The sequence below is a fragment of the Perognathus longimembris genome, chromosome 17 (assembly GCF_023159225.1).
Source record: "Perognathus longimembris pacificus isolate PPM17 chromosome 17, ASM2315922v1, whole genome shotgun sequence".
In the NCBI taxonomy this organism is placed as follows: Eukaryota; Metazoa; Chordata; class Mammalia; order Rodentia; family Heteromyidae; genus Perognathus; species Perognathus longimembris.
This window is the reverse complement of record NC_063177.1, coordinates 38378970-38451058: the sequence shown is the minus strand read 5'-3', so window position 1 is coordinate 38451058 and position 72089 is coordinate 38378970. Positions and strand designations below refer to the sequence as shown.

The following is a 72089-nucleotide window of genomic DNA, read 5'->3' as shown; positions in this document are numbered from 1 at the left end:
GGAGTTACACAGAGGGCTAGAAGGTTGTGTGCAGAAAAGAAGAAATCATAAAACTATGAAATGTGCTTTTCCTTTGCAAGTAAGTGTTGCAAAAATGACAGGATTCCAGATGACCTGTTAAACAAACATGGGGAAAAGGTAAAGCGTGGGTCTCAGGTGGGAGACATTTGCTTGGCAAGCATGAGATTCTCAGTTCAAAATATTTGTAGAATAAAACAAACAAAAACCACAAATCAGAAACGACAAAAAGACAGGAAGACAAAGTCAGCAAAAAAAATAAAAAAAACACACCAAAAAAACCAAGCCCACAGTACAGTAGTAAGGAGATACTTCAGGGTATAAGAGAGTTCTGTAGACATATGCTCACAGGATGCTAAAAATGGCATGCAGATATTTGTTTCTCACAAAGAAATAAAAAGGTATATCAATATTTTTCCTTTTGGAGAGTGTCCTAATCTTCCCATAAAACATCAAGGACATGGATCCTGACTCACAGTGGAGGAAGGAACATGTCCTGATAGCTTTCTTGTCTCCATGCCACTGGCTCTCACCTGCTACCTTCCTTCCCACCTGACCTGATGATGGCTCATTAGGTTCTAGTGAGGCTGTAGACTCCTGGATCACCCCACACAAATATGGGTCTATAAAATGTTGAATACCTGACAGTAGACATGATGTGCCATGTAAAAAGAGATTGAAGCATAGCATAAGGAGACGCTAGCAGCCACGTGACAGCTCTTTGAGGAACCAGACCAACAGGCACACACTGAGGAGATGGTTCTCTGTGAATGGACAAGGCAATTCCAATTCACCAGAAAAATGGCATCGTGTTTTCCTTCCCACTTGAAAATTCAATCAGGGGGGCTGGGAATATGGCCTAGTGGCAAGAGTGCTTGACTCGTATACATGAAGCCCTGGGTTTGATTCCTCAGCACCACATATATCAAGGATATGGAAATTACAATAGTGCCAATGGTGGTGATCAAAACTATAGTGTCTATGGTGGATATGATTATATTTGGCATGTCTATGGGAACTATTTATATAGACATGGATATACAGACTACTGTGTTCAACAGAGCATTATAGCAAGGCATCCCGAGGAAGTGGCAACCAACAAAATAATTACCAGCCATACTAAAGGAGAGCATTAGAGAAAGCAGGAGATGCTAAAGAAACCCATCTTACAGGACTACATTGAAGATTTGGTCTTCTGTTGATCTGACTATTTTGTAAAGACTTTCTAGTGTATAAGACACAATTGTATCCAACTGTATATAGCTGCCAGTTAGTTTTCTTTGTTTTCACTTTGTCCTTTGTTATGTGTTATGACTCAATGTGGATTTGTGTATACAAACTTTTCTTTCTACAATTTCATGTTAAACCTCAAATAAATGCTTCCTTATGTGATTGGTTCAGCGTCAGGGAAAAAAAATAGAAAATTCAATCAGGAAGCCATGGTGGCCTAATTTGATAATGACCTGTTTGTAAACATAAACAACCACAAGGAACAAACACTCCATGTGATCACACTTGCTGTTTAGCAGGGCATAAAAGAGCATGTGGGACACAGAGCCTTCCAAACCATTCAGCCACATCTCCTTGCACACCCACCCACAACCACCCACAACCTCCATCCTCTGACACCATGGTCAACTCCTGCTGTGGCTGCTCCTGCTGCCAGCCCTGCTGCTGCCAGCCCTGCTGCTGCCAGACCACCTGCTGCAGGACCACCTGCTGCCGCCCCTGCTGTTGCTGCCAGCCCTGTTGCTGCCAGCCCTGCTGCTGCCCCAGCTGCTGCACCAATTCCTGCTGCTGAGCCCTCTCGCTTGCACCCTCCTGCTCTTCAGTTGCCAACACTTATGAAGTAGAAATCTGCAAGCTGATCATGGAGGCCAACTGCAAACCTCAGTTCCCACTGGGGTTTGTGTGGGCCTCCACATACACTGCCCCCACCCAGTGCTTGTCAGCTCACCATCACTCTTCAAAATGAACCCAAGCTGGAATATTCCATGAAATCTGTCAACTATGTCATTCCCTTCTCTAATGCTATTATTCCTACATCTTCAATAAATGTGAATAAATGAAAATATAAAAGCATCATGTGGTTTTTATTCTTCCTTCTTCAATTGTTGTTCAATTATGTAGCTCATTTCCAAACAATAAAAATCCCATGGCAGGGCATTCTGGGTGTGACAGCTCTGGTCTTTCCTATTGCTACCTCAAATATACACCATGGTTGCCAGAGGCTTGAGCTCTCTGCTGAAGTCTTCCTATATTGGATAGAAAACCATAGGAATCACCTAGGCTCCAAAGGTATAGACCTCCAATAATGAATGACCAGAGCTGGTGAACCTCTAGTCCTGCTCACCTCCTCTTCAGTGCCCATGTGTCCATTGTGTCTAGGGTTTCACAGGTTGTCCCTGGGAACATATTCCAGATGCCAAAGGAGAATTTTCCATGTGGCATTCCTTGGTAGTAGGTCCCCTCTTACTCTCAATCATTTCAAGTTGCCTACATCTTGCCTTTTCACCATCCCCAAATCAACTACTTACTCAAACTCCTGGGTCTGGTTCTGTCCCAGAGTGCAGGCAATCTAACCTCACATTTTTCTCATCCAAGTGTTGCTGATTTTCCATACATTTTTAAACAATGGGGATGGTTCTCCTTATCTATGTACACACACGTTTATACACAAATAGGTACAATATCTATATATACATATATATACATTTAAAGGCTTTATCTGGATCAGGTGTGAATTCTATATTTACATATTTCAGGAAATTCTATACTTACTAGTGTAATGGATGAACAAAATCACATTCCCACACTCCACAGTGTGTGGGGTCTCTTTTCTTTCCCAGGATCCTCACTAACTCTTAATTTTCTTGACAGCAGCCATTTGGACTGTGGTGAAATGGAATCTTGATGTTTTGAATGGAAAATCACTGCTAGCGAAATGTTTTGAACTGTTTCCTTATAATGTTGGCTGTATATGTTTATTTAAGGTCTATTCACTTCATTTTTCATTTTTATGGATATACATACTGGTGAGTGGACACTATGTCTCACGCTTCTTAGCATTGTGTTCTTGTGGTCAACTTTTCTATGTTTGGATGTTCATTTGTTCTGGCCATACTTGAGAAAGCTATTATCTTTCTCCAAGATAGTAGTACTTTTGAGATGTATGTGTTTCTGGTACTTTTTGCCAAGAAACAGAATACTGCAGCTAGCTAGCTGATTGGGTAAATTTCTTGGATCCTCTATTCTATTCCATTGGCACTTGTTTCTGTTTTAGGGGTGTGTGTGTGTGTGTGTGTGTGTGTGTGTGTGTGTGTATGTGTGTGTGTTTTGTTTGTTTCAACTTGCTATGAAAGAGCTATACAACTTGAGCCATCTCTTCAGGTCTGCCAGAACCATGCTCTGTCTCTTCCTCTGTATGCATGGGACTGCTCTGTGGCTATACCGAAAATTACCTCTTTGCTCCAGGATAGTATGTGATGAGTAGAGGAGACCTTGGTAGGAAAAAAATCCCTTATAACTTAGTATCATTCATCTTGATTATCTAAACTGCAAAAGAAAAGGGAACTCTCTTATTTGTACTCAGGAACTTCACTTGAGCCTTGAAGAACTATAGTTTGGGTCTGTGAAAGTGGAGGAGAGAACACTCTGGAAAAAGTCATTGCTAAGACCTAAGGAAAATAGTAATGTCACCTCATGTCTGTTAGAAGCTCAGTAATGCAGAGGGACAGCACAGAGTTGTGAAAAGGACAGGAAATGCCAGGAGTTGGGGAAGGGGGAGGCTAGCTTCTGATACAAGTGAGGCAAATAATTAGCAACACCCACACAAGTGGAAATGTAGAGATTGAAGTTTAGAGTCCTTTCACTAGCAATAGGAGAGCCACTGTAAATCTTTGAGGAAATAACATAGTTATGGCTTTAAGAAAGTCCACCAGGTTGGTTATGCAGAAGGAAGAAAATACCAGATACAAAACTAAAGGAAGTGTGAAAGATTGCTGCTGGATGAGTCCAGAAAGCTTGGTTCTGATGGCCTGAGCCTGGCCAATGGGACTGAAGGAGAGGAGGCATGAGTGAGTGGTGAGGAAAATGGAGGATGATGCATTATAAGAACACACAGGTGTTGCTTTGAACCCATTTCACCTTCTGTGTGTGTGTGTGTGAAAATGTGTGCATGGGCACCAATACTTGCACTTTGAATTCAGCCCTTAGGCCTTTGCCTAACTTTTTCTTTTTAAAATTTTATTGTAAATATGACCTACAGAGGGGTTCACAGTTACATTTCTGTTTGAGCAATGAGAGCCTCTCCCTCATTTTCTCCTTCTTTTCCCCCTCCCAATCTACCTCCTTCCCCAACTTGTAAGGTTTACTTCCAACATAGTGTCTAGTGAGTATTAGGTGATGTAATTTTAAGTATTATATTGTGGTACATTCAAAAATAAATTCATCAAGAATAAAAAAACAAAAGAAAAGGAAAAAAAAGAATAAAAAACAAAAAAATCGTATTCCTAAGCATATCTGTTCACAAATAAATAAATAAAATGAAATTAATCAAAGACTTGGGAAATCATTATGATAAAACTTATATATCACGGAAGAAACTGAAAAAGACATGTACAAGTTAGAAATATATACTATATTTTTGGATCAGTAAAATTAACATGTTTGAAAAGGCCAGATCAATAAAACATGTCTAATTATGCCATACAATTTCTATCAAAATTCCAGTGGCATTCTTCACCGAATTACATAAAGAAGCCCTTAAATGCACAAGGAATTGCTGAAGACTGAATAGTCAAAACATCTCAGGCACCAAATGCAATGTTTTGAATATGAATAAGTCTAACTCTTGAGGGAAATGGCTTTGGCAAAGCGCTGCTATGAAAATTGGTACTTTGCTTAAGGATGGGTGCACAGAAGAGTCAGTGGTGGAAATTCTTTCTGGCAGGCAAAGAACTATATGATAAGCACTCTGAAAAAAAGCCTTAGGAACTGTGTTGTCTGTGCATTGCTGAGAATGTGTTCCACCTTATTACCTGTGGGGAAAAGCTTCCTTTACTCTCTAAGAAAACCTGTAGCCTTTCTTCAGTCATTCAGATTTCCTCTGTCTAGCCTTACCTAGTAAATCCTAGTGGAAAAGTCTCTTCCCACAGGACATATCATTTCATCCACAGGACATATGATTTATTCAGTAAACAAATAAAACATTTGATAGGTAATTTTGAAACTTTCAGCATTTACTCTATGTACTCTATAAGTAGAGCACTAGACCATTTCATGGTGTATACTTTCTATCATACTACCTTCTCTTTTTTGATTGTTTTTCTTTTTGTGTGCGTATGTATCCCTTTACTTTTAACAACTGAAAACGTGAACAGGATAAAGTTTTCTCAAAGAATAAAGCAGGAGAGTCTTGTTTATAGATTGAAATATGAAGCTCATTAGAAATCTGTAAAGTTGTGCACAAATAAAAATCATACTTTCTCCTTAGCAGGGTATAAAAGAGCATGGGGGAAAGAGAGCCTTCCAAACCATCCAACCACACCTCCTTGCACACCCACCCAGAACCTCCATCCTCTGACATCATGGTCAACTCCTGCTGTGGTGGGAGCTGTTGCCAGCCGGCTGCTGCCCTAGCTGCTGCACTGACTCCTGCTGCTGAATCCTCTCACCTGCACCCTCCTGCTCTTTAGTAGGCAACATTATTCATATAGTCCCACCCACTTCTCTGCACTCTTTGATCATTTCTTTGGCTTTCCAGTTTTGTGTGCAGAACCAGAGAAATCTAAATGAGTCATCTCTTGTTATATTACCTCAAAATTTAACATCTTAAAACACCACACAATTATCATGTCACAGTTCCTGTGCATTGGAAATCAGGGGCAGTTCTGTTGTCTCCTTCTTGTTGTCTCACCAGGCTCCAGAGTCAGTGTTAGCAGTAGCTTGCTTCTCAAGTTAAGGGCTCAGCTTTGAAGGATCCACTGTGCAGGTAGCTTCAGTGGTTTCTAAGACACTTGGTTCCTCATGCCCAACTTCAGTGAGAGCCTCCGTGCCCTATGGGCTGCTGAATGGAGGCTTTTTTTTCCCCAGTGGTAAATGCTCTCAGTAACTGCTGAAGGGAACTTCAAATAGGGAATCAATTCAGTGAGATTCTATGTACATTAAAGTAAAAGAACATGATCACATGGATGAATTTATATGATCCTTTCTACCTCTCTATGTAATGAAAGAGGTACCTGCTGAAGTACACATCCTAATTTGTGTTCCCAGGACATGTTCATTATCCATCTATTTTTCCAGGCCAGGAGTGATTTAGCAAGGAGTAGAGTCTACGATGACTCTCCAGGGTATTGAGTTTTATAAAACTCCAGACTGTTTTTGATAGTAATCACCCATTATGCTTCAAGCTTTGTCGGTTCCTTCTCAGCCTGTGTGGGTTTGTTGGTCTGGAGTTCAAGTGAAATGAAATAACACAGAGAGTTATCAGGGCTTCAGTCTACAGGGTTCAATGTTTCTGCTTCAGGATCATTTCTTCTATGGTTTAGATAACTTGAATTGTAATTAGATTGTTTGTATGGCTTCTCTTTTCTGGATATTGAAACAGAAGGATAGAATAAGAACAATTTTAAGGGCCTCAGCCTCAAAAGGGAAAAAAAAAACTCACCAAAATTTTACCATTCAGTTTTCCAACAGGATGTAGTCTTGTGTGTCCCTAAAAAAGAATCGTGATTCTCAGCAAGAAAAGTGTCATGTCCCAATGTCCCGTTCTCTCATCAAGGGTTTTCATGCAGACTATTCTTATACACCTGGATCAGGACCACGGAGCCTCCAGACTCACATGAAATTTTAATCCTCCTGGGTCAACAAAACCGTTGTGGGTCCATAAGAATCACGATTCCTGAGGAGTAGGCAGCACAGGCTGCAAAAATTAAGATGGAAGTGTACATTGTGAGACACAGACTATCACGTGACTGCTCTCTTTGAGAAACTAAAATCAAACAAGCAAACAAACAGGAAAACAATCAGGAAGTGATTCCACAAGATCTGCCCAGTGAATCCTACACCAGGAAAAGGAAATCATGTTTTCCTTCCCTGACATTTAACCATGGAAATACAATTGCCTAGGTTGATAATTACCTATTAATGAACACAAACAATAACAAGGAAAGAATGCTGGAGGTAGACCCTTAGCAGGGTATAAAAGGGCATCAAGGCAAGGAGACTTCCACACTTTCCAGATCTCCCCCGAGAAAACTCACCGAGAACCTCCATCCTCTGACACCATGGTCAACTCCTGTTGTGGCTCCACCTGCTCTGAGGAGGGCTGCTGCCAGCCCAGCTGCTGCCGCCCCAGCTGCTGTGTGTCCAGCTGCTGCCAGCCTAGCTGCTGCAGGCCCACCTGCTGTGTGTCCAGCTGCTGCCGCCCCAGCTGCTGTGTGTCCAGCTGCTGCCAGCCCTGCAGCCGCCCCAGCTGCTGTGTGTCCAGCTGCTGCCGCCCCAGCTGCTGCAGGCCCTGCTGCCAGCCCAGTTGCTGCATCTCCAGCTGCTGCAGGCCCTGCTGCCAGTCCAGCTGCTGCCGCCCCAGCTGCTGTGTGTCCAGCTGCTGCCGCCCCAGCTGCTGCAGGCCCTGCTGCCAGCCCAGTTGCTGCATCTCCAGCTGCTGCAGGCCCTGTTGCCAGTCCAGCTGCTGCCGCCCCAGCTGCTGCATCTCCAGCTGCTGCAGGCCCTGCTGCCAGCCCAGCTGCTGCATCTCCAGCTGCTGCAGGCCCTGCTGCCAGCCCAGCTGCTGCCGCCCCAGCTGCTGCAGTAGTTCCTGCTGCTGAGCAAGTTGACTTGCATGCTCCTGATCTTCTGCAGGCAGCATTCTTGATGCTGAATCACAGGAAGCCAATCACAAAACCTCAGTTCCCACTGGAGTTGGCATGGGCCTCTAAATACATGGCCCCTCTCCTGCCAGCTGACTATCTGTCTCCAATAGGAACAAAAAATTGAACTTTGAAATCGGTCACCTTGTCACGTTTCCCCCCTGGAAGTGTTTGCTCCTTAATCTTTTTAATTTCAAATGTTGGAATTACTCATGAATAAACCTAAATTCTGCAAGCGTCCAAATATAAAGACATCGTGTCTCTTCATTTTTTCTTCCTGAATATTCCTCAGCTATGAGTACATGTGTATAGAAGGCACACTGACTTATCCCATGACTCTCCACACTGATCCCTTCACTAATCTCCAGCTAATCCACTTCCAACTCCCTAGTAACTCCATCCCCATTTGCATTTTTAAATAACTGAAGGACAGAAATAAAGGACTCAAGGGGTGCCTTCTCCTCATCTGTCAGAACTCCTCCCTGAATGCAGAGGGGATGTTCCCTAGGGATCCATTCCTGGAATTCTTTGCAGAGGACTTCTCTATTGAAGAGAAAGTTGTGGGCTGGAGTGAAGAGCTCCAGGCACACAGCTCAATTGGGGGAATGGAGTTGGTGCACCCTTCTCTGTACAAGGGTGTCCAGTGTCCCAGAGGTCATCAGTGGAAATGCAGTCCAGCTGTTCCTGAGCACTCCGTCCTGGTTCCCTTGCCGTCCTCAATTATTTCCTACAACCTTTCCTGTGATCATTTCCCGAGTAAATTGTTCTGTCTGGACACCCACCCCTCTCGTCCTTTTTGGGCTGCCTCAGAGTGTACAAGGTCTAAGGCGCCATGTTCCTCATCTCAATGTTGCTGTCATCATACACGTTTGTTTGTCCACCCCTCGCCCTCAAATACAGGTGGTTGTCACTGTGTCAAAACTCACTCTGATGTGTGTGTGTGTGTGTGTTTCCCACTGACATGTTCAATCTTCTTGATATTTTGCTGAGTCTTCCTTGCATCTTTTGCACAATTGTTGCCAGACCAGTTGTAGTTAGTCTTTTTATCCTGGATGTTTTACTTTCAAAATCTTTGTCATCAGCATGTATTAATTGTGTAAAATAGTAGGTTGTATTATGACATTTTTCACACATGCATTCCCAACAATTTTGTCTTTGGCACTCTGACTTATCCTAGTATTCCTCATTCACTCCTTGTACTTTCTTTTCCATAGGATACTTCCTCACTACTATTGTCTGTTGTTGTTTTTAAAGTCCCACATGGTATTTCGTATTCTCAGAAAGGCTATTTCACTTAACAACATGATCTCCTATCCTATGAATCTTTGGCAAAGGACAAAATTTTATGTAACTCTGTGTGTGTGTGTGTGTGTGTGTGTGTGTGTGTGTGTGTGTGTGCGTATGTGTATGTGTATGTGTTTTCATTTCTAGTAGTCAGGTTTAACCTAAGGTTTTAAACTTGTTAGGCTCTCTACCTCTAGAGCCACACCTCCAGCCTTTTATAGTTTTAGATATTTTTCAAATAGACTATGGAATCCCCCCCACAGGTCAGCTTTTAAAGCATGATAATGAAGTCTAATGAAGTTTGCCCTGAACTGCAGTCCTTCCAATGTCCTGAGTTCCTACATTATAGGTGCAAGCCACTGTGTCCAGCTGGTTTCATTTTTTTAAGGTATGAATAAATAATACTCAATCGACTATTATAATACATGAACCATATTGTCTTTATTTTTTTATTTGTTGATGAGCTCCTAGGTTGATTATATGACTTGGCTACTTATTCCTGAGATACTGATACCACTTCAATATATTTGTTCTTGGAGGTTGTAGTTTAGATTTATAGTAAGTCAGTGAATTTCATATAGAATCTCACCGTGTGTGTGTGTGTGTGTGTGTGTGTGTGCATGTGTATTTATGTGTATGCATGTATATATTCTTTTGCTACAAACCTAAAACCTTTCAAGTAGCTCTCAATTATTTCTACTTCCTGGTATTCATGGTCTGCAATTCTCCATACTTCACCAACTTGCTTCAAAGCAATGTCACCTAAAAACATTAAATAATGACAAACACTGTGACTTCCTCGTGCTAGTCAACTCTTCAGGCTAACCTCTGATGAATGCCTATCTTGTCAGCAAGAGAGTAACACCTAGATCCCAATAAGCTACCATCCCTGGAGACCATCAGCCAGTTTCTTGTGTCCAAAAATTATACAACAGGAAAGAAATGACACTCTATCTACTATTCTATGTATTAAAAATTAGCTTCACTCAAGCAGACTTCACAAAATTTTCTTGTATGCTAACTGTCTGTGGCATTTTATGAGACATATGTGAACTTCAGTAAGGAATACAGAGAGTGATGGAATGTTTGGTTTCACATTTAATACTATGCCCTAACTCTGAGGCATGCAATTGATAGTAATTTTATATTTGATTTCATGTGCTGATAGGCCGTTCTCCACCATGTAGGTCTGTAGCCTTTGCTACTAGAGTCATGTAAAATACTAATGCCAATGATCAGTGCGTCAATCCACAAGGCTCAAAGTCTAGTGCTTTAAGTCAGAATTATTTCTTCTATTTGGGTACCTAAAGATACCATCAAATAAAATGGAGTTATTTTTGTGTCTTCTAGTCTCTGGATATGAAAACAAATAGATGTCCTATGGACACTTTAAGAAGGTGGATCTCATGCTTCCCTACCTAGTGGGAAACTAAAAAGCTCCCAGGGCACAGGCATTACTCCACACCAATTAAATCACAATTGTTCTGGACAGGAGGCAGAGACAGGCAGTTTGTAATATTCCCCAGATGATCTTCCAGGCAGCCACCTGTAAGAAAAACTTACTTAGGGAATCTAGTGCCTATATCATTCTAGAGAATGTTCTCTTCCCTTTTATCAGTGGGGAAAGAGCTTTCTTTACTGCCTAAATTTATGTGGACCCATCCCCTCTAAGAATCAAAAAGCTTTTCTTCTATCTTTTTATGTTTTCCTATGTCTCTCTTAATCAGTCAAAAGAAAATTAAGTCCACACAGAACATATCATTTTTCAACTTTCAGGGTTTCAGCTTCATAAGCATGAACCCATGCATCAAAGTATAGAAATAAAACATTTGAAAACAAAGTTAATGTGATAAGAATATTGCAAGTGATTTTTGTCTTCTTTAAGACACTTGGTTATTTCATCACATAACTTCTCAGTAGTCTCTTCAGTGTTTCCTGAACCACATGAGGCTGACAGCATTTCTTTCTTCTAGAAACACTAATCAACTTTCTGTATAGGCATATTTGCATGTGTTAAGCTTGAGTATCCACACTACAAATGAATGAGATATGAAAATAGTTCATTTATGTCTGTTTTCTATTATGTTTCTTTTTTAAATTTGTTCTTTAAAGTTTGGTTTTCTTGATGCTTCACTGTGTATTTGAAAAAATGAAGTCCAGAGCAGGGAAGTTTAATAACACTAGTTCCTTAGCCAGGCTTAGGAGTTACACAGAGGGCTAGAAGGTTGTGTGTAGAAAAGAAGAAATCATAAAACTATGAAATGTGCTTTTCCTTTGCAAGTAAGTGTTGCAAAAATGACAGAATTTCAGATGACCTGTTAAACAAACATGGGGAAAAGGTAAAGCGTGGGTCTCAAGTGGGAGACATTTGCTTGGCAAGCATGAGATTCTCAGTTCAAAATATTTGTAGAATAAAACAAACAAAAACCACAAATCAGAAACGACAAAAAGACAGGAAGACAAAGTCAGCAAAAAAAAAAAAAAACAACACACACTCACACCAAAAAAAACCAAGCCCACAGTACAGTAGTAAGGAGATACTTCAGGGTATAAGAGAGTTCTGTAGACATATGCTCACAGGATGCTAAAAATGGCATGCAGATATTTGTTTCTCACAAAGAAATAAAAAGGTATATCAATATTTTTCCATTTGGAGAGTGTCCTAATCTTCCCATAAAACATCAAGGACATGGATCCTGACTCACAGTGGAGGAAGGAACATGTCCTGATAGCTTTCTTGTCTCCACGCCACTGGCTCTCACCTGCAAACCTTCCTTCCCACCTGACCTGATGAAGGGCTCATTAGGTTCTAGTGAGGCTGTACACTCCTGGATCACCCCACACAAATATGGGTCTATAAAATGTTGAATACCTGACAGTAGACATGATGTGCCATGTAAAAAGAGATTGAAGCATAGCATAAGGAGACGCTAGCAGCCACGTGACAGCTCTTTGAGGAACCAGACCAACAGGCACACACTGAGGAGATGGTTCTCTGTGAATGGACAAGGCAATTCCAATTCACCAGAAAAATGGCATCGTGTTTTCCTTCCCACTTGAAAATTCAATCAGGGGGGCTGGGAATATGGCCTAGTGGCAAGAGTGCTTGACTCGTATACATGAAGCCCTGGGTTTGATTCCTCAGCACCACATATATCAAGGATATGGAAATTACAATAGTGCCAATGGTGGTGATCAAAACTATAGTGTCTATGGCGGATATGATTATACTTGGTATGTCTATGGGAACTATGGATATAGATATCGATATGCAGACTACTGTGGTCAACAGAGCACTATGGCAAGGCATCCCGATGCGGTGGCAATCAACAAAATAATTACCAGCCATACTAAAGGAGAGCATTAGAGAAAGCAGGAGATGCTAAAGAAACCCATCTTACAGGACTACATTGAAGATTTGGTCTTCTGTTGATCTGACTATTTTGTAAAGACTTTCTAGTGTATAAGACACAATTGTGTCCAACTGTATATAGCTGCCAGTTAGTGTTCTTTGTTTTCACTTTGTCCTTTGTTATGTGTTATGACTCAATGTGGATTAGTGTATACAAACTTTTCTTTCTACAGTTTCATGTTAAACCTCAAATAAATGCTTCCTTATGTGATTGGTTCAGCGTCAGGAAAAAAAAAAAAGGAAATTCAATCAGGAAGCCATGGTGGCCTAATTTGATAATGACCTGTTTGTAAACATAAACAACCACAAGGAACAAACACTCCATGTGATCACACTTGCTGTTTAGCAGGGTATAAAAGAGCATGTGGGACACAGAGCCTTCCAAACCATTCAGCCACATCTCCTTGCACACCCACCCACAACCACCCACAACCTCCATCCTCTGACACCATGGTCAACTCCTGCTGTGGCTGCTCCTGCTGCCAGCCCTGCTGCTGCCAGCCCTGCTGCTGCCAGACCACCTGCTGCAGGACCACCTGCTGCCGACCCTGCTGCTGCTGCCAGCCCTGTTGTTGCCAGCCCTGCTGCTGCCCCAGCTGCTGCACCAATTCCTGCTGCTGAGCCCTCTCGCTTGCACCCTCCTGCTCTTCAGTTGCCAACACTTATGAAGTAGAAATCTGCAAGCTGATCATGGAGGCCAATTGCAAACCTCAGTTCCCACTGGGGTTTGTGTGGGCCTCCACATACACTGCCCCCACCCAGTGCTTGTCAGCTCACCATCACCCTTCAAAATGAACCCAAGCTGGAATATTTCATGAAATCTGTCAACTATGTCATTCCCTTCTCTAATGTTATTATTCCTACATCTTCAATAAATGTGAATATATGAAAATATAAAAGCATCATGTGGTTTTTATTCTTCCTTCTTCAATTGTTGTTCAAATATGTAGCTCGTTTACAAACAATAAAAATCCCATGGTAGGGCATTCTGGGTGTGCCAGCTCTGGTCTTTCCTATTGCTACCTCAAATATACACCATGGTTGCCAGAGCCTTGAGCTCTCTGCTGAAGTCTTCCTATATTGGATAGAATACCGTAGGAATCACCTAGGCTCCAAAGGTATAGACCTCCAATAATGACCAGAGCTGGTGAGCCTCTAGTCCTGCTCACATCCTCTTCAGTGGCAATGTGTCCATTGTGTCTAGGGTTTCACAGGTTGTCCCTGGGAACATATTCCAGATGCCAAAGGAGAATTTTCCATGTGGCATTCCTTGGTAGTAGGTCCCCTCTTACTCTCAATCATTTCAAGTTGCCTACATCTTGCCTTTTCACCATCCCCAAATCAACTACTTACTCAAACTCCTGGGTCTGGTTCTGTCCCAGAGTGCAGGCAATCTAACCTCACATTTTTCTCATCCAAGTGTTGCTGCTTTTCCATACATTTTTAAACAATGGGGATGGTTCTCCTTATCTATGTACACACACGTTTATACACAAATACGTACAATATCTATATATACATATATACATATACATATACATTTAAATGCTTTAGCTGGATCAGCTGTGAATTCTATATTTATATATTTCAGGAAATTCTATACTTATTGGTGTAATGGATGAACAAATCACATTCCCATACTCCACAGTGTGTGGGGTCTCTTTTCTTTCCCTGGATCCTCACTAACTCTTAATTTTCTTGACAGCAGCCATTTGGACTGTGGTGAAATGGAATCTTGATGTTTTGAATGAAAATCACTGCTAGTGAAATGTTTTGAACTGTTTCCTTATAATGTTGGCTGTATATGCTTATTTAAGGTCTATTCACTTCATTGTTCGTTTTTATGGATATACATACTGGTGAGTGGACACTATGTCTCATGTTTCTTAGCATTGTGTTCTTGTGGTCAACTTTTCTATGTTTGGATGTTCATTTGTTCTGGCCATAGTTGAGAAAGCTATTAACTTTCTCCAAATTAGTTGTACTTTTGAGATGTATGTGTTTCTGGTACTTTTTGCCAAGAAACAGAATACTGCAGCTAGCTAGCTGATTGGGTAAATTACTTGGATCCTCTATTCTATTCCATTGGCACTTGTTTCTGTTTTAGGTGTGTGTGTGTGTGTGTGTGTGTGTGTGTGTGTTTTGTTTGTTTGTTTTAACTTGCTATGAAAAAGCTGTACAACTTGAGCCATCTCTTCAGGTCTGCCAGAACCATGCTCTGTCTCTTCCTCTGTATGCATGGGACTGCTCTGTGGCTATATAGAAAATTACCTCTTTGCTCCAGGATAGTATGTGATGAGTAGAGAAGACCTTGGTAGGAAAAAAATCCCTTATAACTTAGTATCATTCATCTTTATTATATATAAACTGCAAAAGAGAAAGGAACCCTCCTATTTGTACTCAGGAACTTCACTTGAGCCTTGAAGAACTATAGTTTGGGTCTGTGAAAGTGGAGGAGAGAACACTCTGGAAAAAGTCATTGCTAAGACCTAAGGAAAATAGTAATGTCACCTCATGTCTGTTAGAAGCTCAGTAATGCAGAGGGACAGCACAGAGTTGTGAAAAGGACAGGAAATGCCAGGAGTTGGGGAAGGGGGAGGCTAGCTTCTGATACAAGTGAGGCAAATAATTAGCAACACCCACACAAGTGGAAATGTAGAGATTGAAGTTTAGAGTCCTTTCACTAGCAATAGGAGAGCCACTGTAAATCTTTGAGGAAATAACATAGTTATGGCTTTAAGAAAGTCCACCTGATTGGTTTTGCAGAAGGAAGGAAATACCAGACACAAAACTAAAGGAAGTTTGAAAGAATGCTGCTGGGTGAGTCCAGAAAGCTTGGTTCTGATGGCCTGAGCCTGGCCAATGGGACTGAAGGAGAGGAGGCATGAGTGAGTGGTGAGGAAAATGGAGGATGATGCATTATAAGAACACACAGGTGTTGCTTTGAACCCATTTCACCTTCTGTGTGTGTGTGTGTGTGTGAAAATGTGTGCATGGTCACCAATACTTGCGCTTTGAATTCAGCCCTTAGGCCTTTGCCTAACTTTTTCTTTTTAAAATTTATTGTAAATATGACCTACAGAGGGGTTCACAGTTACAGTTCTGTTTGAGCAATGAGAGCCTCTCCCTCATTTTCTCCTACTTTTCCCCCTCCCAATCTACCTCCTTCCCCAACTTGTAAGGTTCACTTCCAACATAGTGTCTAGTGAGTATTAGGTGATGCAATTTTAAGTATTATATTGTGGTACATTCAAAAATAAATTCATCAAGAATAAAAAACAAAAGAAAAGGAAAAAAAGAATAAAAAACAAAAAAATCATATTCCTAAGCATATCTGTTCAAAAATAAATAAATAAAATGAAATTAATCAAAGACTTGGGAAATCATTATGATAAAACTTATATATCACGAAAGAAACTGACAAAGACATGTACAAGTTAGAAATATATACTATATTTTTGGATCAGTAAAATTAACATGTTTGAAAAGGCCAGATCAATAAAACATGTCTAATTATGCCATACAATTTCTATCAAAATTCCAGTGGCATTCTTCACCGAATTACATAAAGAAGCCCTTAAATGCACAAGGAATTGCTGAAGACTGAATAGGGAAAATATCTCAGGCACCAAATGCAATGTTTTGAATATGAATAAGTCTAACTCTTGAGGGAAATGGCTTTGGCAAAGCGCTGCTATGAAAATTGGTACTTTGCTTAAGGATGGGTGCACAGCAGAGTCAGTGGAGGAAATTCTTTCTGGCAGGCAAAGATCTATATGATAATCTCTCTGAAAAAAAGATTTAGGAACTGTGTTGTCTGTGCATTGCTGAGAATGTGTTCCACCTTATTACCTGTGGGGAAAAGCTTCCTTTACTCTCTAAGAAAACCTGTAGCCTTTCTTCAGTCATTCAGATTTCCTCTGTCTAGCCTTACCTAGTAAATCCTACTGGAAAAGTCTCTTCCCACAGGACATATCATTTCATCCACAGGACATATGATTTATTCAGTAAACAAATAAAACATTTGATAGGTAATTTTGAAACTTTCAGCATTTACTCTATGTACTCTATAAGTAGAGCACTAGACCATTTCATGGTGTATACTTTCTATCATACTACCTTCTCTTTTTTGATTGTTTTTCTTTTTGTGTGCGTATGTATCCTTTTACTTTTAACAACTGAAAACATGAACAGGATAAAGTTTTCTCAAAGAATAAAGCAGGAGAGTCTTGTTTATAGATTGAAATATGAAGCTCATTAGAAATCTGTAAAGTTGTGCACAAATAAAAATCATACTTTCTCCTTAGCAGGGTATAAAAGAGCATGGGGGAAAGAGAGCCTTCCAAACCATCCAACCACACCTCCTTGCACACCCACCCAGAACCTCCATCCTCTGACATCATGGTCAACTCCTGCTGTGGTGGGAGCTGCTGCTAGCCCTGCTGCGGCCCTAGCTGCTGCACTGACTCCTGCTGCTGAATCCTCTCACCTGCACCCTCCTGCTCTTTAGTAGGCAACATTATTCATATAGTCCCACCCACTTCTCTGCACTCTTTGATCATTTCTTTGGCTTTCCAGTGTTGTGTGCAGAACCAGAGAAATCTAAATGAGTCATCTCTCGTTATATTACCTCAAAACTTAACATCTTAAAACACCACACAATTATCATGTCACAGTTCCTGTGCATTGGAAATCAGGGGCAGTTCTGTTGTCTCCTTCTTGTTGTCTCACCAGGCTCCAGAGTCAGTGTTAGCAGTAGCTTGCTTCTCAAGTTAAGGGCTCAGCTTTGAAGGATCCACTGTGCAGGTAGCTTCAGTGGTTTCTAAGACACTTGGTTCCTCATGCCCAACTTCAGTGAGAGCCTCCGTGCCCTATGGGCTGCTGAATGGAGGCTTTTTTTTCCCAGTGGTAAATGCTCTCAGTAACTGCTGAAGGGAACTTCAAATAGGGAATCAATTCAGTGAGATTCTATGTACATTAAAGTAAAAGAACATGATCACATGGATGAATTTATATGATCCTTTCTACCTCTCTATGTAATGAAAGAGGTACCTGCTGAAGTACACATCCTAATTTGTGTTCCCAGGACATGTTCATTATCCATCTATTTTTCCAGGCCAGGAGTGATTTAGCAAGGAGTAGAGTCTACGATGACTCTCCAGGGTATTGAGTTTTATAAAACTCCAGACTGTTTTTGATAGTAATCACCCATTATGCTTCAAGCCTTGTCGGTTCCTTCTCAGCCTGTGTGGGTTTGTTGGTCTGGAGTTCAAGTGAAATGAAATAACACAGAGAGTTATCAGGGCTTCAGTCTACAGGGTTCAATGTTTCTGCTTCAGGATCATTTCTTCTATGGTTTAGATAACTTGAATTGTAATTAGATTGTTTGTATGGCTTCTCTTTTCTGGATATTGAAACAGAAGGATAGAATAAGAACAATTTTAAGGGCCTCAGCCTCAAAAGGGGAAAAAAAACTCACCAAAATTTTACCATTCAGTTTTCCAACAGGATGTAGTCTTGTGTGTCCCTAAAAAAGAATCGTTATTTTCAGCAAGAAAAGTGTCATTTTCGAATGTCCTGTTCTCTCATCAAGGGTTTTCATGCAGACTATTCTTATACACCTGGATCAGGACCACGGAGCCTCCAGATTCACATGAAATTTTAATCCTCCTGGGTCAACAAAACCGTTGTGGGTCCATAAGAATCAAGATTCCTGAGGAGTAGGCAGCACAGGCTGCAAAAATTAAGATGGAAGTGTACATTGTGAGACACAGACTATCACGTGACTGCTCTCTTTGAGAAACTAAAATCAAACAAGCAAACAAACAGGAAAACAATCAGGAAGTGATTCCACAAGATCTGCCCAGTGAATCCTACACCAGGAAAAGGAAATCATGTTTTCCTTCCCTGACATTTAACCATGGAAATACAATTGCCTAGGTTGATAATTACCTATTAATGAACACAAACAATAACAAGGAAAGAATGCTGGAGGTAGACCCTTAGCAGGGTATAAAAGGGCATCAAGGCAAGGAGACTTCCACACTTTCCAGATCTCCCCCGAGAAAACTCACCGAGAACCTCCATCCTCTGACACCATGGTCAACTCCTGTTGTGGCTCCACCTGCTCTGAGGAGGGCTGCTGCCAGCCCAGCTGCTGCCGCCCCAGCTGCTGTGTGTCCAGCTGCTGCCAGCCCAGCTGCTGCAGCCCAAGCTGCTGTGTGTCCAGCTGCTGCAGGCCCTGCTGCCAGTCTGTGTGCTGCCAGCCCTGCAGCCGCCCCAGCTGCTGTGTGTCCAGCTGCTGCCGCCGCAGCTGCTGCATCTCCAGCTGCTGCAGGCCCTGCTGCCAGCCCAGTTGCTGCATCTCCAGCTGCTGCAGGCCCTGCTGCCAGTCCAGCTGCTGCCGCCCCAGCTGCTGTGTGTCCAGCTGCTGCCGCCCCAGCTGCTGCAGGCCCTGCTGCCAGCCTAGCAGCTGCATCTCCAGCTGCTGCAGGCCCTGTTGCCAGTCCAGCTGCTGCCGCCCCAGCTGCTGCATCTCCAGCTGCTGCAGGCCCTGCTGCCAGCCCAGCTGCTGCATCTCGAGCTGCTGCAGGCCCTGCTGCCAGTCCAGCTGCTGCCGCCCCAGCTGCTGCATCTCCAGCTGCTGCAGGCCCTGCTGCCAGCCCAGCTGCTGCCGCCCCAGCTGCTGCAGTAGTTCCTGCTGCTGACCAAGTTGACTTGCATGCTCCTGATCTTCTGCAGGCAGCATTCTTGATGCTGAATCACAGGAGGCCAATCACAAAACCTCAGTTCCCACTGGAGTTGGCATGGGCCTCTAAATACATGGCCCCTCTCCTGCCAGCTGACTATCTGTCTCCAATAGGAACAAAAAATTGAACTTTGAGGGGCTGGGGATATAGCCTAGTGGCAAGAGTGCCTGCCTCGGATACACGAGGCCCTAGGTTCGATTCCCCAGCACCACATATACAGAAAACGGCCAGAAGCGGTGCTGTGGCTCAAGTGGCAGAGTGCTAGCCTTGAGCGGGAAGAAGCCAGGGACAGTGCTCAGGCCCTCTGAGTCCAAGGCCCACAACTGGCCAAAAAAAAAAAAAAAAAAAAATTGAACTTTGAAATCGGTCACCTTGTCACGTTTCCCCCCTGGAAGTGTTTGCTCCTTAATCTTTTTTATTTCAAGTGTTGGAATTACTCATGAATAAACCTAAATTCTGCAAGCGTCCAAATATAAAGACATCGTGTCTCTTCATTTTTTCTTCCTGAATATTCCTCAGCTATGAGTACATGTGTATAGAAGGCACACTGACTTATCCCATGACTCTCCATACTGATCCCTTCACTAATCTCCAGCTAATCCACTTCCAACTCCCTAGTAACTCCATCCCCATTTGCATTTTTAAATAACTGAAGGACAGAAATAAAGGACTCAAGGGGTGCCTTCTCCTCATCTGTCAGAACTCCTCCCTGAATGCAGAGGGGATGTTCCCTAGGGATCCATTTCTGGAATTCTTTGCAGAGGACTTCTCTATTGAAGAGAAAGTTGTGGGCTGGAGTGAAGAGCTCCAGGCACACAGCTCAATTGGGGGAATGGAGTTGGTGCACCCTTCTCTGTACAAGGGTGTCCAGTGTCCCAGAGGTCATCAGTGGAAATGCAGTCCAGCTGTTCCTGAGCACTCGGTCCTGGTTCCCTTGCCGTCCTCAATTATTTCCTACAACCTTTCCTGTGATCATTTCCCGAGTAAATTGTTCTGTCTGGACACCCACCCCTCTCGTCCTGTTTGGACTGCCTCAGAGTGTACAAGGTCTAAGGCGCCATGTTCCTCATCTCAATGTTGCTGTCATCATACACGTTTGTTTGTCCACCCCTCGCCCCCAAATACAGGTGGTTGTCACTGTGTCAAAACTCACTCTGGTATATGTGTGTGTGTGTTTCCCCCTGACATGTTCAATCTTCTTGATATTTTGCTGAGTCTTCCTTGCATCTTTTGCACAATTGTTGCCAGACCAGTTGTAGTTAGTCTTTTTATCCTGGATGTTTTACTTTCAAAATCTTTCTCATCAGCATGTATTAATTGTGTAAAATAGTAGGTTGTATTATGACATTTTTCACACATGCATTCCCAACAATTTTGTCTTTGGCACTCTGACTTATCCTAGTATTCCTCATTCACTCCTTGTACTTTCTTTTCCATAGGATACTTCCTCACTACTATTGTCTGTTGTTGTTTTTTTAAAGTCCCACATGGTATTTCGTATTCTCAGAGAGTCTATTTCACTTAACAACATGATCTCCTATCCTATGAATCTGTGGCAAAGGACAAAATTTTATGTAACTGTGTGTGTGTGTGTGTGTGTGTGTGTGTATGTGTATGTGTATGTGTTTTCATTTCTAGTAGTCAGGTTTAACCTAAGGTTTTAAACTTGTTAGGCTCTCTATCTCTAGAGCCACACCTCCAGCCTTTTATAGTTTTAGATATTTTTCAAATAAACTATGGAACTCCCCCCCCCTCACAGGTCAGCTTTTAAAGCATGATAATGGAGTCTAATGAAGTTTGCCCTGAACTGCAGTCCTTCCAATCTCCTGAGTTCCTACATTATAGGTGCAAGCCACTGTGTCCAGCTGGTTTCATTTTTTTAAGGTATGAATAAATAATACTCAATCTATTATTATACATGAACCATATTGTCTTTATTTTTTTAATTGTTGATGAGCTCCTAGGTTGATTATATGACTTGGCTACTTATTCCTGAGATACTGATACCACTTCAATATATTTGTTCTTGGAGGTTGTAGTTTAGATTTACAGTAAGTCAGTGAATTTCATATAGAATCTCTCCGTGTGTGTGTGTGTGTGTGCGCATGTGTATGTAGGTGAATGCATGTATATATTCTTTAGCTACAAACCTAAAATCTTTCAAGTAGGTCTCAATTATTTCTACTTCCTGGTATTCATGGTCTGCAATTCTCCATACTTTACCAACTTGCTTCAAAACAATGTCACCTAAAAACATTAAATAGTGACAAACACTGTGACTTCCTCGTGCTAGTCAACTCTTCAGGCTAACCTCTGATGAATGCCTATCTTGTCAGCAAGAGAGTAACACCTAGATCCCAATAAGCTACCATCCCTGGAGACCATCAGCCAGTTTCTTGTGTCCAAAAATTATACAACAGGAAAGAAATGACACTCTATCTACTATTCTATGTATTAAAAATTAGCTTCACTCAAGCAGACTTCACAAAATTTTCTTGTATGCTAACTGTCTGTGGCATTTTATGAGACATATGTGAACTTCAGTAAGGAATACAGAGAGTGATGGAATGTTTGGTTTCACATTTAATACTATGCCCTAACTCTGAGGCATGCAATTGATAGTAATTTTATATTTGATTTCATGTGCTGATAGGCCGTTCTCCACCATGTAGGTCTGTAGCCTTTGCTACTAGAGTCATGTAAAATACTAATGCCAATGATCAGTGCGTCAATCCACAAGGCTCAAAGTCTAGTGCTTTAAGTCAGAATTATTTCTTCTATTTGGGTACCTAAAGATACCATCAAATAAAATGGAGTTATTTTTGTGTCTTCTAGTCTCTGGATATGAAAACAAATAGATGTCCTATGGACACTTTAAGAAGGTGGATCTCATGCTTCCCTACCTAGTGGGAAACTAAAAAGCTCCCAGGGCACAGGCATTACTCCACACCAATTAAATCACAATTGTTCTGGACAGGAGGCAGAGACAGGCAGTTTGTAATATTCCCCAGATGATCTTCCAGGCAGCCACCTGTAAGAAAAACTTACTTAGGGAATCTAGTGCCTATATCATTCTAGAGAATGTTCTCTTCCCTTTTATCAGTGGGGAAAGAGCTTTCTTTACTGCCTAAATTTATGTGGACCCATCCCCTCTAAGAATCAAAAAGCTTTTCTTCTATCTTTTTATGTTTTCCTATGTCTCTCTTAATCAGTCAAAAGAAAATTAAGTCCACACAGAACATATCATTTTTCAACTTTCAGGGTTTCAGCTTCATAAGCATGAACCCATGCATCAAAGTATAGAAATAAAACATTTGAAAACAAAGTTAATGTGATAAGAATATTGCAAGTGATTTTTGTCTTCTTTAAGACACTTGGTTATTTCATCACATAACTTCTCAGTAGTCTCTTCAGTGTTTCCTGAACCACATGAGGCTGACAGCATTTCTTTCTTCTAGAAACACTAATCAACTTTCTGTATGGGCATATTTGCATGTGTTAAGCTTGAGTATCTACACTACAAATAAATGAGAGATGAAAATAGTTCATTTATGTCTGTTTTCTATTATGTTTCTTTTTAAATTTGTTCTTTAAAGTTTGTTTTTCTTGATGCTTCACTGTGTATTTGAAAAAATGAAGTCTGGAGCAGGGAAGTTTAATAACCCTCTTGAATAATGAAACAGGAGAGTCTAGTTCCTTAGCCGGGCCTAGGAGTTACACAGAGGACTAGAAGGTTGTGTGTAGAAAAGAAGAAATCATAAAACTATGAAATGTGCTTTTCCTTTGCAAGTAAGTGTTGCAAAAATGACAGGATTCCAGATGACCTGTTAAACAAACATGGGGAAAAGGTAAAGCGTGGGTCTCAGGTGGGAGACATTTGCTTGGCAAGCATGAGATTCTCAGTTCAAAATATTTGTAGAATAAAACACACAAAAACCACAAATTAGAAACGACAAAAAGACAGGAAGACAAAGTCAGCAAAAACAAACAAACAAACAAACAAACAAAAACCAAGCCCACAGTACAGTAGTAAGGAGATACTTCAGGGTATAAGAGAGTTCTGTAGACATATGCTCACAGGATGCTAAAAATGGCATGCAGATATTTGTTTCTCAAAAAGAAATAAAAAGGTATATCAATATTTTTCCTTTTGGAGAGTGTCCTAATCTTCCCATAAAACATCAAGGACATGGATCCTGACTCACAGTGGAGGAAGGAACATGTCCTGATAGCTTTCTTGTCTCCACGCCACTGGCTCTCACCTGCAAATCTTCCTTCCCACCTGACCTGATGAAGGGCTCATTAGGTTCTAGTGAGGCTGTACACTCCTGGATCACCCCACACAAATATGGGTCTATAAAATGTTGAATACCTGACAGTAGACATGATGTGCCATGTAAAAAGAGATTGAAGCATAGCATAAGGAGACGCTAGCAGCCACGTGACAGCTCTTTGAGGAACCAGACCAACAGGCACACACTGAGGAGATGGTTCTCTGTGAATGGACAAGGCAATTCCAATTCACCAGAAAAATGGCATCGTGTTTTCCTTCCCACTTGAAAATTCAATCAGGGGGGCTGGGAATATGGCCTAGTGGCAAGAGTGCTTGACTCGTATACATGAAGCCCTGGGTTTGATTCCTCAGCACCACATATATCAAGGATATGGACATTACAATAGTGCCAATGGTGGTGATCAAAACTATAGTGGCTATGGCGGATATGATTATACTTGGCATGTCTATGGGAACTATGGATATAGACATGGATATACAGACTACTGTGGTCAACAGAGCATTATAGCAAGGCATCCCGAGGAGGTGGCAATCAACAAAATAATTACCAGCCATACTAAAGGAGAGCATTAGAGAAAGCAGGAGATGCTAAAGAAACCCATCTTACAGGACTACATTGAAGATTTGGTCTTCTGTTGATCTGACTATATTGTAAAGACTTTCTAGTGTATAAAACACAATTGTATCCAACTGTATATAGCTGCCAGTTAGTTTTCTTTGTTTTCACTTTGTCCTTTGTTATGTGTTATGACTCAATGTGGATTAGTGTATACAAACTTTTCTTTCTACAATTTCATGTTAAACCTCAAATAAATGCTTCCTTATGTGATTGGTTCAGCGTCAGGAAAAAAAAAAAGAAAATTCAATCAGGAAGCCATGGTGGCCTAATTTGATAATGACCTGTTTGTAAACATAAACAACCACAAGGAACAAACACTCCATGTGATCACACTTGCTGTTTAGCAGGGTATAAAAGAGCATGTGGGACACAGAGCCTTCCAAACCATTCAGCCACATCTCCTTGCACACCCACCCACAACCACCCACAACCTCCATCCTCTGACACCATGGTCAACTCCTGCTGTGGCTGCGGCTGCTGCCAGCCCTGCTGCTGCCAGCCCTGCTGCTGCCAGACCACCTGCTGCAGGACCACCTGCTGCCGCCCCTGCTGTTGCTGCCAGCCCTGTTGCTGCCAGCCCTCCTGCTGCCCCAGCTGCTGCACCAATTCCTGCTGCTGAAACCTCTCGCTTGCACCCTCCTGCTCTTCAGTTGCCAACACTTATGAAGTAGAAATCTGCAAGCTGATCATGGAGGCCAATTGCAAACCTCAGTTCCCACTGGGGTTTGTGTGGGCCTCCACATACACTGCCCCCACCCAGTGCTTGTCAGCTCACCATCACTCTTCAAATTGAACCCAAGCTGGAATATTCCATGAAATCTGTCAACTATGTCATTCCCTTCTCTAATGCTATTATTCCTACATCTTCAATAAATGTGAATAAATGAAAATATAAAAGCATCATGTGGTTTTTATTCTTCCTTCTTCAATTGTTGTTCAATTATGTAGCTCATTTCCAAACAATAAAAATCCCATGGCAGGGCATTCTAGGTGTGCCAGCTCTGGTCTTTCTTATTGCTACCTCAAATATACACCATGGTTGCCAGAGCCTTGAGCTCTCTACTGAAGTATTCCTATATTGGATAGAAAATCCTAGGAATCACCTAGGCTCCAAAAGTATAGACCTCCTATAGTGACCAGAGCTAGTGAACCTCTAGTCCTGCTCACCTCCTCTTCAGTGCCCATATGTTCACTGTGTCCATGGTTTCACAGGTTGTCCCTGGAAACATATCCTAGATGCCCATGGCGAATTCTCCATGTGGCATTCCTTGGTAATAGGTCTCCTCTTACTCTCAGTTATTTCCCATGTTCTCTTCATCTTGTCTTGTCACCATCCCCAAATCAACTACTTACTCATTCTCCTAGGTCTGGCTCTGCCCCAGAGTGCACACGATCTAACCTCACATCCAAGGGTTGCTGATTTTCCATACATTTTTAAACAATGGGGATGGTTCTCCTTATCTAGGCATCAGCTCTTGGGTCCTTCTCTCACTAAACTGAGAGGCCTTCTGAAAATCTTAATGTGGATCATTTTATTTGTGTGTCCAAATGTTCCTAGATCAATAGTCTTTAGTCTTTCATTGTTGTGGATGTTTATTTATTGCTGATATTGTGCCATTGATGTCTATTAATTATGCTAATAGAAAATTTTGCTAAGGCATGATCATATGTTTACAAAGAACATTTGGTTCTTTGATTTCTCCTAGTGATTACCCATAGTCATCCTCTCCTTTCAGAGAACTGTTTACTTCATTCTCTAAATGGCTTCTTTTTACTTTCATATTTTTTTCTGGTTTTAAGAGAAAAAACTATACTAGCCTTTCTGAGTCTATCTTATTTCACTTAAGATGATAATTACCACTACCATGAATTTTCCTATGAAGTCGTGATATTGTTTCTTATAACAGTCTGAATAATACTCCTTTGAGTACCTGTACCATATGCCCATTCTTGTTTTTACCATCAGTAGGTACCCAGAATGACACCATGACATGGCTCTTGTGAATAGTACTGCAATAGATGTGAGCGTGCCGATGTCTGCATTCTATCTTGCTGGATTCCTTCAGGTGTGTGTGAGTGTGTGTGTGTGTGTATGTATGCACATATGCACACACATATATACACACATATGTACAACATCTATATATATACATATAAATGCTTTATCTGGATGACGTGTGAATTCTATATATATTTCAGGAAATTCTATACATATTAGTGTAATGGATGAACAAAATCACATTCCCACACTCCACAGTGTGTGGGGTCTCCTTTCTTTCCCAGCATCCTCACTAACTCTCAATTTTCTTGACAGCAGCCATTTGGACTGTGGTGAAATGGAATCTTGATGTTGTGAATGGAAAATCTCTGGTAGTGAAATGTTTTGAACTGTTTCCTTATAATGTTGGCTGTATATGCTTATTTAAGCTCTATTCACTTCATTTTTCATTTTTATGGATATACATACTGGTGAGTGGATACTATGTCTCATGTTTCTTAGCATTGTGTTCTTGTAGTCAACTTTCCTATGTTTGGATGTTCATTTGTTCTGGCCATACTTGAGAAAGCTAGTATCTTTCTCCAATATAGTAGCACTTTTGTACTGTATGTGTTTCTGGTACTTTTTGCCAAGAAACAGAATACTGTAGCTAGCTAGCTGATTGGGTAAATTTCTGGATCTTCTATTCTATTCCATTGGCCCTTGTTCCTATTTTAGGTGTTGTGTGTTTTTTGTTTGTTTGTTTGTTTTAACTTGCTATGAAAGAGCTGTACAACTTGAGCCATCTCTTCAGGTGACACAGCTATTGTTGTTAACATGGCTAAGTGATACAATTTTCTAAAAAATGTTTTATCTGTTTATTGAACAGCACCACAATGCCTAGATCATGTTTAAGGATTCCCTTGTCTGCCAGATCCATGCTCTGTCTCTTCCTTACTGTATGCATGGGACTGCTCTGTGGCTATACAGAAAATTACCTCTTTGCTCCAGGATAGTATGTGATGAGTAGAGAAGACCTTGGTAGGAAAAAAATCCCTTATAACTTAGTATCATTCATCTTGATTATCTAAACTGCAAAAGAGAAAGGAACTCTCCTATTTGTACTCAGGAACTTCACTTGAGCCTTAAAGAACTATAGTTTGGGTCTGTGAAAGTGGAGGAGAGAACACTCTGGAAAAAGTCATTGCTAAGACCTAAGGAAAGTAGTAATGTCACCTCATGTCTGTTAGAAGCTCAGTAATGCAGAGGGACAGCACAGAGTTGTGAAAAGGACAGGAAATGCCAGGGGATGGGGAGGGGGGAGGCTAGCTTCTGATACAAGTGAGGCAAATAATTAGCAACACCCACACAAGTGGAAATGTAGAGATTGAAGTTTAGAGTCCTTTCACTAGCAATAGGAGAGCCACTGTAGATCTTTGAGGAAATAACATAGTTATGGCTTTAAGAAAGTCCACCAGGTTGGTTTTGCAGAAGGAAGGAAATACCAGATACAAAACTAAAGGAATGAGTCCAGAAAGCTTGGTTCTGATGGCCTGAGCCTGGCTAATGGGACTGAAGGAGAGGAGGCATGAGTGAGTGGTGAGGAAAATGGAAGGTGATGCATTATAAGTACACACAGGTACTGCTTTGAACCCATTTCACCTTCTGTGTGTGTATGTGTGTGTGCGTGTGAAAATGTGTGCATGGGCACCAATACTTGGGCTTTGAACTCAGGACTTAGGCCTTTGCCTAACTTTTTCTTTTTAAAATTTTATTGTAAATTTGACATACAGAGGGGTTACAGTTACATTTCTTTTGAACAGTGTGAGCTTCTTCCTCATTTTCTCCTACTTTTTCCCCTCCCAATCCCCTCCTTCTCCAACTTGTAAAGTTCTTTTCCAACATAGTGTCTAGTGAGTATTAGGTGATGTAATTTTAAGTTTTATATTGTGGTACTTCCAAAAATAAATTCATCAAGAATAAAAGACAAAAAAAAGTCCTATTCATAATCAGATCTGTTCATAAATAAATAACTAAAATGAACTTAATCAAAGACTTGGGAAATCATGATAAAACTTATAGACTACAGAAGAAACTGAAGAAGACATGTACAAGTTAGAAATATATACTATATTCATGGATTGGTAAAAGGTGAAAAGGCAAGATTAACCAAAAATGTCTAATTATGCTATACAATTCCCATCAAAATTCCAGTGGCATTCTTCACCGAATTACATAAAGAAGCCCTTAAATGCACAAGGAATTGCTGAAGACTCAATAGTCCAAACATCTCAGGCAACAAATGCAATGTTTTGAATGTGAATAAGTCTAACTCTTGAGGGAAATGGCTTTCGCAAAGCGCTGCTATGAAAATTGGTACTTTGCTTAAGGATGGGTACACAGAAGAGTCAGTGGAGAAAATTCTTTCTGGCAGGCAAAGAACTATATGATAAGCTCTCTGAAAAAAGCCATAGGAACTGTGTTGTCTGTGCATTGCTGTACACTGAGAATGTGTTTCACCTTTTTACCTGTGGGGAAAAGCTTTCTTTACTCTCTAAGAAAACCTGTAGCCTTTCTTCAGTCTTTTGAGTTTCCTCTGTCTGGCCTTACCTAGTAAATCCTAGTGGAAAAGTCTCTTCCCACAGGACAAATCATTTTATCCACTGGACATATCATTTATTCGGTAAACAAATCAAACATTTGATAGGTATTTTTGAAACTTTCAGCATTTACTCTCTGTACTCTATAAATAGAGCACTAGACCATTTCATGGTATATACTATCTATCTACCTTTTCTTTTGTAGACTTGTTTTTCTTTTGTTGTGTGTGTGTATGTAACCTTTTACTTTTAACAACTGAAAACCTGAACAGGATAATGTTTTCTCAAAGAATGAAGCAGGAGAGTCTTGTATATGGATAGAACTATGAAGCTCATTAGAAATCTGTAAAGTTGTGCACAAATAAAAATAAGACAGAAGAATAATGTGACATCTAACCTGTACCAGCAGGTAAATACTGGAAAAGGACACGATTCCAGATGTCTCATTAAAATCCAGAAAGTGGGAAGAAGTGGTAGAGCATTATTTAGCTTGACTCACAGCACCTCTCTAAAACGAAACCAAAAATTAAATAAAGCAAAACACACAAATGACACAAACACTATGTTAAATCCTGAAGGACGACAAGTTCACAGGACAATATTAAGGGCAATTTTAGGTGACAGCAGAGCTCCGCAGCCCACTATCTCACAAGAGGAACTAAAAGATTTCAGATTTGATTCAGATTTTTTTTTAAATAAAAAGAAGAAAAGATATAGAGGTGATTTCCAATGAACGTTTTCACCCAGAGTTAGTCTATTCTTTCCATAAAACATATAGAAAATGGATACTGACTCACAGTGGAGGAAGGAACATGTCCTGATGGTCTTCCTGTCCCCACACTGCGGGCCTCTCACCTGCAAACCTTCCTCTCCACGGGACCTGATGAAGGGCTCATTAGGTTCTAGTGAGGCTGTGGCCTCCTGGGTCACCACACACAAATATGAGGCTATAAGATCTGAATACCTAAGAGTAGACACAGTGGACCATGTGAAATGAGACTGAAGCATTGCATAATGAGACACTGATTGTCACATGATGGCTCTTTGAGAAACTAGATGAAGACACACACACTAAAGAAATGGTTCTTCTTGAACTGACTGATAGGAATTCCAGCACACCAGAAAAATGGCGTCATGCTTTCCTTCCCACTAGAAAATGTAACCAGGAAAATACAGTGTCCTATCTAAAAAACTACCTGTTTATTAACTTAGACAACCACAAGGAACGAACGCTCTGTGTGATCACACGTGCTCTTTTAGCAGGGTATAAAAGAGCATGTGGGACAGAGAGCCTTCCAAATTGTTCACCCACACCTCCTTGAACACCCACTCACAACCTCCATCCTCAGACACCATGGTCAACTCCTGCTGTGGCTGCGGCTGCTGCCAGCCCTGCTGCTGCCAGCCCTGCTGCTGCCAGACCACCTGCTGCAGGACCACCTGCTGCCACCCCTGCTGCTGCTGCCAACCCTGCTGCTGCAAGCCCTGCTGCTGCACTGACTCCTGCTGCTGAGCCTTCTCACCTGCACCCTTATGCTGTTCAGTAGGCAGCATTACTGATGTAGTATTCCTCTGAATTAAATCGTGGGCAGGCCTCCTCTAAACTTCAGTCCCTCCTGGGTTCTGTGTGGGCCTCCAAATACTCTGCCTCCCTCTCAGTCTATGGAATCTTACTACCCTGCTTCAAAACAATCCTGAGTTCACATTTGTCATAAAAACTGTGAACCATCTTTTTACCTACTCAAATGCTGTTATTCCTACATCATCAATAAAAGTGAATAAATGCAAATATGAAAGATTACGTCTCTTTAATTTTCCTTCCTTAATTGTTCAGATAGGGAACTCATGTCCAGAAGATAAAATTTACACAGCAGAGCATGGTGGGTGTGTCAGCTCTCCTCCTTCTCCTTGGGTCTCTCAAATGCAGTCCATGGTTGTCTTGAACCAGAGCCTAAAACTCTCTGCTGAGGACTTCCTCTATGGAAAAGAAAAACTCTAGGCAGGAGCGCAGGCCCCCCAATGGCACAGATGCAACAGAGAGGGGAGCTGGTGAGCCCCTGTCCTGCTCCCCTCCCCTCAAGGCCTGTGTCCACCCTGCCCAGTGTTCCACAGGTCGTCCATGGGAATGTCATCCAGCTACCCATGAAGACTTCTCCATATGGAGTCACTCTGCACTGCTTCCCTCCTGACTCCTGATTGTTTCAAGTTTCCCACACATCTGTCCTGTTATCATTCCTCCAGTAAACCACTCACCTCACAGTCCTGGGTTTCCCTGTGCCCCAGAATGTACACAAACTAAGACTCACATCTTCCTCATCTAAATGTTGCTACTTTTCCATACCTTTTCAAAAAGCACTGGGAATGGTTCTCATTATGTAGGCACCAGCTCTTGGATCCCATGCTCAATGAAGTGAGAATTCTTCAGAATATTTTGATGTGGATCCTTTCAGCTCTTTGCCCAATTGTTCTTAGATAAATAATGTTTTACTGTTGTTAGTGCTTGACTCTTTAAAGCATTGTCATTGGTGTATATTAATCATACAAACACAAACTTTTTAGACATTATCATACATGTGTATGGAGTTCTTTGATCTTAGGTTCTTGGATTAGTCCTTGTGATTACCCATATTTAAACCCTGCCCCCCGCCAATTGGTGTACTTTATTCTCTACAAGGCTTCTTTTTTAGAGATTCAATATAAGAGAAAAAATTGATACTTGACTTGCTGAGTCTATATTATTTCATTGATCATGATAATTAACACTTCATCAATTTCCTACAACGTAGTCATGACACCACTCTTCTGAATGTCTGTATAATACTGCATTGAGCATATGCAACACACATTTTGGTTCTTTTTACACGATCATTGGGAGCCCAGGATGACTCCATGACTTGGCACTTGTGATTAATCCTGAAATAGATACAAACATGCAGGTGTCTCCATTCTATGTTGCCCAATGCCTATGTATATGTGCGTGTGTGTGTGTGTGTGTGTGTGTGTGTGTGTGTGTATGCAGAAGTACTTTAGTGGGATCATGTGTGAGATCTATATTTATATATGGATGGATATAGCATGATTATCAGTATAATGAATGAACTAATTCAAATTCCCCCTGAAAATATGTGGCATCACCTGTATTTCCAATGATCCTCACTAACACTTAATGTCAGCCATTCTGACTACCGTGAAATCGAATCTTTGTGTAGTTCCTATTTGAAAAGTCTTGATTGAGAAGGCATTGAATATTTTCCACAGAATGTTGCTCATTGTGTTCCTTCAATGTGTATTCATTGCATTGTCCATTTTTATTGATATGATCGATATATATTCACATATGTATGTATGTATGTATGTATGTATGTATGTATGTATGTATGTGTATCTACACACACATAATTATATTTGTACTGGAGAAACAACTGTGAGTCTCCTGTTTCCAAGGGCATTGTTGTTCTGGTCAGGTTTTCCACAATTGAGTATTCATTTTTCTGGCAATTATTGATAAAGCTAGTATCTTCATCTAAGTTATTGTAGCACTTCTGTGATGAACGTGTTTCTGGCACTTTCTGTCAAGAATCAAGATACTTTACCTAGCTGATGATTGGGTAAAGAGTCCTATATTCTATTCCATTTGTTCCCTGAGTAACACCTCATATCTATTTTATTGTTTTTGTTTGTTTTAATTTTTTGGAAAGAGCTGTACCACTTGAGCCATCTCCCTGAAGGTACTGTTTTTGTTAACATGGCTTGGTGGCCTACTATTGTATTATTGTTTTGTATCGTGATCCTTCCAGAAATAAATTGACTCATAACACAAATTGAAAATTTACGATTCATAATTGCATGTATTCCAAAATAAACAACTAAATAAATATAACCAAATACATAACCTGGAAATACTCTGTGATAAAGCTTATAAATGACAGAAGAATGAAATTGCCTGTTTTACCATACATCGGGAGCTAGCATGATTTCCTTGTTTTAGCAAAACTAATCATTCAGCTAATTATATGTGCATTTTCTACCTTTTAGTATTTCCTGTGGATATTATATACAAATGTTACAATAACATTTAATTTCATGTTTTCTATCATAATTCTCTTTAATTTTTAGATTGGTTTCCTTTTTTACTTGTCATTTTTAAAAACTGAAAAGGTAAACGAGGTAATATACTAGTCCTCTTGAATAATGAAGCAGGAGAGTCAGTCTTGTTGAGAGAACTGACAAGGTCAATGGATCTGGTATGTTGTGTACATATAAAAATCAGACAGAAGAATAATGTGACAGCTAATTTGTCCAGCAGGTAAATATTGGAAAATTACAGGATTCCAGATGTCTTGTCAAAAACCACAAAGGGGCCTGAAGGTGCGACTCAAGTGGCAGAACATTACTGAGCAAGCAGGTGGTCCTGGGTTCCTACCACAATCATCCAAAACAAAAACTAGAAGTCAAACAAAAATGTACAAGCATCGAACAAAAACACTATGTCAAATGCTGAAGGACAAGAAGTTCACAGTGCAATATGAAGGAGAATATTTAGTGGACAACAAAGCTCTGCAGCCTACTTTTGCATAAGAGGAACTAAGATATTATTTAGAGATTTGATTCAGATAAAGTAAAAGAAGAAAAGAAGCAAAGATATATAGACATTTCTCAATTCAGTTTTCCACTCAGAAAATGCACAATGGACAATGAGTCACAGTGGAGGAAGGGACATGTGCTGATGGCCTTCTTGTCCCCTTGCTCCTGGCTTCTCACCTGCAAACCTTCCTCCCCACCTGACCTGAGGAAGGGCTTATTAGATTCACCACACACAAATATGGGCCTGTAAAAATCTTGAGTACCTAAAAGTAGACACAGTGCACCATGTAAAATGAGATTGAAGCATAGCATAATGAGACACTGGCAGCCACGTGATGGCTCTTTGAGGAACTAGACCAAGACACACACACGTAGGAGTTGGGTCTTGGAGTGAACTGACAGGTGGATTCCAATTCACCAGAAAAATGGAATCACATTTTCCATCCCATTAGAAAATTTATTCAGGAAAATATAGTGGCCTAATTTAATAACCACCTGTTTGTAAACATAAACAACCACAAGGAATGAATGCTCCATGTGATCACACTTGCTGTTCAGCAGGGTACAAAAGAGCGTGTGGGACACAGAGCCTTCCAAACCATTCAGCCACATCTCCTTGCACACCCACCCACAACCTCCATCCTCTGACACCATGGTCAACTCCTGCTGTGGTTGCAGCTGCTGCCAGCCTTGCTGCTGCCAGACCACCTGCTGCCGGACCACCTGCTGCCGCCCCAGCTGCTGCTGTCAGCCCTGCTGCTGTCAGCCCTGCTGCTGCCCCAGCTGCTGCCAGACCACCTGCTGCAGGACCACCTGCTGCCGCCCCAACTGCTGCACAAATTCTTGCTGAGCCCTCTGTCCTGCTTCTTACAGTCTTCAGCTGCCAACACTTATGAAGTAGAAATCTGCAAGCTGATTATGGAGGCCAACTGCAAACCTCAGTTCCCACTGGGGTTTGTGTGGGCCTCCACAAACACTGTCCCCACCTGGTCTTTGTCAGCTCACCATCTCTCTTCAAAATGAACCCCAGTTGGAATATTCCATGAAATCTGTCAACTATACCTTCTCCAAGGCTGTTATTCCTACATCATCAATAAATGTGAATAAATACAACTATAAAAGCATTATGTTGTTTTTATTCTTCCTTCTTCAATTGTTGTTCAAATATGTAGCTCATTTCCAAACAATAAAAGTCCCATAGCAGGGCGATCTTGGTGTGTGAGCTTTGGTCTTCATTATTGCTCTCCCAAACATAGACCATGGTTGCCTGGAGCCAGAGCTTTGAACTCTCTGCTGAGGACTTCTTCTACTGAAGAAAAAGCTATAGGTAGGAGCTAAGGCCCCCAGAGGCACAGCTGCCAACAGTGACAGGAGTGGTGAGCCCCTGTCCTTCTCACCTCCCCTTCAGTGTTCGTGTGTCCAGTGTTCCAAAAGTTGTCCATGGGAAAGTAATCCAGTTGCTCAAGGACAACTCTCTATTTGGGATTTCTTGGTAATGTGTCCCCCCTGAATCTCAATTATTTCTTAATTTTCCTACAGTCTTGTCCTGTCGTAATTCCTAAGTAAACTACTTACCTCCATCTCCCAGATTTTGCTAAGATTTTGCTACAGTATGCATAAGCTAAAACTCACATGCTCCTTACCTATGTGCTTTTGCTTTTCCAGACACTTTATAAGCACTGAGGGTGGTTCTCTTTATGTAGGCACCAGTTCTTGGATCCTATGCTCACTGAAGTGATAAGTCTTCTAAATATTTTACTGTGGATCACTTCAGCTCTCTGCCCAATTGTTCTTACATACATTATGTTTATTTTTCCATCGTTGTTGATTCTTGACTCTTTAAAGCATTGTCATGGGTGTGTATTAATTGTACAAATGGAAAGTTTTATTTAGACATGAGCATATATATGGGGGTTCTATGAACTTAGGTTCTTTGATTTGTCCTTCATTTGTTCTTTCCCATTGATTTACATCATTCTCTAAAAGGCTTCTTTTTATTTTTAAATCTTTTTTCTAAGATTCAACGTTAGAGAGAAAATTTTAGTACTTGTCTTTCTGAGTCTATCTTATTTCATTGAACATGATAATTACCTTTTCAATCAATTTTCCATAGTCATGATGTCATTCTTCTGAATATCTGAATAATACTACATTGAGCACACATACCATATTTTGGTTCATTTTTGGTTCTTTCACCACAAATAGACACCAGGATGACTCCATGACTCGACTCTTGTGAATAGTCCTGAAATAGATATAGCATGCAGTGTCTCCATTCTATGTTACATGACTCCTTCAGGAATATGTGTGTGTATATATATATATATATATATATATATATATATATATATATATATATATACACACACACACATATATATACATATATATGTACTTTAGAATGATAATTTGTGAGATCTGTATTTATATATTTGAGGAAATTGCATACTTACTAGTATAGTAAATGAACTAATTCAAACCCCATCAAAGGTGTGTGGGGTTTCCTGTCTTTCCAAGTATCCTTACTAGCATTGTTGGGTTTTTTTAGCTTTTTTTTGTAATTTATTTATTAATTAAACAAATTTTTTTGACAAGGTGTTGTGCAAAAGGGGTACAGTTACATAGTAGGGCAGTGTGTACATTTCTTGTGATATCTTTCCCTTCCCTAGGTCAGGTAGACATATATACAATACACAGTGTACCAAAAACATATACAGTATCTACGTGGCCTACGCCCAAGAAAATTCACCTAGGGCTTTAAATGTAATGTCTACAATAGAGTTTGCTTATCCTTGTCTAATATGAACGTACATACATAGCTTTTGAGCTATTGTGATACATTGAGAGGTCAATTTTTGACCTTTATATGTTGAGTAGTTGTTTGGTTTTAGTTACATAGTGTAGGGTCGCTAACCCAAACCTGTGGGAAATACCATTTGTTTTCACAGACCTGGTCTCTACTGTCTCCCCCTCCCCCCACATTAACAGTCATATATCAAGGAGATCATGCCCCTTTGTTCTAGGCTTGTCTCGCTCAACATTATTTGTTCAAGTTCTGACCATTTCCCTGCGAATACCAATATTTCACCATTTCTAATCGCTATGTAGTATTCCATTGTGTACAGGTACCATATTTTTTTGGATCCATTCATCTGTGGAAAGGCATCTGGGTTGTTTCCATATTTTGGCTATTGTGAATTGTGCAGCGATAAACATGGAAGTGCAGATGTCTTTTTGATATCTTGGGACCTGTTGTTCAGGATAGATGCCTAGGAGTGGTATGGCTGGGTCATAGGGTAGGTTTATGTTGAGCTTTTTGAGGAACCTCCATACTGTTCTCCAAAGTGGTTGTACTAATTTACACTCCCACCAACAATGGAGAAGGGTTCCTCTTTCCCCGCACCCCCTCCAGCATTTGTTGTTGCCTGAGTTCAGAGTATAGGCCATTCTAACTGGAGTGAGGTGGTATGTCAGGGTTGTTTTTATTTGCATTTCCTTTACTGCCAGGGATGTTGAACATTTCCTCATATGTTTCTTTGCCATTTTTATCTCTTCTCTTGTGAAATCTCTCTTTAGCTCCTTTGCCCATTTCCTAACTGGTTTACTGGACTTGGAGGGGCTTAGTTTTTTTAATTCTCTGTAGATGACAGATATTAGGCCTTTGTCTGTTGCTGTGCTGGTAAAGATCCTTTCCCATATGGTTGGCTGTCTTTCTAGTTTGGTGGCTATGTCCTTAGCTGTGCAGAAACTTTTTATTTTGTAGTAGTCCCATTTGTCAAGTTTCTCTCCTATCTGTTGTGCCCCTGGGACTCTGTTCAGGAAGTACCTTCCTGTGCCTATAAGTTCTAGCGTCTTTCCTACACTGTCCTTCAATAGTTTCAAAGATTCAGGTCTGATGTTGAGGTCCTTGATCCATTTTGAGTTGATCTTGGTGCATGGTGATAGGCTAGGGTCTACTTTGAGTTTTCTGCATATGGCTGCCCAGTTTTCCCAGCACCAGTAGTTGAAGAGGCTCTGTTTTTTTTCCATTGTATGTCTTTAGTTCCTTTGTCGGATATCAGATGACTGTAAGAGTGCAGTTTTATTTCTGGGTCTTCAAGTCTATTCCATTGGTCTTCAGGTCTGTTTTTATACCAATACCAGGCTGTTTTTGTTATGATGGCTCTACAGTAGAACCTGGAGTCTGGTATTGTGATACCTCCTGCACTGCTTTTTTTGCCTAGAATTGCTTTGGCTATTCTAGGTCGTTTGCTGTTCCATATGAATTTATGGGTTGCTTTCTCTATTTCAGTTAAGAATGTAGCTGGGATTTTGATGGGGATTGCATTGAATTTGTTTAACAATTTGGGCAATATGACCATTTTCACTATATTGATTCTGCCTACCCATGAGCATGGGATGTCTTTCCATCTCCTCGTGTCTTCTTTGATTTCCCTTTTTAGATTTTTATAGTTCTTATTGGTTAGGTTGATCCCTAGGTACTTTATTCTTTTTTTAGCTACTGCGAATGGTATTATTTCCATAATTTCCTTTTCTGCTTGTACATTGCTGGTGTACAGAAAAGCTGATGACTTCTGTTGATTGATTTTGTATCCTGCTACTTTGCCAAAATGGTTTACTAGGTGTAGAAGTTTAGGGACTGAGTTTTTTGGGTCCTTCAGATATAAGATCATGTCATCTGCAAATAGGGATAGCTTGATTTCTTCCTTGCCGATGTGGATCCCTTTGATGTCCTCCTCTTGCCTTATTGCTATGGCTAGGGATTCCAGCACTATGTTGAAGAGAAGTGGGGAGAGTGGGCATCCTTGTCTTGTTCCTGAGTTTAGGGGGAATGGTTTTAGTTTCTCCCCATTTAATACGATATTAGCAGTTGGTCTGTTGTATATGGCTTTTATTGTTTTGAGGAATGTTCCATCTATTCCTGTTCTCTCCAGAGCTTTTAATAAGGATGGATGTTGTATTTTGTCAAAGGCTTTTTGGGAATCGACTGAGATAACAATGTGATTCTTGATTTTAGTTCTATTGATGTGATGAATTACACTGATTGATTTACAGATGTTGAACCATCCTTGTGTCTGTGGGATGAAGCCTACTTGGTCATGGTGTATAATTTTCTTGATCAGTTTCTGGATCCTATTTGCTAATATTTTATTGAGGAGCTTTGCGTCTGCGTTCATTAGTGATATTGGTATGTAGTTTTCTTTTTTGGTTGGGTCTTTGCCTGGTTTGGAAATGAGTATGATATTAGCTTCATAGAATGAGTTTGGAATTTCTCCCTCTGTTTCTATTTCACGGAAGAGTTGAGGAGTATTGGTATTAGCTCCTCATAAAGGTTTTATAGAATTCGTTGGTGAATCCATCTGGGCCTGGGCTTTTCTTTGTTGGGAGGCTCTTGATTACCCCCTGTATCTTGCTGTAAGTTATTGGTTTATTTAGTTGATTTATTTCTTCTTGATTCAGTTTGGGAAGTTTATACTTCTCTAAGAATTGATCCATTTCTCTAAAATTATTGTTTTTTTTACTGAGTAGAGGTTTTGGAAATAGCTCCTTATGATTGTTTGAATATGTGTGTACTTGTGATTTTTCCGGGGGAGTCCCTGATTTTACATATATGAGTCTCTTCTTTTTTTGTAAGTCTTGCAAGGGGTCTGTCAATTTTATTTATTTTCTCAAAGAACCAGCTTTTAGTTTTGTTTATTTGTTGAATGGTCTTTCTATTTTCAATCAGATTTATCTCTTCTTTAATCTTTGTGATCTCTCTCCTCCTAGTCATTTTAGATTCGATCATTTCTTGTTTCTCCAGTTGTTTTAGTTTCTTTGTGAGGTTATTCATCTGCTCTGCTTCCATTCTTTTAATGTGAGTGCTGAGGGCAATGATCTTGCCCCTCAGTACTGCCTTAGCTGTATCCCGTAGGTTTCTTTGTGATGTACTTTCATTGTCGTTGTGGCTTATGAATTCGTTAATTTCATCGTTAATTTGGTCTGTGGCCCAAGTGTTAGATAATAGTGAGGGGTTTAGCCTCCATATGTATGTGCAGCCTCTGTGGTATCCTTTGTTATTGAGGGTTACCTTTATTCCACTGTGGTCAGATATAATACATGGGATGACGTCAATATTTTTGTATTTGCTGAGGTTCTTTGTGTGGGCTATGGCATGGTCTATTTTGGAGTATGATCCATGGGCTGCTCAGAAGAAGGTGTATTGGGTCTCTGTAGGGTGAAAGACTCTGTACAGATCTATCAGATCCATTTGGGATATGGTGTTACTTAGGTCCTCAGCTCCCTTGCTAATCCTCTGGGTGTTGGATCTGTCTCTTGGAGAGAGTGGGGTATTAAAGTCACCCACTATGATTGTGTTTGGGTCTATCTTGTTCTGTAGTTCTGTGAGAATTTGCTTGACATATGTAGGGCCTCTTTTGTTCAGAGAGTATAAATTTATCACCGTGATGTCTTGGTTCTTGATTTTTCCTTGTATTAGAATGTAGTGTCCTTCTTTGTCTTTTTGAGTTGATTTTAATGAGAAGTCCAGCTTGTCTGAGATCAGGATGGCTACTCCTGCCGTTTTGGTAGTTGTGTTTGCTTGGAAGATCTTGCTCCATCCTTTCATTCGGAGCCTGTTTTTATCCCTTGCTGTAAGATGGATCTTTTGAAGACAACAGATGGCAACTTTTTGTTTACGGATCTACTCTGTCAGTCTGCTCCTCTTTATCAGAGAGTTTATTCCATTTATATTCACAGAGATCAAGGATAAGAGTGTTTTTCCCCGTCCATTTTCCTGTTAGGCTGTTTTTCCTCTCCTTTTTTTTTCTTGTCTTGAATGAGCTGCTCTTTCTGTTGGGTTCTGGCTATTGTAGTTTCTTTCTGTTTCTGTCTGTGTGTCCTGTACGATTTCTGTTGGGTGGGGTTACCCTCTTAGAATTCACTGTAAGTCTGGTTTTTTATTCACATACTCTTTTAGATCCTCTTTGCTATGGAAAGATCTAGTTTTTCCCTCGAATATGAATTCTAGTTTCGCTTGATATCTAATTCTGGGTTGGCAATTGTTGGCCTGTCGGACTTGGATTGTGTTCTTCCACTCTCTTCGTGCATGGTAGGTTTGTGTGGAGAGGTCTGCTGTTATTCGGATCCTTTTCCCATTGTAATAAATCTCTTTCTTCGCTTTGGCTGCATTCAAAATTTGCTCTTTATTCTTGAGATCTGAAGTCTTGATTATTATGTGCCTGGGTGAGGATTTTCTAGGGTCTGGTCTGCCAGGTGTCCTATAGGCTTTGGTTACCTGGGTGAGGTCCCTTGTGAGATTGGGGAAGTTTTCTGCAATAACTTTATTGAAAATATGTTGAAGCCCTCTGCTCTGGCATTCGGCTCTTCTTCTATTCCAATTATGTGCAGATTATATCTCTTGTCTTTGTCCACTAGCTCCTGGATTAGTCTGCCCTGGAGTTTTACTGTTTCTTGGAGTGTGGTAATTTTCTGGTTCTTATCAACTGCATCGTCATCCAAGAGAGAGATTCGGGATTCAATATGGTCAATTCTTTGTGCTGTGGATTCAGTGTGGAGTTTATGGATGTCAGGGAGATATTTATGGTTGCCAGATCAGTTCTGATCGTGGAAATTTCTTCCTTTAAAGAGTTGTACTTTAAATCTATTTTTTAATGCATTTAACTTCTCAGGATGTTAAGGTCTTCTTTAACGGAGGTTTGCACTGTATCCATTTTTGCTTCCATTTCTTTCTTGACTTCCTGAAGGTCCTTCGAGACTTCCATTCTAAACTCCTGGAATTGTTTTCTGAATTCATTCCTGAGGCTTTCTATCATTTCTACTATCAGTTTTTTATTTTTTTTTTATTCTCCATCTCCTCTTCAGTCGTACTACTTTTTGGGGCTGCGAGTTGGCTTGACCTTTCATAAAATTTGTAATATTTCTTTGTGATTTGCACATTTGGAGATCTGTAGGTGATGCCCTTGGCTTGGCTTTGTGCTGGTTCCCGCTGGTCCATCAGTGGAGACTTGTTTGTGTCCTGGCTCTGGGTTTGAGTTTGGCTGTTGAATCTTACTGCTCAGTGGGTGAGTGTAACCGTCTTGGTTGTTGCCAGGGTGGTCACCCTCACTGCACTTGGGGGTGGGTAGGTTCTGTGTCTTTCTCTGCAGGACTGTGTCCTGCTGCTGTGTTGTGCTGACCCTAGCGTGCCCCTGATGGGGGTTTGCGGGTCGCTGATTCAGCGTGGCGTGGAGACTTTTCTCTTCTTTGATTCTTTTTCACACTCGGTACTGTAGTCAAAGGAGCTCACCTCTCGGATTGAGAATTGCCGCTGAGAGGCAGCTCTCTCACCTGTGTGGATTGCTCCTGTAGGAGCAGGTGTTGCTGTTGAGGGGTGGCACGCCCACCTGTGCGGAGTTCACCTACCAGAGCAGGCACTGCTGCTGGGGGGACCTGCCCACCTGTGCGGAGTGCACCTATCAGAGCAGGTGCTGCCGCTGGGAGGCTCTGCCCACCTGTACAGGGTGCGCCTATCAGAGCGGGTGTTTCAGCTTGCCTACTTGTACGCTCCTGCGGAGGGTTGGGCAGGAGAACCTCCTGCTGGAAGGCTAGCACGCTGGTCCACGCTGGCCCTCGGGGGGGGGGGGGGGTGGCGCATGTGCGTGTGCACTCTAGTGCTTCCTTTGGGGACGTGCTGCCCCGAGTTGTTGGAGGGTGTGCTTGTGCCCTCTGCGAGTCTGCTGTGGGGGGTGGTATGCATGGACCCCAGCAGGTTCAAGTGTCTGGGTACGGGTTGGTGCCCACAGACTCTCTGCGCCTCTGCTGTGAGGGTGTGTGTGTTTGGGCCCAGGTGTCCCTGCTGGGCTGGTATTGCACACCAGCAAGCCTGTGACTGTTGTTCAAAAAGTCCGTGAGGACCAGGTGCCTCAGGTGGTGTTCCAATGCCTACCAGTCCCCGGGTCCCTGCTTGGGGGGGGGGGGGCTGGTGCGAACAGGTTCAGGCTCCCCAGCTGGGGCTTTGGGGGACACCTCTCTAAGGTGCTTCCCGCTCACTTTGTTGGGTGCCGCTCCACCTCTGCTAGCTCCCGTGTCCTCTCAGAGGCTGTAGGGTCCTAGAGCTGCAAGATATGGGGCTCCTTTGTTCCCTCAGGGTAGGGAGGGGGAGGGATGGAGCTCTAGCTTCTTTGTAGGGTTTGGGTCTCTGCTAGAGCTGGTCTCCCATTGGTTGGGGGGGTAATGGAGAACTTACTGGTCCTGGATTGTGTGCATGTCCCGCGCTGCTGTGGGCTTTTCGGGGCTGAGGTGCTGGGGTGTGGTGAGATCGGTCGTTTGGTGGTGGCAGTTCCGGCTTTCCCCGTCTGGCTCTCCCTATCTGCGCCCTCCGGTTCCCCTGCTGTTGTTGTCTGTTCCCTCTGATCCACGCCGCCTTCTGTCTCGGTCAGTCTGCGCTCCATCTGGGGTCCATGGAGCTCCTGCTGTCTGGACTCTGCACTCCTGGTGTGACTTTTCGGCTGTTGCTTCTCTGGTAGCTGGCGGTCTGCTGTCCCGTTTGTGGGCACCGGGTCCCCTTTTCCGGCCTGGCCCTGTTCAGGACAGGGTCGGCGGGGGAGGGGGGTACCCTGGAGATTTTCCTGCTCCATGCAGGTTATAGACTCTTCTTTTTTTTTGTTCTTTTTCATTTCCTGTGTTTCTCTGTTGCTTCTGGTTGTTGGGTTTCCTGGATTCTTGATGGGGTGTTGGGTGCTGGCGTTTCCAGCTCACTATTCTGTTGGAGAGAGTTGGGGTGCCTCCTTATTTTGATGGTGCCATCTTCCCTCTCCTGTTAAGTCTTTTTGATGGCAGTGTTTCTGACTGTGGTGAAATGGAATCTCTGTGTTGTTTTGATTTGAAAATCCCTGATGGAGAAGACATTGACTGCTTTCCATATAATGTTAGCCATTTGTGTTCCTTCAATGTCAATTCACTTCACTGCCCATTTTTATGTATTAGAAATGTGTGTGTGTGAGAGAGAGACAGAGACAGAGACAGAGAGACAGAGACAGAGACACAGAGAGAGAAACACTGAGCCTCCTGTTTCCTAGGGTAACATTGAGTGTTGCTGTGGTCAAGTTTTGTACATTTGGATATTCTTTTTTTTCTGGTAATGATGATAAAGCTAGCATCTCCCTCCAAGATAGCAGCACTTCTGTAATGCAGGTGTTTCTGCCCTTTTTTCCAAGAATCAAGATACTGTAGCTAGCCAGCTGATAGGGTAAATTTCTGGGTCCTCTATTGTATTCCATTGGTTCCTGTTTCTGTTTTAGGTGGTGTTTATTTTATTGTTTTATTTGTTTCAGCTTGCTTGAAAGAGCTGCACCAGGTAAGCCATATTCCTGGTGACCAGAATGGTTTTGTTAACATGGCTTGGTGACATACTTTTAGGCATTGTATTGTGATACTTCCAAAAATAAATTCACCACGAAAGAAACCAAGAAAATTTCCTATTCATAATCTCATCTGTATTCAAATAAATGACAAAAGCTCACCTAACCAAATACCTGGGAAATTTTTGTGATGAAACTTATAAGCAATGGGAGAAAGAAATTGCCTGTATTATGATGCATAGGAGGTAGCAGAATATCCTTTTTTTTTAGAAAACCTAATCATATAGTTAATTAGATGAGTATTTTCACACATTTCCACATATTATGCCTTCTCTATAAATGTATAATAATGACATTTCATTTGTTGTTTTTTATCCTAACTCTTTTTGCATTTCAGGCTTGTATTTCCTTTCTTTCTTTTTATTTTCAAACCTGAAAACCTGGCAAGGATAATGTAATAATCTTCTTGAGTAATGAAACAGGAGAGTTTTGTTTGTGATAGTGCTGAGCTCACTTTATACCTGGTATATAGTGTGTATACAAAAAGAAGACAGAAGAATAACGAGACAGCTAGCTTGTGCCATCAGGTAAGTATTGAAAAGGCAGAGGATTCCAGATGTCTTGTCAAAATATAGAAAGAAAGGGCTGAGTGTGTGACTCAAGTGGTGGAGCATTACTGAACAACTATGTGGTCCTCGCTTAACAGCACAATCCCTCCAACACAAAAACCAAAGAATCAAATATAAAGCACAAATGACACAAAAACACAATGTCAAAGACTGAAGGACAATGAGTTCACAGTACAACATTAGGAGGAATCTCTAGAGAACAGCAGAGCTCTGCAGCCCACATTCTCATAAGAGGAATTAAAATATTACTTAGGGATTTGATTCAGATAAAGAAAATTGTAAAAAGCAAAGATATATAGACATTTCTCAATTAATTTTTCACCCAGAGTTAGTCTATTTTTTCCTAAAAAGTTTAGGACATGGATCCTGACTCTCAGTGGAGAAAGGGACATGTGCTGATGGCCTTCCTGTCCCCACACTGCAGGCCTCTCACATGAAAACCTTCCTCCCCACCTGACCTCATGAAGGACTCACTAGGTAGTGATTCTTTACATGCCTGGGTCACCACACACAGTATGAATCCATAAAATCTTTACTTCCTAAGAATTGACACAATGTACCATGGAAAATGAGAATAAAGCAGAGCAGAAGGAGTCACTGGCAGTCACAAGGTGGCTCTTTGAGGAACTAGACCTAAACATGGAGGAGGCAGTTCTTCCTGAAGTGACTGACAGGAGAATTCCAAGGCACCAGAAAAAGGGCCTCATGCTTTTCATCCCACTTGAAAATTCCATTAGAAAAATATAATGGCTTAATTTCATAACTACCTGTTTGTTAACCTAAACAATCACAAGGAGAGATCACATGATCACACTTGCTCCTTAGCAGGGTATAAAAGAGCAGGTGGGACAGAGAGCCTTCCAAACCATCCAACAATACCTCCTTGAACACCCACCCAGAACCTCCATCCTCTGACACCATGGTCGACTCCTGCTGTGGTTGCAGCTGCTGTCAACCCTGCTGCTGCCAACCCTGCTGCTGTCAGACCACCTGCTGCAGGACTACCTGCTGCCACCCCTGCTGCTGTCAGCCATGCTGCTGCCCCAGCTGCTGCACCAATTCCTGCTGCTGAGTCTTCTCACCTGCACCCTCCTGCTCCTCAGTAGGCAGCTTTACTAATGTAGTTCCTCTCTGAGCTAAATCCTGGGAGACCACCAGTAAATCTGACTTCCCACTGAGGTCTGTGGGGGTCTCCACATGCACTCCCCCCACCCCAGTCCTTGGAAGCTTTCTATCTCTCTTCAAAATGAACCCAAGTTCAAATTTTCCATGAATCTGTCAACTATCTTAATTTCTCAAATTCTGTGATTCCTACATTATTAATAAAAGTGAATCAATGTAAATATAAAATATTATCTTACTTTGTTGTTTCTTCTTCAATTGTTGTCCAAATGAATATGTAGCTCATTTCTGAACAATAAAAATCCCATGGCAGGGCATTCTGGGTGTGCCAGCTCTGGTCTTTCCTATTGCTTCCTCAAACATAGCCCATGGTTGCCTAGAGCCAGAGTGTTGAACTCTGCTGAAAGATTCTTCTATTGAGGAGAAAGCTCTGGGCAGGAGCGAAGGCTCCCAGGGGCACAGCTACAACAGTGATGGGAGCTGATGAGCCCTATTCCGCTCACCTCACCTCTGTGACCAAGGGTCCATTGTGTCCAGTGATCCACACCTTGTCTGGGGAACTTAATCCAGATGATCAGATGCACACATGGAGAATTTTCCATATACTATTCCTTGATAATGTGTCCCCCCTTACTCTCAATTATTTCCCAAGTCTCCTACATCTTCTCCTGTCATCATTCCCCAAAGAAAGTAAGTACCTCCTTCTCCTGGGTTTTCTTGCACTCCAGAATACACACTAGCTAAGACTCACAGCTTCCTCATCTAAGTCTTGATTTTCCATACAATTTTCAAGTAATTGCCATGGTGGTCATTAGCTAGACATCAGTGCTTGGGTCCTATGCTCACTAAAGGGAGAAGTCTTCGGGATATTGTGATGTGGATTATTTCTGACGTGTGCCCAGTTGTTCTTAGATCAATAGTCTTTAGCCTTTCATTGCTGTGGATGTTTCGTTGTCGTTGATGTTTTGCCAATCGTGTATGTTAATTGTGCAAATAGTAAATATGCTTACGACATTACCATATATGTATATGTGGTTCTATGACCTTAGTTTCTTTTATTTGTCCTTGTGATTTTTGTACTAATCCCTCCCATTGGCTTACTTCATTCTCTAATGCCTCTTCTTACTTTCACATCTTTTCTTTCATTATTGGGAAAAAAAATTCAGTAATTGTCTTTCTGAGTGTATCTTATTTCACTAAACATGATAATTGCCACTTTCAAGAATTTCCCTACAATGTCATGACATCATTCTTCTGAATGTCTGAATAATACTGCCTTGAGTGTACCACATTTTGTTTCTTTGTTCACTAATGGGCACCCTGATGATTCCATGACTTAGTTCTTATCCACAATCCCAGATATGAACATGCAGGTGAATTTTATGCTGTCTGATTATATATATTCTGAATATATATGTGTATATATGCTAATATGTCTGTCTATCTATCATCTATCTATGTGCAGGAGTGTTTTAGCTAGAGCATATGTGAGACCTATATTTATATATTTGTGGAAATCGTATGCTTATTATTATATTGAAGGACTAATTCAAATCCCCATCAGCAGTTTATGGGATCTCTTTTCTTTCGCACAACCTCACTAACTCTGTCAGTTTTCTTGATGGTGAAATGGAATCTTGATGTTGTTTTGATTTGGAAATCTCAGATAGTGAAAGATATTGAACAGATTCCGTGTAAAGTTAGCCATTTATGTTCAATCAAGGCCTATATATGTCATTGCCCAATTTTTGGGTTGGATACATTGGGAAGAGAACACTGAGCCTCCTTTTTTCTAGTGTAGTGTTCTTGTGGTCAAGTTTTCTACAGTTGAATGTTCACTTTTCTGGCCATACTTGAGAAATCTAGAATCTTCCTCCAAGACAGCAGCACTTCTGTAATGCACCTGTTTCTGGCACTTTATGCCAAGAATTAGGATACTGCAGTTACATAGCTGATAGGTTAAATTTCTGGATCTTCTATTCTATTCCATTGGTCCATGTTTCTGTTTTGGGTGGCATATATTTTGTTATTTTTGTTTGTTTTAGCTTGTTAGCAAAGAGCTGTACCACTTGAGCCATCTCTGCCGATGACTGGAGTGTTTTTGTTAACACAGTTAGGTCATGTAATTTAAGTATTATATTGTGATACTTCCAAAAATAAGTTCACCAAGAGTACAAAAAAAATTCCTATCCATAATCAAATGTGTTTCCAAATTAATAACTAAAGTAAACTTAACATTTAATCAAAGACCTGAAAAACTGCTGTGACAAAACTCAAAAACAACAGAAGAAAAACTAAACAAGCCACATACAAGTTGGAAATATATACCATACTCATGGATCAGCGAAAATAACATGGTGAAAAAGGCCAGGTCATTAAAAGCCATCAAATTATGTGATGTAATCCTGATCAATATTCCAGTGACACTCTCCACAGAATTACATGAAGAAGCCCGTCAATGCACGAGGAATCACTGAAGACTGAATAGCCAAAACAACCTTGGGCAATAAAACACAATGTTTATTTTTTTAATATTAAATCTGGCTCTTGAGAGAAATGGCCTTGGGAAAGGGCTGGCATGAAAACGGGCACTTTGCTTAAGGATGTATGCCTCAAGGGGTCAGTGGAGGAGACTCATTCTAGCAAGCAACCAACTGTATGCCCAGCCCTCTGACAAACTGCCTTAGGAACTGTGTTGTCCACACATTGTGCTTGCACTGAGAATGAATGCTGTCCTTTTAATGGAGGGGTGGAGGGAGCTTCCTTTAATTGCTAAGAAAACTGGAAGCTATTCCTCTATATCTCTCAAGTTTCCTTTGTCTCCCCTTACCTATTAAATCCAGTGAAAAATCTCCACACAAGACATGGTTTTAAATACTTCATATTTTTCAGCTTTACCAGCACAAATATATGAATAAAGTGTACAAATCAAGCACATGACTAGTAATTTACTGTGATAAAAAGAGTGCAAAAGTTTTTGTATTTAAATGCTCTTTGTTAAGACGTTTAATTATGCCCTCCGAAGACACACAAAGGGTTAGCAGAATTTCCTTCTTCTGAAAGAACTAGGCATATAGCTAACCAAAAGAGCATTTTTACACCTTTCAGTATTTACTGTGCCTACTCTATAAATATAATATAACAAAATTACATTTTGTGTGTGCTGTTGTATTTCTTTTTGCCTGTTAGGCTCATTTTTCTTTACTTTTGACTCTTTATTTTCCATAACTGAAAATCTGAATAAGGTAGTATAATAATCCACTTGAAAAAATGAAGCAGGAGTATCTTTTTAATTGATAGGACTGATAAGATCAAATAAGGCAGCGTAATACTGTGACAGCAAACTTGTGCCAGCAGGTAAATATTGGAAAAGGACAGGATTTTAGATGCCTTGTCAAAATCCAGAAAGTAGGCTGAGGGTGTGGCTTAGGTGGTAGAGCATTACTGAGCAAGTATGTGATCCTCAGTTCACAGCAAAACTCCTCTGAAATAAAAGCCAAGAAACTCAAACAAAAAGCAGAAGTGGCACAAACACTTTGTATCAAAGACTGGAGGACAAGGAGTTCACAGTACAATATTAACAGGAATCTAAGCTCTGCAGCTCAGTTTCTCATAAAAGGAACTAAAATATTTAGTAATTTGATTCAGATATAAAGTAAGAGGCAAAGATGTGTGTGTGTGTGTGTGTGTGTGTGTGTGTGTGTGTAAGAGAGTGTGTGTGTGTTAATTAAACTTCTCACCCAGAGTTAGTTCAATTTTCCCATTAAAAGACCTATTCTTCCATTCTAGGACATGGATCCTTACTCACAGTGGAGGAAGGAACATGTCCTGATAGCCTTCCCGTCCCCACGCCACTGGCCTCTCACATGCAAACCTGACCTGATGAAGGGCTCTTAGGTTCTAGTGAGGCTGTAGCCTCCTGGGTCATCACATACAAATATGGGGCTATAAAATCTTGAATACCTAAGAGTAGACACAATGTGCCATGTAAAATGAGATTGAGGCATAGCATAAGGAGGCACTGGCTGTCACATGATGACTCTTTAAGTAACTAGAACAAGACAAACACACTGAGGAGGTGGTTTTTCCCTGAATTGATAGCAGAATTCCAACACCCCAGAGAAATGGCGTCAATGCTTTCCTTCCCACTAGAAAATGGAACCAGGAAAATACAGTGTCCTATCTAAATAACTACCTGTTTATTCACTTAGACAACCACAAGGAACAAACGCTCCATGTGATCACACTTGCTGTTTAGCAGGGTATAAAAGAGCATGTGGGACAGAGAGCCTTCCAAACTGTTCAGCCACATCTCCTTGTACACCCACCCACAACCTCCATCCTCAGACACCATGGTCAACTCCTGCTGTGGCTGCAGCTGCTGCCAGCCCTGCTGCTGCCAGACCACCTGCTGCAGGACCACCTGCTGCAGGACCACCTGCTGTCAACCCTGCTGCTGCCAACCCTGCTGCTGCCCCAGCTGCTGCACCAATTCCTGCTGCTGAGCCCTCTCTCCTGCACCCTCCTACTATTTAGTAGGCAGTGTTATTGATGTAGCCCTTCTCTGAATTAAATCAGGGCAGGTCACCTGTACACTTCATTTCCTGTAAACTGTGTGGGCCTCCAAATGCACTACCTGCCTCACTCCTTATCAGCTTACTACCTCACTTGACAATGTTCAAAATTTTCATGAAATCTGTCAACTATCTTGTTTCCTTCTAAAATGCTGCTATTCCTACATCATCAATAAAATTGCATAAATGCAAACATAAAAGCAGTGTATCTCTTTATTCTTCCTCCTTTAATTGTTGTTCAAATATCTAGTTCATCTCCAAAAGATAAAATTCCCATACCAGAAAATTCTGGGTGTTCCAGATGTGAATCTGCTCCTCAGGTCTCTCAAGTACAGGCCATGGTTGTCTTCTACCAGAGCCTAAAACTCTCTGCTGAGGACTTCCTCTATTGAAAAAGAAATTCCAGGCAGGATCTCAGGTCCCCAGGGGCACAGAAAGCAACAGATAGGGGAGCTGGTGAGCCCCTTCCTGCTCCCCTCCCGTCAGGGCCTGTGTCCACCCTGCCCAGTGTTCCTCAGGTCGTCCATAGGAATGTCATCCAGCTGCCCAAGGAGACTACTCCATATGGAGTCACTCTGCACTGCTTCCCTCCAGACTCCTGATTGTTTCTCAAGTTTTCCTCATCTTGTCCTGTCATCATTCCTCCAGTAAACCACTCACTTCACAGCCCTGGGTTTCCCTGTGCCCCAGAGTGCACACATGCTAAGACTCACATCTTCCTCATCTAAGTGTGGATGCTTTTCCATACCTTTTCAAGCACTGGGAATGGTTCTCATTATGTAGGCACCAGCTCTTGGATCCCATGCTCATTGAAGTGAGAAGTCTTTAGAATATTTTGATGTGGATCCTTTCAGCTCTTTGCCCAACTGTTCTTAGATAAATAATGTTTAGTCTTTCATTGTTGTTGATGCTTGTACAAACGGATATGTTTCTTTAGATATTATCATACATGTATAGGCAGTTCTTTGACCTTAGGTTCTTTGATTTGTCCTTGTGATTACCCATATTTAATCCCTTCCCATTGGTGTATTTTATTCTCTAAAAGGCCTCTTTTTATTTTCAAATCTGTTTTTTTAAAGATTCATTATAAGAGAAAAAAATTTAATACTTGTATTTCTGAGTTTATCTTGTTTTATTGAACAGGATAATTAACACTTCAATCAAGTTCCTCCAAAGTCATGATACCATTCTTCTGAATGTGTGAATAATATTGCGCTGAGTACATGTAACACATTTGGTTCTTTTTTCAACATCAAGGGGCATTCAGGATGACTCCATGACTTGGCTCTTGCGATTAGTCTTGAAATAGATACAAGCATGCAAGTGCCTTCATTCTATGCTGCCTTATGCCTTCAAGAACATGTGTGTGTGTGTGTGTGTGTGTGTGTGTATGTGTGTGTGTGTGTGTACTTTAGTGGGATCATGTGTTAGATGTATATTTATATAGTTGAAGAAATTGCATGCTTATTAGTATAATGAGTGAACTAAATCAAATTCCCACCAATAGTGTGTGGGGTGTCCTGTCTTCCCAAGGATTCTCACTAGCACTGTTAGGGTTGTTGTTGTTTTTTTAATGGCAGCCATTCTGATTGTAGTGAAATGAAATATTTGTGTAGTTTTGATTTGAAAATTCCTGATGCAAAAGACATTGAATTTTTTCCACAGAATGTTACTCTTTGTGTTCCTTCAATATCTATCCATTGTATTGACCATTTTTATTGATTGGGACTATATATATTCATATATACAAATATGTATATATATACATACATACATATATTTCTTTTTCTAGTAGTACTGGAAAGTGAATACTGCATCTCCTGTTTCTAAGGGTACTGTTGTTGTGGTCAAGTTTTCTACAGTTGAATATTCATTTTTCTGGCAATTCTTGATAAAGTTTGCATTATCCTCCAAGTTATTGCAGTACTTCTGTAATGAACATGTTACTGGCATTTTCTGTCAAGAACCAAGAATTATCCTACCTGGATGATTGGGTAAATTTCTGAGCCCTCTATTCTTTTCCATTGTTCCCTGGATACTGTCTTATTTATTTATTTATTTATTTATTTATTTTTTGGCCAGTCCTGGGCCTTGGACTCAGGGCCTGAGCACTGTCCCTGGCTTCTTCCCGCTCAAGGCTAGCACTCTGCCTCTTGAGCCACAGCGCCGCTTCTGGCCGTTTTCTGTATATGTGGTGCTGGGGAATCGAACCTAGGGCCTCGTGTATCCGAGGCAGGCGCTCTTGCCACTAGGCTATATCCCCAGCCCATTATTTTTATTTTATTGTTTTTGTTTGTTTTAAGCTGCTAGTAAAGAGCTGTACCACCTCAGCCATCTCCCCTGAAGACCCTGCTGGTTTAGTTAGCATGGCTGGGTGGTCTAATACTCTATTATTGTTTTTATCATGATCCTTCCAAAAAATTGACTCATGAAACAAACTGAAAATTTCCTATTCATAATTCGTGTATTCCAAAATAAATAACTAAATAAACATAACCCAAGACCTGTAAATACTCTGTGGTAAATCTTATAAACGACAGAAGAATAAAATTGCCTGTTTTATCACATATAGGGGGCTAGCACGGTTTGCTTATTTTAGAAAATGTAATCATACAACTAAGTATGTGTGCATTTTTGTACCTTTTAACATTTCCTGTGGCTACCATATAAATAACTTATAATAACATTTAATTTTGTGTTTTCTACCTTTTTTTTTTTTTTTTTTGCTTTTCAGGTAGGTTTCCTTTCTTGCCTCTTTTCATTCTTAAAACTGAAAAAGTAAACAGAATTATGTACTATACCTGTTGAATAATGAAGTAGGGGAGATTTACTTATTGAGAGAACTAAGAAGCTCAATGGAGATCTGGTATGTTGTGCACATATAAATATCAGACAAAAGAAAAAATGTGACACCTAACTTACGCCAGCAGGTAAGTATTGGAAAATTATAGGGTTCCAGATGTCTTGTCAAAAACCACAAAGAGGGGTCTGAGTGTGAGGTTCAAGTGGCATTACTGAGCAAGCAGGAGGTCCTGGGTTCCTAGCACAATCCTCCAAAACAAAAACTAGAAATCAAACAAAAATGTACAAGCATCAAACAAAAATGCTATGTCAAATGCTGAAGGACAAGAAGTTCACAGTGCACTATGAAGGAGAATATTTAGTGGAAAACAGCTCTGCAACCCACTTTTTCATAAGAGGAACAAAAATATTATTTGATTTGATTCAGATAAAAGCAAGAATCAAAGACATGGACATTTCTCAATTAAGTTTTTCACCCAGAGTTTGTGTATTCTTCCCTTAAATGCTGAGAAAATGGACAATGACTCACAGTGGAGGATGGAACGAGTCCTGGTGGCCTTCCTGTCCCCAATTGCTGCCCTCTCACCTGCAAACCTTCCTCCCCACCTGACCTGATGAAGGGCTCATTAGGTTCTAGTGAGGCTGTGGCCTCCTGGGTCACCACACACAAATATGGGCTATACAATCTGAGTACCTAAGAGTAGACACAATGTGTCATGTAAAATGATATTGAAGCATATCATAATGAGACACTGGCTGTCACGTGTTGACACGTTGAGGAACTAGACCAAGGCACACATAGTTAGGTGACGGGTCTCCCTGAACAGACTGGCGGGAGTTCCGACACACCAGAAAACCAGCATCATGTTTTCCTTCCCACATGATAATTTAATTGGGAAATGTAGTGGCAAGTAGATAACCACCCATGTGTTAAATTAAATAACCACATGGAAGGAATGTTCCATGTGATCACGCTTGCTCCTCAGCTGGGTATAAAAGCTCATGTGGGGCAGAGAGCCTTCCAAACTGCTCACCCACACCTCCTTGCACACCCACCCACAACCTCCATCCTCTGACACCATGGTCAACTCCTGCTGTGGCTGCAGCTGCTGCCAGCCTTGCTGCTGCCAGACCACCTGCTGCAGGACCACCTGCTGCCGCCCCAGCTGCTGCTGTCAGCCCTGCTGCTGCCCCAGCTGCTGCCAGACCACCTGCTGCAGGACCACCTGCTGCCGCCCCAGCTGCTGCACAAATTCCTGCTGCTGAACCCTCTCTCCTTCACTCTCCTGCTCTTCAGCTGCCAACACTTATGAAGTAGAAATCTGCAAGCTGATCATGGAGGCCAACTGCAAACCTCAGTTCCCACTGGGGTTTGTGTGAGCCTCCACATACACTGTCCCCATCCAGTCCTTGTCAGCTCACCATCTCTCTTCAAAATGAACCCTAGTTGGAATATTCCATGAAATCTGTCAACTATCTCATTACCTTCTCCAAGGCTGTTATTCCTACATCATCAATAAATGTGAATAAATACAAATATAAAAGCATTATGTTGCCTTATTTTTCCTTCTTCAGTGGTTCAAATCAATATGTAGCTCACTTCCAAACAATAAAAATCCCATAGCAGGGCGGTCTGGGTATGTGAGCTCTGGTCTTTCCTATTGTTCCCTCAAACATAGACCATGGTTGCCTGGAGCCAGAGCTTTGAACTCTCTGCTGAGGACTTCTTCTATTGAAGAGAAAGCTATAGGTAGGAGCTAAGGCCCCCAGAGGCACCAGCTGCAACAGTGACAGGAGTGGTGAGCCTCTGTCCTGCTCACCTCCCCTTCAGTGTCCGTATGTCCACCCTGTCCAATGTTCCACAGGTTGTCCATGGGAACATAATCCAGCTGCCCAAGGAGAATTCTCCACATGGTATTTCTTGGTAATGTGTTCCCCTTAATCTCAATTATTTCCCAAGTTTCCTACATCTTGTCCTGTCATCATTTCGCACATAAACTACTTATCTCCATCTCCTAGTTTCCCTGTGCCCCAGAGTGCACACAAGCTAAGACTCACATCTTTCTCATCAAAGTGTTGCTGATCTCCCACATACTTTTCAAACAATTGGGATGGTGGTGATTTAGTAGGCATCAGTGCTTTGGTTCTATGAGAACTCCTCTGATTATTTTCATGTGTATTCTTTCAGAAGTTTCCGCAATTGTTTTTAGATCAATAGTCTTTATCCTTTCATTACTGTTGATGTTTCATGTCATTGATGTTTTGCCATTTGTGTATATTAATTGTGCAAATAGTAAATATTCTTAACACATTATCATACATGTATATGGGGTTCTATGACCTTAGATTTTTTTATTTGTCCTTGGATTTCCCATCTTAATCCCTCCCATTAGTTCACTTTATTCTGTAATAGGCCTCTTTTTACTTGCACATCTTTTTTTAAAAATTAAACTTTTTTATTTATTGTCAAAGTGTGGTACAGAGGGGTTACAGATTCATATGTAAGGCAGTGAGTACATGTCTTGTTCAACTTGTTACCTCCTCCCTCATTCTTCCCTCCCCTTTTCCTTCTCCCCCCAAGAGTTGTGCAGTTGGTTTACACCAAATGGTTTTGTAGGTATTGCTTTTGGAATGGTTTGTCTTTTTGTCCTTTGTCTCTCAATTTTGATATTCCCTCTCCTTTCCCCAGTTCTAATACCTGTATCAACAGTATCCAGGATACTCAGATGAGATACAGTGGTAGCAGGGGTACAACCACAAGAAGGGAATACAAGAGAAACAAAACTAAACAAAACAATCAAACAAACAAACAGACAAGAAAAAAGGGTACAGTTTCACATGGCATGTTGAAAATAATTACAGCAGTGGTATAACTCTTGTTTCTGTAACATGGAGTTCATTTCACTTGGCATCATCTTATGTGATCATATGAGTGTAGCTATTGGGGTATTTTGATCTTCTACCATGACTATCCTAATCATGTACTAGCTATTCCCTATGAGGGGCACCACAGGGTTTATGTTTCTTTGGGTCTGGGGCACGTCACTTAGTATGATTTTTCCAAGTCCTTCCATTTCCTTATGAATGGGGCAGTGTCATTCCTTCTAATAGAGGCATAGAATTCCACTGTGTATATTTACCACATTTTCCTGATCCACTCATCTACTGAGGGCATCTAGGTTGGTTCCATGTTTTAGTAATGGCAAGTTGTGCTGCGATGAACATAGTTGTTGCACATCTTTTAAAAAAATTATTCAATAAGAGAAAAAACAACACTTGTCTCTCTGAGTCTGTGTTATTCACTTAACATGACAATTACCACTTCGAAGATTTTTTTCATACAAAGTAATGATAGCGTTCTTCTGAATGCCTGAATAATACTCCATCGAGTACATGTACCATATTTGGGTTCTTATTTTCACTATCAATAGGCACCCTGGTGACTCCATGACTTAGTTGTCTTTGGTCCTGAAACAGATATGAGCATGCAGGTGTCTCAATTTTATTCTCTCTGAATATATATATATATATGTATGTCTGATTCTTTCAGGCATAGATAGGTGTGTGTGTGTGTGTGTGTGTGTGTGTGTGTGTGTGTGTGTGTGTGTTTTAGCTGGACCATATGTGAGATCCATATTTATATATTTGAGCTATATTGAGGTGTAATGGAGGAACTAATTCAAATTCCCACCAATAGTGTATGGGGTCTCCTTTCTTTCCCAGGGTCCTATGTAACTCTGTTAGATTGCTTGATAGAAGCCATTCTGACTGTGTTAGCCATTTGTGTTCATTCACTGTCTATACAATTCATTGCCCATTTTTTGTGGATAGGATATACTGGAACGTGAATGAACAGTGAGCCTCCTGCTTCCTAAGGTTGTGTTGAATCACTGAAGACCATGAATAGCCAAAAAGACTCTTGGGAAAAAAACTAGATAGATTTTTGTTTTTAATATCAATAAATCTAGCTCTTGAGAGAAATGGCCTTGATAAATGGCTGGTATGAAAATGGGTACTTTGCTTAAGGATGTGTGCCTCAAAGAGTCAGTGGAGAGACTCATTCTAGGAGGCAAGCAGCTGTACGACAAGCCCTCTAACAAAAATGCCTTAGGAACTGTGATGTCTATACATTGCTCTGCATCAGGAATGTACTCTGCCCTTTTACCTGTTGGGAAAAGCAGAGTTTAGTTTCTAAGAAAACTGGAAGCTCTTCCTCTATGTCCTCTTATCTACTAAATCCAGTGAAAAATCTCCACACAGGACATATTGTTTTTAAAACTTCATGTTTTTCAGCTTTACCAGCACCAACATTTGAATAAAAGCATACAAATCAAGTATGTGACTAGTAATTTACAAGTGCAAAGAATTTTTGTCTTTAAATGTTCTTTGTTAAGACATTCAATTATGCCCTTCTTTCATGACACACAAGGGGTTAGCAGAATTTCGTTCTTTGTGAAGAACTAGTCATATAGCTAACCAAAAGGTCATTTTTGTACCTTTCAGCATTTACTGTATCTACTTTATAAATATACTACAACCAAATTACATTTTGTGTGTTCTATGGTATTTTATTCTTTTTCTTTCTATTTTTTTTGCCTCTTTCTATTTTTAACAACTGATAACCTGAACAGGATAATAAAATACTCCTCTTGAAAAATGAAGCAGGATTGTCTTATTAACTGATAAGACTGAGAAGATCCAAGAAGAGAAAAGAATTATGTGAGAGCTAACTAGGGCCGGCAGGTAAATATAGAAAAAGGGCAGGATTCCAGTAGTCTTGTCAAAACCCAGAATGAGGGCTGAGGGTGTGGCTTAGGTGGTAGAGCATTACTGAGCAAGTCTGTGGTCCTAAGTTCACAGCACAATCCCCCCGAAGGAAAAACCAAACACTCAAATAGAAAGCACAAAGGACACACAAGCACTATGTCCAAGACTGGAGGACAACAAATTCACTCTACAATATTAATGGGAATCTTTCGGGGACAGCAGAGCACCGCAGTCCACTTAAATACAAAAGGTATTAAAGTATTTAGAGATAAAGAAAAATAAGAAGAAAAGATATATGCATTTTTTTAAATTAAGCTTTTCACCCAGAGTTAGTTCTATTCTTCCCATAAAACATCTAGAAAAATGGACTGTGAGTCACTGGAGGAAGAAATATGTGATGATGGCCTTCCTGGCCCCACACCGCTGGCCTCTCACCTGCAAACCTTCCTCCCCACCTGATCTGATGAAGGGCTCATTAGGTTCTAGAGAGGCTGTAGCCTCCTGGGTCACCACACACAAATCTGGGGTTATAAAAATCACGAATACTTAAGAGTAGACAGAATGCATCATGTGAAATGACATTGAAACATATCATTAGGAGACACTGGCTGTCCCATGATGGCTCTGGGAGGAATTAGACCAAGACACACACACTTAGGAGATGATTTTCCCTGAACTGACTGAAAGGTGAATTCCAACACACCAGAAAAAATGGCGTCATGCTTTCCTTCCCACTAGAAAACTGAATCAGGAAAATGTAGTAGTCTAAATTGATAATCGTCAGTTGGTAAACAACCACTGGAACGAATGCTCCATGTGATCACACTTGCTCCTGAGCAGCGTATAAAAGAGCAGGTGGGACAGAGAGCCTTCCAAACTGCTCACCCACACCTCCTTGCACACCCACCCACAACCTCCATCCTCTGACACCATGGTCAACTCCTGCTGTGGCTGCAACTGCTGCCAGCCCTGCTGCTGCAGGACCACCTGTTGCAGGACCACCTGCTGCCGCCCCTGCTGCTGTCAGCCTTGCTGCTGCCAGCCCTGTTGCTGCCCCAGCTGCTGCCAGACCACCTGCTGCAGAACCACCTGCTGCCGCCCCAGCTGCTGCACAAACTCCTGCTGCTGAGCCCTCTCTCCTGCACCCTTCTGCTCCTCAGTAGGCACAATTATTCATGCAGTCCTTCTCTGAGCTAAATCATAGGAGGCCACCTGTAAACCTCAGCTCCTACCTTGTTCTATGTGGGCCTCCAAATCCACCACTCATCTCAGTCCTTGTCAGCTTTCTATCTATCCACCACTCATCTCAGTCCTTGTCAGCTTTCTATCTATCTTCAAAATGAAACTGAGTTGGAATTTTCCATGAAATCTGTGAACTATCTTCTTACCTTCTCAATGCTGTTATTCCTACACCATCAATAAAAGTGAAATAAATGTAAATCTAATAGCATTGTGTCTCTTTATTTTTCTCTCTTTAATTATTCAGATATGTAGATCATTTCCAAAAGATAAAATTTACACAGAACATTCTGCGTGTGCCAGCTGTGATCCGTCTTCTCATGCCTCTCAAGTACAGGTCATGGCTGTCTTCTTCCAGAGCCTAGAACTTTCTGCTGAGGACTTCCTCTATGGAAAAGGAAACTCCAGGCAGGAGCTCAGGCCCCCAATGGCACAGCTGCAACAGAGAGGGGAGCTGGTGAGCCCCTTCCTGCTGCCTTCCCCTCAAGGCCTGTGTCCACCCTGCCCAGTGTTCCACAGGTTGTCCATGGGAATGTCATCCAGCTGCCCAAGGAGACTTCTCCATATGGAGTCACTCTGCACTGATTCCCTCCTGGCTCCTGATTGTTTCAAATTTCCCACACATCTGTCCTGTCATCATTCCTCCAGTAAACCACTCACCTACAGTCCTGGGTTTCCCTGTGCCCCAGAATGTACACAAGCTAAGACTCACATCTTCCTCATCTAAATGTGGCTGCTTTTCCATACCTTTTCAAGCACTGGGAATGGTTCTCATTATGTAGGCACCAGCTCTTGGATCCCATGCTCAGTGAAGTGAGAAGTCTTCAGAATATTTTGATGTGGATATTTTCAGCTCTCTGCCCAATTGTTCTTAGATATATAATGTTTAGTCTTTCCCTGTTTTTGATTCTGGATACTTTAAAGCATTGTCATTGGTATATATTAATCATGCAAATAATAAATTCTCTTTAGATATTATCATACATGTATATGGGTTCTCTGATCTTTAGTTCTTTGATTTGTCCTTGTGATTACCCATATTCAATCCATTCCTGTTGCCTTACTTCATTCTCCAAAAGCCTTTTTTATATTCATATATTTTTTAAAAGATTAAACACATGAGAAAATATTTAACATTTTTCATTCTGACGCTTATTTCATTCAACATGGTGGGTAACTACCATTTCAATCAATTTTCCTACACAGTCATGACATCACTCTTCTGAATGTGTGAATAATACTGCATTGAGCACATGTAACACAGTTTGGTTCTTTTTTCAACCTTGATGGGCACCCAGGATGACTCCATGATTTGTTTCTTGTGATTAGTCCTGAAACAGATACAAACATGCAGGTGTCTGCAATCTTTGTTGCCTGATGCTGTGTGTCTGATGCCGTGTGTGTGTGTGTGTGTGTGTGTGTCTGTGTGTGTGTGTGTGTGTGTGTGTGTGTGTAGGAGTAATTTAGTTGGATGGTGTCTGAGATCTATATTTGTATATTGAGGAACTTTTGTGCTTCTTTGTATAATGAATGAGCAAATTCAAATGCCACCCCCCCCAAACAGTGTGTGGGAGGGGTCTCCTGTCTTTCCAAGGATCCTGATGAACTCTGTTAGTTTTCTTAACGTCAGCCATTCTGACTATAGTGAAATGGAATCTTAGTGTAGGTTCTATCTGAAAATCCCTGATGGTGAAGCCATGGAATAATTTCCATGTAATATTACTCATTTGTGTTCCTTAAATGCCTATTCTCTTAACTTTCCATTTTTAATGTTTGGAACTATACATACATGGAGAGTGAACACTGAGCCTCTTATTTCCTAAGGTAATAGTGTTGTGGTCAAGTTTTCTACATTTCAATGTTCATTTTTCTGGCAATTCTTGAGAAAGCTAGTATCTTCCTCCGAGTTAGCAGCACTTCTGTCAGAATCAAAATACTGTAGCTATCCAGGTGATGAGGTAAATTTCCAGGTCATATGTTCTATTCCATTGTTCCATGTATACCACCTGGTATTTTTTTTCAAATTTTTATTATCAAACTGATGTACAGAGAGGTTACAGTTTCATACATTAGACATTGGATACATTACTTGTACTGTTTGTTACCTCATCCCTCATACCCCCTGTATTTTTTTAAACTTGCTAGAAAAGAGCTGCACCACTTGAACCATCTCCCCTGAAGACCGTGCTGTTTTTGTTAACATGGCTTAGTAAAATAATTTTAGATATTGTATTGTGATGCTTCTAAAAATAAATTCACTCAAGAAAAAAATCAGGAAAATTTCCTATTCATTGTATTCCCAACTAAATAACTAAAATGAACATAAGCAAAGATGTGGAATTGCTTTGTGATAAAGCTTATAAATGACTGAAGAAATAGATTCCCTGTTTTACAACACTTAGGGGACTAGCACTAGGGGACTAAAAGAAGGTAATTACCTTCTTGTAGAAAAAACTAGTCACACAACTAATTAGATGGGGAGTTTTGAACCTTTTTAGCATTTACTGTGTCTACTATATAAGTATAATAACATTTTATTTTCTGTGTTGCTTCATAATTCTGTTTGCTTGTTAGGTTTCTGTCTCCTTTTTTGTCTTTTTTAATTTTTGAAACTAGAAACCTGAAGAGGATGATATAAGATTCCTCTTGAATAATGAAGCGGTAGAGTCTTGCTTATTTAGAGGGCTGAGAAGCTCAATAGAGATCTGGTATGTTGTGTACATATAAACATCATACAGACAAATAATGTGACATCTAAGATGTGCTAGCAGGTAAACATGGGAAAATTATAGCATTCCAGATGTCTTGTCAAAAACCAGAAATAGGGAGCCGAGGGTGTGGCTCAAGTGGTAGAGCATTAATGAGTAAGAATGTGGTCCCGTGTTCCTGGCCCGATCCTGCAAAACAAAAATTAAAAATCAAACAAGGAGCACAAAGGACCCAGAAACTCGGTGTCAAATCCTGAAGGACCACACATTCACATTACAGTGCTAAGGGGGATCTTAGGGGAGAGCAGAGCTCTGTAGTCCACTTCCTCATAAGAGGAGCTAAAATATTATTTAGAGATTACATTCAGATAAAGAAAATGAAATGCAGCAAAGATATATAGATATTTCTCAATTCAGTTTTCTACCCAGAGTTAGTCTATTCTTCCCTAAAAAGTTTAGAAAATGGACAATGACTCAGAGTGGAGCAAGGAACATGTCCAGATGGCCTTCTTGTCCACTTGCTCCTGGCCCCTTGCTCCTGGCCTCTCCCCTGCAAACCATCCTGCCAACCAAACCAGAGGAAGGACACATTAGATTTACCACACACAATTATGGGGTCTGTAAAAGTCTTGAATACCTAAAGTAGACTCAGTGTACCATATAAAATGTGATTGAAGCCTATCATAAGAAGACACTGGGAGTCACGTGATGGCTCTTTGAGGAACTAGACAGAGACACCCACTTAGGATATGGTTCTCTGTGAACTGACACATGAACTCCAACATGCCAGAAAAATGGAATCATATTTTCAATCCCACTTGAAACCTTAATCAGGAAAATATAACGACCTAACTTGATAACCTCCCATTCATTAAGATAAACAACCACAAGGAAAGAACGCTCCATGTGATCACATGTGCTCTTTTAGCAGGGTATAAAAGAGCATGGGGGACAGAGAGTCTTCCAAACTGTTCACCCACACCTCCTTGCACACCCACCCACAACCTCCATCCTCTGACACCATGGTCAACTCCTGCTGTGGCTGCTCCTGCTGCCAGCCCTGCTGCTGCCAGACCACCTGCTGCAGGACCACCTGCTGCAGGACCACCTGCTGCCGCCCCAGCTGCTGCTGCCAGCCCTGCTGCTGCCAACCCTGCTGCTGCCCAAGCTGCTGCAACAATTCCTGCTGCTGAGCCCTCTCTCCTGCACCCTCCTGCTCTTCAGCTGCCAGCATTTATGAAGTAGAAATCTGCAAGCTGATCATGGAGGCCAACTGCAAACCTCAGTTCCCACTGGGGTTTGTGTGGGCCTCCACATACACTGCTCCCACCCAGTCCCTCGCAGCTCACCATCTCTATTCAAAATGAACCCAAGTTGCAATATTCCATGAAATCTGTCAACTATTTTGTTACCTTCTCAAATTCCTACATCTTCAATAAATGTGAATACATGCAAATATATAAGCATTATGTCTCTTTATGTTTCTTCTTCAATTATTGTTCAAATATGTAGCTCATTTCCAAACAATAAAAATCACATGGCAGGGCATTCTGAGTGTGCCAGCTCGGGTCTTTCCTATTGCTTCCTCAAATTTACACCATGGTTGCCAGAGCCTTGAGCTCTCTGCTGAGGTTTTCCTATATTGGATAGGAAGCTCTAGGAATCACCTAGGCTCCAAAGGCAGGGCTTTAATAGTGACAGGAGCTGGTGATCCTCTGTCCTGCTCACCTCCCCTTTAGTACCCATGTGTCCATTGTGTCCAGGGTTTCACAGGTTGTTCCTGGGAACATATTCCAGATGCCCAAGGAGAATTCGCCATGTGGCATTCCTTGCTAGCAAGTCCCCTCTTACTCTCAATTACTTCCCAAGTTCCCTACATCTTGTGTTGTCACCATCCCCAAGTCAACACTTACCTCCATCCTCCAGCTTTGGCTCTGTCCCAGAGTGCACAAGGTCTATTCTCACATCTTCCTTACTTAAGTGATGTTGATTTTCTATACATTTTTCAACAATAGTGATGGTTATCATCTAGGCATCAGCAGTTGGATTGTATGCTCATTAAAGTGAGAAGTGTTCTGAATATTTTTATGTCGATCATTTCAGATGTTTGTCTTTAGTCTTTCATTTTAGTTGATGTTTAATTGTTGTTGATGTTTTGCCATTGGTGCATATTGATTGTGCAAATAGTAAATATGCTTAAGATGTTGCCATACATGTATATGGGGTTATGGTATATGACCTTAGGTTCTTTGATTTGTCCTTTTGATTCCCCATACTTAATCCCCTCCCATTGGTTTACTTCATTCTTTAAAAGGTTTCTTTGTACTTTCATATTATTTTTCTTAAGATTCAACATAGAAGAAAAAATTTAATAGTTGTCATTCTGAGACTATCTTATTCTTATGAACATGATAATTACCACTTGAATAAGTTTTCCTAGGAAGCCATGACATCATTCTTCTCAATGTCTGAATAATACTGCATTGAGCACATGCAACACATTTTGGTTGTTTTTCACCATCAATGGACACCCAGATGACTCTATGGCTTGGCTTTGATAGCACAGTCTGAAATAGATGTGAGCATGCAGGTGTCTGCATTCTATGTTGCCTGATTAGTATAATGAATGAACTAATTCAAATTCCTCCCAACAATGTATGGGGTGTTGTTGCCCTCCAAGAATCCTCACTGACATTGTTAATTTTCTTGACAGTAGCCATTGTGACTGTAGTGAACTAGAATCTTTGTGCATTTTTGATTTTGAAAATCGCTAATGGTGCAGACATTGAATATTTTCCATGTAATATCACTCATTTCTGTCCCTTCAATGTCAATTCACTTCATTGCCTATTTTTATATATTCGAACTCTGTATGTGTGTGTGTGCGTGCGTGTGTGTGTGCATATGTGTGTGTGTAAACACTGAGCCTCCTGTTTCCTAGGGTAACGTCAAGTGTTGTTGTGGTCAAGTTTTGTACATTTGGAGATTCATTTTTTTTTCTAAAGCTAGAATCTCCCTCCAAGATAGCAGCACTTCGGTAATGCAGGTGTTTCTGCCCTTTCTGCCAAGAATCAAAGTACTGTAGCTAATCATCTGATTGGGTAAATTTCTAGGCCCTCTATTCTATTCCACTGGTCCCTGTTTCTGTTTTGGTGGTGTTTATTGTTTTTGTTTGTTTCAATTTCTAGAAAGAGCTACACCAGGTGAGCCATCTCTCCTGGTAAATAGAATAGTTTTGTTAACATGGCTTGGTGACATAATTTTAAGCATAATTTTAAGTGTTGTGATATTTCCAAAAATAAATTGACCAGTGAAAGAAGGAAAATTTCCTATTCACAATCTCACCTGTATCCAAATAAATGACAGAAGCTCACCTAACCAAAGATCTGGAAAATCTTTGTGATGAAACTTATAAACTACAGAAGAAAGAAAGTGCCTGTTTTATGACACATAGAAGGTAGCTGAATTTCCTTCTTTTAGAAAACTTAATCATATAGCTAATTAGATGATTATTTTTACACCATGCCACATATTGTGTCTTCTGTATAAATGTATACGAATAACATTTCATTCGGAGTATTCTGATGACCTTTTTGCATTTTAGGCTTGTGTTTCCTTTTCTCTTCTTTTTGTTTTTGAACCTGAAAACCTGGCAAGGATAATGTAATAATCCTCTCGAGTAATGAAACAGGAGAGTTTTGTTTGTGATAGTGCTGAGAAGCTCAGTGGAGACCTGGTATATAGTGTGCATACAAAAATAAGGCAGAACAATAGTGTGATAGCTAACTTGTGCAATCAGGTAAGTATTGAAAAGGCAGAGGATTCCAGATGTCTTGTCAAAAAACAGAAAAAAAGGGGCTGAGTGTGTGACTCAAGTGGTAGAGCATTACTGAACAACTATGTGGTCCTCGCTTAACAGCACAATCCCTCCAACACAAAAACCAAAGAATCAAATATAAAGCACAAATGACACAAAAACACAATGTCAAAGACTGAAGGACAATGAGTTCACAGTACAACATTAGGAGGAATCTCTAGAGAACAGCAGAGCTCTGCAGCCCACATTCTCATAAGAGGAATTAAAATATTATTTAGGGATTTGATTCAGATAAACAAAATTGTAAAAAGAAAAGATACATAGACATTTCTCAGTTAAGTTTCTCACCCAGAGTTAGTCTATTTTTTCCTAAAAAGTTTAGGACATGGATCCTGACTCACAGTAGAGGAAGGGACATGTGCTGATGGCCTTCCTGTCCCTACGCTGCAGGCCTCTCACATGAAAACCTTCCTCCCCACCTGACCTCATGAAGGACTCACTAGGTAGTGATTCTTTACATGCCTGGGTCACCACACACAGTATGAATCTATAAAATCTTTAATTCCTAAGAATTGACACAATGTACCATGGAAAATGAGAATAAAGCAGAGCAGAAGGAGTCACTGGCAGTCACGGGGCGGCTCTTTGAGGAACTAGACCTAAACATGGAGGAGGCAGTTCTACCTGAAGTGACTGACAGGAGAATTCCAAGGCACCAGAAAAATGGCCTCATGCTTTTCATCCCACTGGAAAATTCCATTAGGAAAATATAGTGGCTTAATTTCATAACTACCTGTTTGTTAACCTAAACAATCACAAGGAGAGATCACATGATCACACTTGCTCCTTAGCAGGGTATAAAAGAGCACGAGGAACAGAGAGACTTCCAAACCATTCAACCACATCTCTTGCACACCTACCCAGAACCTCCATCCTCTGACATCATGGTCAACTCCTGCTGTGGTTGCAGCTGCTGTCAGCCCTGCTGCTGCCAACCCTGCTGCTGCCAACCCTGCTGCTGCCAGACCACCTGCTGCAGGACTACCTGCTGCCGCCCCTGCTGCTGTCAGCCCTGCTGCTGTCAGCCCTCTTGCTGCCAGCCTTGCTGCTGCCCCAGCTGCTGCACCAATTCCTGCTGCTGAGTCTTCTCACCTGCACCCTCCTGCTCTTCAGTAGGCAGCATTATTGATGTAGTCCTTCTCTGAGCTAAATCATGGTAGTTCACCTGTAAACACCACTGCTCTCTGGGGTCTGTGTGGATCTCCAAATGCACTCAGTCTTGGAAGCTGTCTATCTCTCTTCAAAATGAACCCAAATTCAACATTTCCATGAAATCTCTCAAGTATGTTCTTCCATTCTCAAATGCTGTTACTACTATATTATCAATAAAAGTGAATAAATGTATAAATAAAAAGATTATCTTGCTTTTTTCCCTTCTTCAATGGGTCAAATCAATATGTAGCTCATTTCCAAACAATAAAAATCGCATAGCAGGGCATTCCTGCTCTGATCTTTCCATTGCTCCCTCAAAAATAGACCATGTTTTCCCAGAGCCTGAGCCTTGAACTCTGCTGAGGACTTTCTCTATTGAAGAGAATGTTGCAATAGGAGCTAAGGCCCCCAGGGGCACAGCTGCAACAATGACAGGAGTGGTGAGCCTCTGTCCTGCTCCCCTCCCCTCCAGTGTCCGTGTGTCCACCTGTCCAGTGTTCCACAGGTTGTCCATGGGAACATAATCCAGCCGCCCAAGGAGAATTCTCCATTTGGTATTTCTTGATAATGAGTCCCCCCTTAATCTCAATTATTTTCCAAGGTTCCCGCATCTTCTTCTGTCATCATTTCCCGAGTAAACTACTTGCCTCCATCTCCTCATCTAAGTCTTCCACATCTTCCTCATCTAAGTCTTGCTGGTTTTCCAAACAATTTGGGAGATGGTGATTATCTAGGAATTGGCGCTCTTTGATTGTGAGAACTCTCCTGGACATTTTGATGTATATTCTTTCAGAAATTTGCTCAATTGTTCTTAGATCAATAGCCTTTAGCCTTTCATTATTGCTGATGTTTTACTGCCTTTAGTTTTTTTTCCATTTGTGTATAATAATTGTGAAAATACAAAATACTCTTAACACATTGTCATACATGAGTATGTGGTTCTATGACTTTGGGTTCTTTGCTTTATCCTTGTGATTTCCAATATTAATCCTTCCCTGTGTTTTACTTCATTCTTTAATAGGTCTCTTTTTACTTTCATATCTTTAAAAATTACTCTAAATAAGAGAAAAAGTATTCAACAATTGTTTTTCTGAGTGTATCTTATTTTACTTAACATGATAATTACCACTTCCAAGAATTTTCTTGCAAAGTCATGATATTCTTCTGAATATCTGAATAATTCTCCATTGAGTACATGTACAACTTTTGGGTTGTTTTTCACCATCTACAGGCACCCTGGTGACCCCAGGACTTGGCTGTTGTCTATGGTCCTGCAATAGGTATGAGCTTGCAGGTGTCTCAATTTTATGCTGTCTAATTATATACATGCCTGATTCTTTCACACATATAAAATATATGATAGACAGACAGATAGAAAAGTGTTTTATCTGGATCATATGTGAGATCTATATTTATATATGTGAGGAAACTCTATGCTTATTAGTACAAGGAAGGAACTAATTCAAATTCCCACCAATAGTGTATGGGGCCTCCTTTCTTTCCCAGGACCCTACCTAACTCAGTTTTCTCAATGGCAGGTATTCTGACTGTGGTGACATTGTGTCTTTTTTTTTTTTTTTTTTTTGCCAGTCCTGGGGCTTGGACTCAGGGCCTGAGCACTGTCCCTGGCTTCTTTTTGCTCAAGGCTAGCACTCTGCCACTTGAGCCACAGCGCCACTTCTGGCTGTTTTCTGTATATGTGGTTCTGGGGAATTGAAACCAGGGCCTCATGTATATGAGACAAGCACTCTTGCCACTAGGCCATATCCCCAGCCCCTGTGACATTGTGTCTGGATGTAGCTTTGATTTGGAAGTCTCTGATAGTGAAGGATGTTGAACAGTTTCCATGTAATATGAGCCATTTGTGTTCATTTGGTGTCTATACACTTCAGTGCCCTTTTTTTTTTTTTTTTGGATTGGGTATACTGGAGAGTCAACAGTGAGCCTCCTGTTTCCTAGGGTAGGGTTGAATATCTGAAGACCCTGAACAACCAAAGAATCTTGGGCAGAAACTAGATGGGTTTATTTTGTTGCTGTTGTTGTTTATTGAAATTTTCAATAAATCTAGCTCTTGAGAGAAATGGTCTTGATAAAGGGCTGGTATGAAAATGGGTACATTGCTTAAGGATGCATGCCTCAAGGAGTCAGTGGAGGAGACTTATTCTAGGAGGCAAGCCCTCCTAGCTGTACGACAAGCCCTCTAACAAACTGCCTTAGGAACTATGTTGTCTATACATTGCTCTGCACCAGGAATGTACTCTGCCCTTTTACCTGTTAGGAAAAGCAGAGTTTATTCTCTAAGAAAACCTCGAGCTTTTCCTCTATATCTTTGTGGTTTCCTCTATCTCCCCTTACCTACTAAATCCAGTGAAAAATCTCCACACAGGACATATTGTTTTAAATACTTCATGTTTTTCAGCTTTACCAGCACAAACCCTCAAATAAAAGCATACAAATCAAACATGCGAACAGGAATTTACTGTGATAAAAAGATTGCAAAGAGTTTTTGTCTTTAAATGTTCTTTGTTAAGACAATTAATGATGCCCTCCTTCCACCTGTTTTATGACACACAAGGGATTAGCAGAACATTTTTCTTTTTGAAGAATTAGTAATATAGCTAATTAAGGGGCATTTTTGCACCTTTCGACATTTACTGTGTCTACTCTATAAACATATCAAAATTACATTTTGTCTATTCTATCATATTTCTTTTTGCCTATTAGGCTCATTTTCTTTCTTTTTAGACTCTTTTCAATAACTGAAGACTTGAATATGTTAATAAACTAATCCCCTTGAAAAATGAAGCAGGAGTATCTTGTTAATTGATAGGGTTTAGAAGCTCCAATTAGACAGAAGAATTACCTGACAGCTAACTTGTACCCGCATGTAGATATTGGGAAATTGATTGGTTTCCAATTGTCTTGTCAAAATCCAGAAAGTAGGCTGAGGGTGTGGCTCAAGTGGTAGAGCATTACTGAGCAAGTCTGTGGTCCTCTGTTCATAACAAAATCCCTCCATAATGAAAACCAAATAAAGAAACAAACAAACACAAATGGCAGAGAAACACTGTGTCAAAGATTGAAGGACAACAAATTCACTCTACAATATTAACAGGAATTTTGGTGGGACAGCAGAGCACCGCAGTCCACTTACTTACAAAAGGAACTAAAATAATTAGAGATTTGAATCAGATAAAAAAGAAGAAGCGAAGATACATGCATGGTTTTTTTTAAGTTTTTATTATAAAACTGATGTACAGAGAGGTTACAGTTTCATACATTAGGCATTGGATACATTTCTTGTACTGTTTGTTACCTTGTCCCTCATACCCCCCTCACATGCATGTTTTTAAATTAAGCTTTTTACCCAGATTGTGTTCTATTCTTCCCATGAAACATCTAGAAAATGGATCATGACTCACAGTGGAGAAAGGAACATGTCCTGATGGCCTTCCTGTCCCCATGCTGCTGGCCTCTCACCTGCAAACCTTCATCCTCACCTGACCCGAAGAAGGGCTCATTAAAGTATAGTGAGGCTTACCCTCGGGGTCACTGCACATAAATGTGGGTCTATAACAATCTTAAATACCTGAGAGTAGACAGAATGTGCCTTGTGAAATGATATTGAAGCATCGCATAAGGACTACTCCTGTCACCTGATGGCTCTTTGAGGAACTAGAGCAAAACACACACACACACACACACACTTAGATGATTTTCCCTGAACTGACTGAAAGGTGAGTTCCAACACACCAGAAAAATGGCGTCATGCTTTCCTTCCCATTTGATAATTTAATCAGAAAAATAGAGTGGCCTAATTGGATAACCACCTGTTGTTAACTTAAGCAATCACAGGAATGAACACTCCATGTGACCACACTTGCTGTTTAGCAGGGTATAAAAGAGCATGTGGGACAGAGAGCCTTCCAAACTGTTCAGCCACATCTCCTTGCACACCCACCCACAACCTCCATTCTCTGACACCATGGTCAACTCCTGCTGTGGCTGCAGCTGCTGCCAGCCCTGCTGCTGCCAGACCACCTGCTGCAGGACCACCTGCTGCAGGACCACCTGCTGCCGCCCCAACTGCTGCTGTCAGCCCTGCTGCTGCCAGCCCTGCTGCTGCCCCAGCTGCTGCACTGATTCCTGCTGCTGAGTCATTTCATCTGTGTCCTCCTGCTTTTCAGTAGGCAGCATTATTTATTTGCACTAAATCACAGGAGGCCACCTGTAAACCTTACTTCCCACTGGGGTCCGTATGGGCCTCCAAATGCACTGCTTCCCCCCCCCCCCGACACCTCAGTGTGTGTCAGCTTTCTATCTCTCTTCAAAATGAACCAAAGTCGAAATTTTCCATGAACCCGTCGACTATCTTGATACCTTCTCAATGCTGCTATTCCTACATCACCAATAAAAGTGAATAAATGCAAATATAAAAGCATTGTGTCTCTTTAGTTTTCCTTCTTTAGTTGTTGGTAATATGTGTAACTCATCTCCAAAAGATAAAATTCCACAGCAGAGCATTCTAGGTGTGCCATATCTGAATCTTCTCCATGAGACTCTCAAATACAGGCTATGGTTGTCTTCTACCAGAGCTTAGATCTCTCTGCTGAGGACTTCCTCTATGGAAAAGGAAACTCTAGGCAGGAACTCAGGCCCTTCATGGCAAAGGTGCAACAGAGAGAGGAGCTGGTGAGCCCCTGTCCTGCTCCCCTCCCCTCAGGGCCTGCGTCCACCCTGCCCAGTGTTCCACAGGTCGTCCAGGAGAATGTCATCCGGCTGCCCAAGGAGACTTCTCCATATGGAGTCACTCACTGCTTCCCTCCCGACTCCTGATTATATCTCAAGCATTCCTCATCTTGTCCTGTCATCATTCCCCAAGTAAACTACCTACCTCAAACTCTCAGGTTTCCCTGTGCCCCATCTTCCTCATCAAAGTGTCGCTGTTTTTCCAGACATCTTTTAAGCACTGGGGATGGTTCTCATTATATAGACACCAGCTCTTGGATCCCATGCTCACTGAAGTGAGACGTCTTCTGAATATTTTGTCATGGATCCTTTCAGTGTTTCATTGTTGTTGATGCTTTAAAGCATTGCCATTGGTGTATATTAATTGTACAAACAGAAAAGTTTCTTTAGATATTATCGTACATGTATATGGGATTCTTTGACCGTAAGTTCTTGGATTTGTCCTTGTATTTACCCATACTTATTCCCCTCCCATTGGTTTACTTCACTCTCTAAAAGGCTTCTTTTTATGTTCATATTTCTTTTTGGCTGTTGTGGGACTTGAATTCTGGGTCTGGGCACTCTTCCTGAGCTCTTCAGCTCAAGTATAGAGCTCTACAATTTGACCCACAATGCCTCTTCCAGTTTTCTGGTGGTTAATTGGAGATAAGGGTCTCACAAGCTTTCTTCCTGGGATGGCTTTGAGCCTCGAGCCTCATCTTAGCTTCCTGAGTAGGTATCATTA

General features: G+C 41.1%; 3 protein-coding genes across 3 annotated transcripts; all 3 read left to right on the top strand.

Annotated features, from left to right (window-relative positions):
- The first annotated feature begins 7304 nt into the window (after window positions 1–7304).
- Window positions 7305–7844, top strand: LOC125365331 (keratin-associated protein 4-12-like). The gene has a single exon (XM_048365336.1). It carries the CDS (start codon window positions 7305–7307, stop codon window positions 7842–7844), a length of 540 nt encoding a protein of 179 aa, XP_048221293.1.
- Window positions 7845–18680: 10836 nt separating this feature from the next.
- Window positions 18681–19289, top strand: LOC125365327 (keratin-associated protein 4-11-like). Its single transcript, XM_048365332.1, has one exon. It carries the CDS (start codon window positions 18681–18683, stop codon window positions 19287–19289), a length of 609 nt encoding a protein of 202 aa, XP_048221289.1.
- Window positions 19290–45294: 26005 nt separating this feature from the next.
- Window positions 45295–70806, top strand: LOC125366268 (keratin-associated protein 4-12-like). Its single transcript, XM_048366856.1, has 7 exons — window positions 45295–45404; window positions 54019–54122; window positions 58576–58764; window positions 59149–59336; window positions 62646–62723; window positions 66403–66469; window positions 70511–70806. Exons 1-7 carry the CDS (start codon window positions 45295–45297, stop codon window positions 70804–70806), a joined length of 1032 nt encoding a protein of 343 aa, XP_048222813.1.
- Window positions 70807–72089: the final 1283 nt, after the last annotated feature.

What these genes read in the sequence shown, in the direction of transcription:
- LOC125365331 (XM_048365336.1), top strand. Translation starts at nt 7,305, where the DNA reads ATGGTCAACTCCTGTTGTGGCTCCACCTGCTCTGAGGAGGGCTGCTGC.
- LOC125365327 (XM_048365332.1), top strand. Translation starts at nt 18,681, where the DNA reads ATGGTCAACTCCTGTTGTGGCTCCACCTGCTCTGAGGAGGGCTGCTGC.
- LOC125366268 (XM_048366856.1), top strand. Translation starts at nt 45,295, where the DNA reads ATGGTCGACTCCTGCTGTGGTTGCAGCTGCTGTCAACCCTGCTGCTGC. An exon ending in TGCCACCCCTGCTGCTGTCA is followed by an intron (nt 45,405 to 54,018) that starts GCCATGCTGCTG and finishes CACCTGCTGCAG; the next exon opens with GACCACCTGCTGCCGCCCCA. An exon ending in CTGCCGCCCCAGCTGCTGCA is followed by an intron (nt 54,123 to 58,575) that starts CAAATTCCTGCT and finishes CTGACACCATGG; the next exon opens with TCAACTCCTGCTGTGGCTGC.